Source organism: Podarcis erhardii (genome assembly GCF_964252035.2).
Source record: "Podarcis erhardii genome assembly, chromosome: 1".
Classification (NCBI taxonomy): Eukaryota; Metazoa; Chordata; class Lepidosauria; order Squamata; family Lacertidae; genus Podarcis; species Podarcis erhardii.
Window position 1 is genome coordinate 102,989,994 of NC_138497.1, and position 72,089 is coordinate 103,062,082.

Here is a 72,089-nt window from a genome sequence, read left to right on the forward strand (position 1 = left end):
CTACCACTAACACTCATGGTTTCCTCCATGGGAACTGTAGTTTGTTAAGGGTGCTGAAAGTTGTTAAGGGTGCTGAGCTACCATTCCCAGAATTCTTTGGCAGAGGCCATGGCTGTTGAAAGTCGTATGGTACTCATTTTAATGTATACTGCAGATGGGACCTTTGAAAAATGAATAAGCTGGAACACTCTACTTTAGAGGTGGGAAACCTTAGGTCTGGGTGCCAAAAGAAGTTCTGCTGGTCTCTTTATCCAGCCCTCAGTAATTTCCAAGGCCACATATTCTTCCCAGATCACCATACCTGCTTGACCTGTGACAATGGTACAAAGTGATATAAGAGTGCTTTAAATGTATTGTATTTTTCTGTGTATAAGACATCCCCATGTATAAGATGCCCCCTATTTGAGGGTACTCCAAATTAAGAAAACACTCCCTCAACACAATCTGTGTATAAGACGAGCCCCAATTTTAAACCTAATTTTTTGGTAAAAAAAACCCTACATGGAAAAATACAGTATTTTGTGGATGTGGTCTCCATTGGCTCATTCCTAGATCGTTTTAGTTCTAGTCTGTGTAAAGCATGAATGTGCACACACATGTGCAAAGCATATTATTTCCCTTAAAGAATTCCCAGCAACCCTTAACAAAGCACAGTGACCAAAATTCTTTGGTGGAAAGACCCTAGTTAACTTGGTTCTCCTCCCTACTTCCCCTCCATCCAGTCCCCCCCCCCATCTCCCATCTGTGCTTGTTATTTTGGTACCCAGATTTGTTAGGGCTCCTGGAGAGGTACATAGCACAAGACGCTCCCTCCAACATCACAGGACTGAAAGAAACTTGCTAGTTTTAGGATCAACTCTTAGTGTTTTGGAGATCTTGTGCACCATTGTTTTTACTGTTGTTGGTGTTACTTGGTTTTATTCTGATGCTGATTTAAATGTATCTCTGATTGTAGGTTCATGTTGCATTTTATATTCTATTAGCAACATTCACACAATCTATGGAGTTACATCCATCACATGGAATATTCCGTGTTTATGGAAGACAATCTTACTCGGCTACGAGTGATCGCCAAAGAAGAAAGAAGAAGATCTTTTCATTCAGAAAAGGACAGGTTAGTGGCAGGAGCAGAGTGCATTGGAGAAGGCGTGTGATATTGCACATCTTCTGTGCAATATTCATCCCAATTCTATTCAGTTGGTAAAATAAAAACTAGGTTAAAATTGGTTTGAATAGTTGCACACACATAAAGTAAAATTCTCTCAGATACAAACAGAAGGGATCTTTAAATTATTTCCCCCTATTTAAATTTAAAATTGGTTGTGAGATGGGGCAAAGGATCCACTGAACTTTGCCAGCAGCAAACGATGCACTTTCATAAATCATTCTAAAGTCATATTTGCAGTACACCTTCAGATAAATAATGAATACTTAAAGCAATATTGTTAGGCATATGGCTTGGATGCGAGATCTGGCCATAGAAGGAGTTTATGAGACTGCCTCCTTCTGTTGCTGCTGTTCTGCCTATCCTTTGTCATGCTGCACTGGCATTGCTTTAAATATCACCTCCTACCAGTTAACACAGTGGGGGAAGACAGTCTGGATTAAATGTTAAGAGACCTAAGCAGAAACCAAGAAGATCAGAAGGGGGAGGGGGGTTGCATTCAGGAGGGGACAAGGAATTGGCCAGAGCCACAATGCTCTAACTTGAAATGCTGCCGTTTTCACAAAACATGCAGTCCATATCTGTTTAAGTCAAAGGCAGAACATTAGACACCGAATATGCACTTTTGGGGGGAGAATTTCCATCTCTATGCTGCTGGCAAATATGGTAAGCAATTCACCCAGTCTGCGGTGTGTGTGTGTGTGTGCGTGTGTGTGTGTTTGTTTATCATCTGCTTCAATGTGATAAATTGGCATTTTCCTCAAATGTCTTATACAGCAGATAGAACACATCTTACTGGTGGATTATAGCACCATCTTGGTAAAGCATTAGCACCCCCTTCTATAAGGTGGGTTCTTGCTGGGGCTTTTAATAGAAAATGTTATTTGCCACATTTGCTCTTTCATACTTACTGGATTCTAGTAGAAATGGTGTACAAATGATTCCTTTACACAGTGCTATTTTATAGAAAAGAGGTGCTGGAATTCAACCATGAATGTCCTTGTTCTCAGGCATGCCACTTTCAGGGGATAGCAAAAATTACCAATAATCTGAGATTTTGCATTCACTAGTCTCCATAAAGTGATTGTTGAGGGACTGCCAGCAGCCAGCAGCCAGTTTAGGCTAAGGTTTGTGAAGGCAACCATTTAATCTTTACCTCTTTTCCAGTGAAATTTGGAGCTGAATTTGGCTGGTTTCCACAGTGTTCTAATTATAACCCATGACTTAAGACCAGTTCACAAAGTCATTTTTATATAGTGAAGTCATCACAAACTCTCTTCTTATGGCGCATTGATTGGCCTTGTGAATATTCTGACAAGTGTTGAACACAACTCATCACTTCCTGTCTTAAACCTGGGAGGTTTTCCAGGATGTGGCAGACTGTCATCATAATATGTGGTTGAGCATATGCAAGAGCAGGCCACCATATCATTAGTCAACATTGGGTGGTTTTACCACATAAAGCACAGCTATTTGAACTGGCTCAAACACTTCAATTGTAGAAAGCGAAGAGAAGGGAAATGGAACAATGGTGGGCATGTGTTCCAAATGTCACACCCTAAGAAGTGCATCCTGCATTTGAGAAGGTCTCATTTGTTGTTTAAAATGCATGAAGCATCAAATCTTCATAAGCAGAACTAGAGCAGATCTGAAAAAGTGGCACTGCTTTCACAGCAAGGATAAATTGAGAGTTAAGCGTATGGGTGTTGTATTTTGGAAGAATGGGACTCTGATGTAGGAATTCTTCAGGGACATAATCATTCTTTGGATTTCATGCTTCTCTGAATTATGTGATTCAGTTCCCTTGGCTTAGAAAAAATAAATAAATAAAAGACTGTATTGTAAAATACGTACTTGTAGTTTTAAAATACATTTATAAATTATATTTTAATAGAAAATACATATAGAACTGCATATTTAAGTCCTATTTACATGTAATTTGTGTGTGTGTGTTTGCACTTTAATGTGGAGCTGGGATGAATGGGCACATGCAAATATAATGAGGACTGGCAGCAGACTGCTCCATCCATCCATACTCTGACCACATTTCCCTATTTATATTCCTACTCTGAATGAAATGATGACCAATCTACAGCCATTTTCTCCCATTATCTGCCCTTTGCTTTCTATGAAATTCAGACTGTTGAATGTTCTTTTCTTTTAAAAAAGATATTTGAAAACGCCTATTAATAACCAACATTGAATTATGCTATGAATAGTTATTATACAAAGGTTGTTATCCATTTTGTATCTGCCACAGATAAAAACCTGCATCTATGAATTAATGTAAGCCATTTATAGTTTATGAATCCAAAATCCTCCAGGATGTCCCCAAGTGCTGGAGTTTGCTTATGAATCTTTGAGCTAGCTGAAGGAAATGTAAAATCAAATGTAGACAGACAGCTCCCTATTGAATACATCTCCACAGAGACCCAGGAACACTTGTACTTCTAGCAAGGGTGTGGAATAAATTACACTTGAAAGAATAATATTCTTCAGATACACCTATTTTGGTTGGCAGTAGGCCTCGTGAGCTCTTCGGGGAGCTGCCATGACAACCACAGCAGACAGGTGGGTCCGGACGTGCACATTCTTTGCAGAATGGCAGAAGACCAACAAATCAATATTTAATTGTGGAAGCTGCTTCAGACCCTCACATGCATAATTCAGTTCCACATTGGGGTACAGATTGGCCAGAATCAAGCCCTGCACTCAAGCTATAGGGAGCAGCAGCTGATCTAAACCTCCCCAAGGTCCTGCTCCTTGATATCACCCAAATTAGCATCTCATTCAAGTAGGCCCCATTTGGTGAGTTTTTCTTTTATGGTTCATTTGCATGCGAGCACCTTTGTCGCTTCCTCCTTTAGGTCTGTCTTAGTAGATAACTGGGGCCCTCTTCAATATTTGAGGCATCTGTGATCCACGGAGAGACCAGCCAGATGATGTCAGTATCAACTTCAGGCATGCCTAGCACTTAGGTTTATCTGGATATTTGGGGGGATTGTTGATAAACGAAGACATCTCCCCCCCCCTCCAAAAAAGTATTTCCCTCCCTAAGCAAAGTCTACATCTTAAATCAATGATGGCAAGATTGATCATACCAATTAATGAGTTCAGCTTTCTCTTGCTTTCTTATTATTGAAAAAGGAAGAAATGGCATATTTGCTATATGGGCACTCGACTCAAACTGAATAAATTGTTCATACCCCATGTGAAAAATTCTGGGTGAAGTTGAGCAACCCACTATATTTATGATCCAAATGATGTAGTAGTAGGCAAAGTAGAAAATGCTAAGGCCCAAATGTTAATTATGACTATATAAACCAAGGGTGGGGAATCCCAAGCTCTCCAGATATTGTTGCCAGCATGGGCAGGGGTTGGGGGTGATGGGAGTTGTAGTCGAATAATATTGGGGGGGGGACATAGGTTCCCCATCCCTGTTTTATGGTGAGATTGGTCTGTGCTTGAACAGAATGTGTGATGTGATCACATTAATATTTCTTTGCCCCTTCCAAGTAGTTGCCAATGAATTTATACCAAGCAACTCATCTACAACATGTTGACATGCAGGGAGGATACAGGATGACATAACTTGTGTGTCCAGGGCTTGCTGCCTGAATTGAAGGGCAAAATGGCACCCCAACCCCCAATTCCACATACAAAAATTGCTTTAATGTTGCTGGGGAAAGGGGATCCTCCAGGCTACTTAGAGACTGCAAGGAAGACCATGTGGTGCACACAGTTCAGCCCTCCAACACCTTGCTTGCTGCTCTGCACCCCCAGAATCCATCGCCGGAGGCTGCCTAAGGGCCAGCACCCCAAATGAGGTTTGGGCCTATGGTGAGGCAGGTAATGGTTGCAATTTAGAAACTGAGAGCCATAGCATGAGGAGGCAAGCCTAGGCATGCTTATTAGGAAAGTAAGTCAGAGGGATTTCTTATGAGAAAACATGTTTAGGAGTGTGGAGCTGCCAATGGGCTAAGAACTGTAAAAAAAGGAAAGGAAAAAAAGCATATTAAAATGCTCTATAATTGGCAGATGGTTATACATATAAAACATTGCAGCCTTGAAATATGTAGATACAGAAAATGTCAGATGAAATTCAGTACAATTTTCAATAGGTTTTGTTTACTTGGAATTACAGAGTTACTTTGCTGTAAATACCGGAAATACCTGTGTGGTATGGAACAGGTGTGTGTGTCTGATTTACACACACACACATACACACACACACACTTCTTTACTTAATGCAAAGGTTTCATCTCACAGTAAAATTCACTTGGAGAGATATATATATACCAGAAAACACACTGCCCTGTATATGAACATTTTTTTCTTCTTTGGGAAAAATTTCTTTCTGACATACAGTTAAATATAAGTGATATGATAGCACACAACATGAACATAACAAGGTATGAGCAGAAGGGATTTGCTTTTGACTACTTAAGAAATAGGCTTACCAATTCACAAATTTATTATAAGATTAGCCCTTAATACCTGATAATCACCTTCGTCAAGGAAAATTTCATCTCTGTAGAAGGCAAATGAAATGTCGAGATGGGCCTTGAGCCTCGCTACACATGGGCTGCTAAGACATCCAATATTTCTCTTAGTGATTGAGAGAAAAAAAGAAAGAAGTGTCATTTAAATAAGCAGGGTGCCATGTATAACTCAGCTTAACTTTATCCGGCACTGGAACCGGATAGGCGTGGCAAATGTCAAATGTCTGAAGATTATCATTGCTGAATTTACATAGACCAGGACAAACACTGAAGGACACCAATTTGCAAGAAAATCTAGTGATGTACTATTATTTTAAATCACTGTTTTTATACTGGGAGTGAGACTGCATTAGACACACCAGAGATCTCTGTGCAAGTATCAGTCTAAATGTTTAGGTTGTGTCTGTGTGTGTTTAAAGAACTTGTGCACATAGAATATTTATATAATTAAAATCCTAGAAACTGGGGAAATTAATCACATTTAAATACCACTGTATTCCCCCCCCCCATCAGTGAATTAAATTAGTTGCGACTAAATTAAGGCCCACTTATTCCAGTGAACAGGGATTAAGTGGATTGGGGCAAATGGCTTTGAAATTGGAATGCTCCTGTTTATTATCCAGAATGGGTTTATAGCCAGACTATGTGGGTGGCTGAGTGGTGGTGTTAGCTACTGTACACACAAAGTATATTCTGAAATATGGCCTTTCCTCACCTCTAAAATGAAGAGAGAGAAAGAGAAGTCTCAGAACTTTTCTCAGAAAAAAAACTGGCTCACAAGAAATTTCCACAGTAGTTATAACTCTATTGAGTTGTAGCTGTGTGCGAGTTGTTCATGGTACCACAATTGGTACCACGTTGGAAGGGAAAGTGCATAAGGACCTCTCACTCAGCTGGGAGAATTTCTGAAGGCCGTCTGAAATAATGCACACAGATTCCATTGAGCATGTGGACCAGCATAGGATTTAGGGCGGTACGGATGGTTTCCCCACACAGGGCGCCGAGTTGAGGGGGCACCCACCTCACTGAGAATAGTCAACATTGTGAAGATCCATTTGGGGGATTTGGCCTTGCTCAGGGTGCCATATTACCTAAGATTACCAAAGTCTGCCCCTGTGTGGACATTCATATCCACCATATGCCCAGGAAAGCTTGTCCTTCAAGGGTCTAAAATATCAGAAATCCACTCTGCTACAACTCAGAGCAGGGCTTTCAGTGTGGCTCCTCCTGCCCTTTGGAACAGCATCTCTGTTGATATAGGTCAGGCACCCACTATCTGGTCCTTCTGGAAACAACTGAAGACATTTTCATTTCAACAAGCTTTTCCACCTTTGTACAAAAGGCCTCTGTATTGTTTTATACTGATATTTAAGTTGTTGTTGTTGTTGTTGTTGTTGTTGTTGTTGTTGTTCCGTTCCGTTTTTAAAGCTTTTAAAAATGTGAATCACCTTGAGACTCATGTGGAAGGCGATCTATATATTAAATAAATAAATAAATAAATACCATATTAGTATTACTTATTATTCTTAGCAGGAACCAGTGGGAAGAAATTGGAAACAAGCATTGGAGTCCATCAAATTACAAACAAGCTGTCCATTTATCAAAGCAAATATGGGGCTAGGACCAAGTTGATGGTTCAAATATCTGTCAGGTAGAATCTACCTAGAGCTGTGATAACAACCAAAAAATTAAATATAGTTTTGTATAGGTTTTGATTTGCAGGGAAACCAGACATAGCATAAAACAATAATTCCATAAAGTTTTGTGAAAAACTTTATGAAAAACCACTTAATGTAAATCCTATTTATTTAATTAATAACTGAATGTGATTTTCTGATTTGGTTTTAAAAAGGACTCTTTGTTTAATTTTTTTTAATAAAAAAGATGCTGTGTTCTTTGAGTTCTTAACACTGAAAAATATCTCTGTGGTTTGAAATGTATCTTGCTTGGCCTGGGTACCTGTAGGAGGAAAGAATAAAGTAATATGAAAATGCCAGCTCAGCAAAGTGTAGGACTCTTAGATGCATAAAAGGCACAGGAGATGAAACAAAAGTGCTTTGGATGTGCAAAGAGAGGGGAGGGGATAGACTAAATTTGCAATAAAAGGAATTATCTGAGTTCTGATAACATCAGTCCTCTATTTTTAGGTGAACTGGGGAGTGGGAAGAGATTTTCCTCCAGGTTTCTCTGTTCATCAATATTAAAAACCAGATGTTAGATAAAACATGTGTTATTCCATGTGTAGCCCAGTCCCATGCATGTTCAGTCAAGCAGTAAGCATACACACAAGTGGACTGCTTGTTAGAGGACAAGTATGGAGCTGCTATTCCCTCTGTTGGTGACGTAGTTTAAAAAATAATAGGAGAACAGAGAAGGGGAGATATTTAATTGGCCAGTGCCTTTTTTCTTATTTTCTTTTTGGTACCAGTTTCTGTCAGAAGCAGAGCTTTAGGTGGTTCACAAGGGGCTTGTATATCAGCTGTATCCCTAGGAATGAAACAACAAGATTTGCCTTTTTGGGGTGCGGGTGGGTGGGATGGATCTCATGGCTTTAATATAGGTGCCCATGCCCTATTGAGGTTACTAGAACCTCCATTGTAGGACATTGACATTTTCTTGGAAATTACACTCGATGGCCTAGAGTGCATGTCCTGATTCTGCTGTCCTGGATGGGAACCTCAAGTTGGATGGGCAACTTCAAGTTTCTTTATCTTTAAGCCAGACTTGGACTGGACAACCCTTCAAATGGGGGTCACCTTGAAACAGTGAATTGTCCCAGGTAACCCTTCACATAGAGCTCTGTAAAGTAGACTACAAGGCCACCCAGCTCCACGTATTCCAGTGATAAACCCTGTCATTTTGAACAGGTTTCAGAGCAGTGCTGAAAGAAAGTACTGGCTTGAATTCAGCATTAGCAGTCCCCATGAAGATTGCGAGTCTGCTCCTTCCCCTGAGCTGTGCATCAGCATTTCTGGGGTGTGTGGAAGCATTTCAGTGAGTCTCTTAAATCCAGGAGTGGGCAAAATTAAGATTTTTGTTTCTGTTAACCCCCCTAACTTTGTAAGTGTGAAACTCCTCTGAAACTTTGTAAGTTTCCTAGCAGAAGCCCTTGTGTAAAAGCTTTATCCCAGAACAAGAGTCCAGCTACCAAACTAGTGTTGCTTTCCCTCAGAACTTTCTGACTAAAGGTTCAGCATCTCAGCCTCTCTTTGGCCTAAGACAGTCAGGTCCTGATCCTGCAGAGCCCCTACGTGAAAGCAGGTGGCCGTGCATTGGGATTTCTGTGCACACAACCACACTCAACATGCAGTTGTGGGAAGGAGTTGCGGGGGGTGGGTTCTAAGCGCACCTCCATTCTGCAGCAAGCATGGCTGTACATTGATAGGACTATTTCCCACAAATAATACCTTCCCTCTTATCGCTGTCCCAAGCCCTACCAAATGGTGTTTCTACAGGTTAGCTGATGATAGGGCTGAGAGACAGGGTCATGTGACATCTCGGTAGATCAGGTACCTCATGATTGCATTACAGCAGACATGGCCAAACCTGGCCCCCCAGCTGTTTTGGGACTACAATTCCCATCATCCCTGACCACTGGTCCTGTTAGCTAGGGATGATGGGAGTTGTAGTCCCAAAACAGCTGGAGGGCCAAGTTTGGCCATGCCTGCATTACAGTAACCGTGCCAAGGGTTACATGTAAGGAAGGAATCTCTTCTATGATTTTGGTGATATTACTCTCTTAGATGGGGAACTGCCTTTTAGAACAAAGGATTGATTTGCCCGAGAAAGTTTCAGGAAGTTACAAAATGTCTTTACGTAGTTTGTTGGATCTGTGATTTCCAACATTGCAGAAAACAAATACCAGGAGACTGGCTGATTTTATACAAGAGTTTATTGAAAGGGGGAGGGAGGGAATAAAATCCACCCACCATCTCCCTTGCTGAGGTTTACAATCAAGACTTCCACTGCCAAGTTCTCTGTTTAGGTAAAGCATGAGAAAAAGCTGTTTTGTTTTTCAAAAGTTAACAAAATAGGTCCTATCACAGGGGCAGTAAGAAACTGACAGATTTCTTTGCTTGGGAGACAGCTGTTCCTTCTCAGGTACTATTATTAATATGCCCTAAGGCAATGTTTGCTCTGAAATATCTCTAATTGAAATAATTTACCCTGATCCTCAGAGATTTAGGAAACTGTTTTCATCATGTTCGCACACAGCCAAATAATTATGAGATGCCATATGGAAAAGACATCATGTGGTCTATGAATTTCTCTGAATGTATACTTTTGAAATAGTTCCCACCGATAAGTTACCAAGCTAAATTACAAAGAGGAGATGGATAACAGTAGTTCCTCTTTCAGTGGTTTTGGTTTAAAGCAGCCTCAGTCTCTGTAGGTTCGCAGTTGACTTTACATTGAATAGCTGCACTAGGCCTAGGACACAGCTCATAAAATAGTGGTGGAATTATCGGGCTGGAGTGCAAAAGGAACAAGGTGTCAAAATTATTGTGTTTTAATTAGAAGCATGGAGAAACAAATGCGAAGCTGTCTAAAAGGTCAAGTAGGCGCAGCAAGAGTTAATTTTGCATTTGTTTCTATGTGTGCATACATCTGATTATCACTGAAACAACTCAGGGAATCATGACTGCACACAAAAGATAATGTGAATTAGTGGACATTTGCTAGTTGTGTCTCTTGTAGCAAACCCTCCTTCCTTCAAAATAGGTGTTGGGATTGAGGTGGTTTTCAGGGGGAAAACAGTAGGAAGGGGCAGGGTGAAGTATCATCTTTCCATGCACTGCTTCATCACATTACATGCCTCCTCACATTGCTTGGCTATGCAGCAATGTTAACACAGCTTCCCATACTTATGTTTGCTGCTAAACACTTAGGCCCCATCCACACTATATTTTTTAAAGCAGTGTTATACCATTTTATGCAGCATGGCTTCACTATGACCCCAGCCCTTAAGTAGACAAAGCTTATCCAACACTGCTCAATTTCATAATTTAGTTGCCCTGGATATCTGCCTTGTCACAAAGCAGTCATTTCTAGCACTGAATTCAGCCTCACTCTCTTCCAATATTTTCATCTGCTGAAGCATTCCCACCCTTCATCTCCAGAACTCAGGATAGGCTGCAATATTTAAAACAGCATCCATAGAAGAGCAGATTAAAACAGGTAGCATAAAAACCTAACACCAAAATGACACTTGTGGGTTAATACCCCATGAAGGCCCTGGCAGGCAGGCTAGTGCAGGGCAAGTCATGTGACACACATAGTTCCATCTTGTAGCACAGGGTTGGGGATCCCTTGGCTCTCCAGCTCCCATCATCCATCACCATTGTCCATGCTGGCTGCTGCTGCTGGGAGCTGGGATCTGACAACATCTCAAGGGTCAAACTTTCCCCTAGATCTGCTCTAACCTCTTGCCATTGCTCTCTGCTCACCCACTCGCAAAATCTGTCACCTGAGGTAGCTCTCTCACTCCGTATAATGGTAAAAGCCCATCTCTCTACTTTTTATGCTTTTTGTAGAATGCAAAGTAGTGCATGGGAAGATCTAGCTCCCAAAGTTGCGCTGGGGCATGACTCTGGCTTTTCTATTTCTTCGGCTTGGCTTTTTTTAAAAAAGAAAGAAAAGCACACACATTTAGTTGTACTGCAACACAACCAATAATGTCACCCCTGTTGTTTCTATTATACCACACACATTTCTACTTCATCATCTTAAAATATCCCATTAAAGTGTACTGGACTGCCACACACTTCATCGTCCTGACAATTAAACAAAGGTAACATTTTCAGAGAGTTATGAAGTGTTAATATATCTCTATACACACACACACACACACACACACACACACACACACACACTTGGAATACATATTTATGGTACCCTTGTGCTTTCTGGTTCGGTTAATGTAACACGGGAAAGGTAAAGCATCTCAAGTTGCACAGTATTCCTTCTTTTAAAAAAACACAAAACAAAAACAAAACTTGGGTCCTTTGGTGTGTATCTTGATTAAAGCACAGTGAGAAGGTCATTGCCCAAACTTCATCTTCCACACAGTTTCCCACAGCATGTATTCCTCACAGGGAACATTTTCTCAGCTCAGGTTATTTCCAGAAATGTTCTCAAACCAAAAGAACAGTCCTTGCAGTAAAACATTTCATTCCCACTTTTTATCCTTTATCTCACAGTCCTCCGTTGACAGCACTTATGTTTCTTCGATTGACTGGGCCAAGAACAACAGAATTAATGATGTTGTCTCTTTGTGAGTGCATTATGGTTTCTCTTCTCCCCTCCTTCTTCTGACCTTTCAAACATGGGAATCTTTTATTTGTAATTTTTCTTTAAAAGGGAGGGGAAGAGGACCTCCTCTGTTTACATTGTTGCTGACAGTTTCAAAGGTATCTCGAAACTGTGTACATGCAATAGGTGACCATATAACTGTTGGGAGAACTTTCCCATGCATTTTCTATTCGTGCATGCTCCCACACTTGAAAACCCCAGACAGATGTGAACTGCAGTCCTTACTTTCTCAGAAGTAATTTTCACTGGTTTCAACAAGACATATTCCCGCAGGGCTCTATTTTGTCCCCAGTGCTGTTGACAATGACCATTAGAAATCTTGGGGAACGTGACATACCCTGCTCCATTTCTCCAACACGTCTAATTCAGATGAGACTGGAAGACCAAGACTCTGAACCCTGGGAAGACAGAGGACTTCTGTGTGGTTTTTAGATCTGGGATACAGGCCAGTTGCCTGCCCTGGATGGGGTTGCACTGCCTCTGAAGGAGCAGGTATGTAGTTTGGTGGCACTCCTTGAAACTCAGGTAGCCTCTCTGGCTACGAGTGCCTTTGATGTGCTTTGGCTCCTATGTCAGCTACGGGCATTCCTGGATAGGATTAACCTGAGCACTGTAGTTCATGCATTGGTAACCTCAAGACTGGGTCATTGCTGCATGCTTTTTATGGAGCTGCCCTTGGGTCTGGTAGCTTCAGCTAGAGCAGAATGCTATGGCTAGACTGGTGACTACCACCCACACATGATACCAGAGTTAACAGACATCTGCTGCTGGACCAAGTTCAAGGTTCTCACACTAGTGTACAAAGTCCTGAATCACTTAGGCCCTACCTTATAGACCCAAAGCTAATCACTGAGATCATTAGGGCAGGATAGAGGCTTACTACTGGTTCCCTATGGGCCAGAAGCAAGACTCGTGTCAAATAAGGAGTTGCATGTTCAGTGTTGTGTATCTCTCTTTCTCAGGAAGTTGGACAGGCACTACTGCATTTCAGATGTCTGCTCAAAACTTTTTTTTTTTAAAAAAAGAAACATTTTTAGGAGGCCCGTGGACCCCAATTGCTTCTCAGATGTTTTCCTTTTCCTTTTTCTCTTTAGATCTTCGGTTTCTGAAGTTTTAAAGTTTGAGAGGTTTAATTTATGCGTTAAACTTTGCGTATTGCATTTTTATAAGCCACCTTGAGACCTACATGGGAAAAAGCAGATTTTCTAATCAGGATCAGGAGGAGGAGATCGCTCAGGACTAGCACTGCATTCAGAGTGCACAAAAACCTTTTTGAGGCAAAAAGGAGGCTTTGAAAAGGTATGAGAAATCACCTGAGAAGTGATCTTTTGGGTTGCCCGCCCTCCCCCCATGTCTGTTTTCTCATTTTATTGTCTCATTTTTAGGACTTCTTTCTTCATCACTAAGTGATCCTAGCCAATCAGGCTGTGTTCAGGTGTTCAAAGGATTAAAGTGGGGATGGAGCAGAGGCACGCAGGCAAGACACCCCCACTTTGCCCACAGTGCGCCTGGCTGCTCTTCAGATCTTCACGGAATTATTGCAAAAGGTCTGAAGAGCTTGTTTAAGCGCATTCAATTAAACACACTTAGAAACCTCTCTGCAAGTGGAAACCCTGGCTTATCAGGATTTGAGGAGAGTTTCAAAGTACATTCAAAGGCACACAAAAATGCTCTTCAGCCTTTAATTAACCGTTAATTGCATGAAGATCTGAAGAGCAATTTGCACACCAGGGGATATTGTGGGGTGGGTCCTCACACACACCTCTGTCCCGTCTCCAGTTGTGTGTCAGCTGTAGTGAATGTGGTGATGCCACAGTAGCATAAAGGTAATCACATCTGGCTACCTAATGCCATTTTCTATCAACCCTTGTTTAAATGAGGAAACACACCCACATTGCTGAATTAGTTGATATTTGGACTAAGTGGTCTCCTTACCAATCTGGATCCTACATTGGCTTTCCTAGATTGCTATTTCATTTCCACACCGGACATTACATGAATAACATTAGACCCAGGTGTGGCAACCTACCGCAATAAAGATGGGAATGTGGTAGCATGACTAAGATCGGGGTGGTTTTAAAAGTTAGACTCTCCCAGTCAGAACATTTAGGAGGTCTGTTATTATCTGTATGTGGTAGCATTTCTTAAAACCAGCATTGCTGGTACTGCAGTTATGGGAAAGGAGAACCTGTGAACACTTATTCCTCACCCAGAGGATTAAAGTAAGGATGAGGCATTTTTGGAACAAAACTAGAACTTTATTTATTTATACTCAATGAGAGTTATATCTTAATGATTACTCTGTTAAGGCACAACGGTTCATTTCAGATGAACTTTAAAGAGGTGGTTAAGACATTTCTTAAAATTCTAACTTCAGATTCCCCCTAGAATGGCTATAATTTTTAAATTGCTAGGAAAGGTCAAAGGTAAAGGTAAAGGAGGTAAAACACTCCCAGGCAGTTGTAGGATCTTTACCTTCCCCCTCAGGGAAACAATTTGGGTTGCCTCTATTTCAACCCTAATCAGGCTCTAAACACAACCCTATCCAGGTGCTTCCAAGCCTTAACCTGATAGCCAAGCCCTATCTGATCTCGAATGGACAGTCAAGCCCTGTCAGTTAAACTGCCAGACTCTAACTTTCAACACTCCAGTCTCTCCTGATTGGATGACACTCCAGCCAGCCCTGATTGGCCTTTGGGTCAATAGGAGGCTGACCCAGGATCCAACCATCAAACCAGGGAAAGCTGGATTTATTTGATAGTAAACCTGAGGGTACAACCTATTTTACCACTGAAATTTGTAAGCCGCTGACATTGTGGGTAGGGGGACTGAAGAGCAGAATTAAATACTATGCCTTGAGTTTGGAAAATGAACTGAGATTTCTACAAGTACAAGAGAACATATGATTATGTGGATTGTGGTGGTGGGCAGTTCTCAGCTGACTTCTGATTTGTTTTTTTGCTGATGCTTACTTACTGGAATGGGGGAGAAGTGAGGTGGCAGCAAAGTTTGCCTCATGCTGACTTTGCCATAAACTTGTCCCTTCCCCTTTATTTCCCAGTAGGCAGCAGCAGTACAACCAATGGGAGGTCAGGTGACCACTGTGGCTTCGTCATGCTACTGCTTAGTCTTGCAAATCACAGAAATTTGAAGATAAGCCACAATTTCCTGTAATATTTTTAAAATCTTAAATGCAGCATCCAAATTACAGATACTTCATGGTATCTGTATCAGTTTGATATTCATATAGCTGAAAGTTAAGTCTCCAGTACCAGCAATTAAAGGAGGAATTGTTCGGATTTGTAATTTCTTCTTGTTTGAAGTTTCTTTGCCCTTTACATTCAAACATTTTATTCCAAAAATTCAGTGAGCTCTTAGTAGCACATTGATTTTGTATCTAGATTCAGGCCTTTTTAATTCATGAAATCTGATAGTTGCGTTAATCTGGAAGTCTAAAACTGGGACTCACAGTAACAGATATAAACCTCAATGTGAATAGGTGACTCATCTATTATTATAATATAAACACAGTGAAGCTTTTATATTACTCTAGGACTAGGGCAAGGGTTTAATTTTTCCTGTTTGTGATGAAATTTCTCATTGCGGACAAAGAAATGTTGCAATTGCAGAATGGAGTATCTGGTCACATTTCAATCTGGCTTCAGGCCCGGTTTTGGCACTGAGCCTTGGCCACCTTTATGAATGACCTTTGTTGGGACAGAGACAGTGGGAGTGTGACCCTGTTGATTCTTCTTAATGTGCCAGTGGCTTTTGATACGGTCAACCATGGGATCCTCTTGGACCACTTCAGTGGGTTGAGAGTTGAAAGCATAGTGATACTGTTCTTGTATGCAGTGCTATTGGGGATTTCTGCTCAGCCTCATAGCTATGGGATCTTGCAAGGTTCCATCTTGTCCACTATTCTTTTAAACATCTATTTCAAGCACAGGGAGAGTAGCTGTTTTCTTGTGATATGGTATGCAGAATAATTCAGTAAATTATTTTCTGTTCTACAGCATCCTGCCCATATACAGTAGTACCTCGGGTTAAGAACTTAATTCATTTTGGAGGTCCATTCTTAACCTGAAACTGTTTTTAACCTGAGGTACCACTTTAGCTAATGGGGCCTTCTGCTGCTGCCGCACCGCCACCGCACAATTTCTGTTCTCATCCTGAAGCAAAGTTCTTAACCCGAGGTACTATTTCTGGGCTAGTGCAGTCTGTAACCTGAAGCATCTGTAACCTGAAGCGTCTGTAATCTGAGGTACCATTGTACAGCTCTAAGTATATGATTTCCCATGTCAGTTGTTGACTGGCACTCTTGGCCAATGATTTTGAAGTTCTGAATCACTGTGTTTCAAAGTTTCAAGGCCATCAGACTGTCTGTAACCCGAAGTACCGCTGTACTCATACAGAATATGTAGGCCCATATCCTGCCCTACAGCTGTGGAATGTCCTTCCCTCTGAGGTAGGTGTCTTCAGCACCAGTTGAAGACACACTTTTTTCCTCAGGCCTTTTCAGTGGATTGATGCAACTGAGTCCAGCCACAAATTAATTAATTGTTTCTCTGCTCTGTTAGCTACAAGTGTGTTGTTTTAATTGTAGTCTATTATTAAATGTGCTGTATTGTTTTATGGTAGCTATGTTTTAGACTGTAACCTGCTCTGGATGATTAATTTGGTGAACAACAGGCTAGAATCCAAAATAATAAGCAAACAAACAGACAAACCTCCATGTAGCATTTTCTCTCCCCCCCTCCTTTAGTGTTTGATTATCTAGCTTTGATTCTAGATAACTATAAGTTGCTCAAAAGGGGCTTTCTTCTTCTTCTTCTTCTTCTTCTTCTTCTTCTTCTTCTTCTTCGGATTTATGTACCACCCTATACCTGCAGGTCTCAGGGCAGTTCACAGGATAAAATCAGAATATAAAACCACAAAATACATAATCAAAATAAAAAACAACAACCCAATAACCCCCGCCCCAACACATTTTAAAAGAGCATAGACAAAGTAAGGAAAAGTCAGAATCACAAAAACAACAGAATAAAACTTATGATTGTGTTATGACTTCTCTGATCCAGTTTTTTCCTGGTTGATACGTATTTCCTCGATCTATTTAAATATTCCCCCAGTTTTGGGGTGCAAGTAGCCTTAGTCATTTGGTGTGGGTGGGTGACCAACCTACACTGGGAACAGGGTGGGTAGGGGGAGAACGTTTTTGCTGATTCTGCTGAAACTCTCAGCAGCTTTCGGTATCACCAACTATGGCATCATTTGGGACTAGCTTCCAGGATAGGACTTTGTAATATGGTGTTATGGGTGAGGGATGGATCCAAGAGGTGATGCTGAGAGGCACTTGTTTATGACACTTTGTCTACTGGGTTCCCATAGGAGTCCAGATTGTTCCCATTGTGTTCAATTTGTCCTCCATTGTCTATGCATGTACATCCACACCTGTGTAGACTCTGGGTACCTCCTCCTTTCCAGGGTCCTGAATCATATGTAAGGGAAACACATGTTCAAATGGCATACATGAAGGTGTGAAGGTCAAAAAGGCCAGTGGGTACAACCCTGATCAGTTAACACACATGCTTATTTATAACCAAAAGCTTTAATACACACACACATACACTTGGACATGCAGTGTTTCTTCAATTGTTCTTTGGATCACTACCAAAGTCACTCAAGTTGATATATATTTATATTGCACTGTTTTGACCCACAAAGCATCAGTTGGATTTAAGGTTTTTGTAAGAGAGGAGGCAAAACTGATATGTAAATTTTCATTGAACTCTGGAGATATGAATGTGGAGGAATGCAAATCTGAACTGTCTTGTTGAACTCTGCAGCAGTTGAAGTGGGAGACATAACACCAGGTGTTTAAATCTAGCCAAAACTAGATAGATGCTTCAGAAACTGGCATTTCACTGAATGCACCCTGACTCCTATTTTGCCAGATTTAAGAGGATGTAATTCAAACTTTTGTTTTCATTGCCAGTTGAGTCATTGAGCTAGATAAGCATTAATCTGTCCCGATAAGGCTATTGATATGTGGAGCAAAGCCATATACAGTATGTGTAAATCTCGGAGCGTTAGTCTTGTCAAATCCCAGCTGAATTCTTTGATTCTCTAATGAGCGATTCCTTGAATTTTGCTCCACATATACCATATAGTTGCCTGCATAAGTATACTGAAATGGTTAATATTTTCTTTTCTAAACAAATATGGTTCGGCAAGGGGGGGAAAAGATGTGATGTTTAAAGAACTTTTATGTGGGTGCCACTCTTACGAAGTCTTCTAGGTCACATGTTTGCTTTTTTAAACATTTGGTAAAAGAAATAAGTGTCATGGGAATGGACCCAGTCCATCTGGAATTAGCAGATTCCTCCCTGTTCAATTATCCCTGCATTATGAACCAGCTCACTTGCACAAGTATTTTTATTTTCTTTATGCATAAATATTGGAAAGGCATCAGGCAGAGAATGGAAGGGAGGTAAGCTTGTTTCCGATTCCAGCACAAGGGAGGAGACATGCCAGCTGCCTTGTTTGCTCTTTGTCGTGATAGTTAATGCAATTCCTGTCTTAGAATGGCCTGATATTTCTGCTCACTTTCTTTGTTCCACTTAACGTTAGGGAAAGTTATTTTCAAACTTTCTACCTCCTGGGAATCCATATTGATTTTTCCACTGAGACTTCCCTATAGATTGCAGAGAATTCTGGGAAGCTCTCATATACTGTACAGTACATAGTTCATTAAGAGTGCTGATGAGTCCTGCTGATTATCCCTGTAGTGGTGAGGTAGCTGAGAGAGCACTCTAGAATACCCACCCACATTCTCTACAGTAGTCTGCAGCACCCCTAGGGCTAGGTTCAAATGGTTTGACTGAACTATTTTGGCCCTAAACGGCTCCTGAAAAGGAATGGGGATTCCTTGTTTGGTGTGTTATCTGAACTGAGGCACTGTTTAGGTCTCTGTTTTCAAACTGTTGTCCGAGGAACCTGGGGTTCTTCAGAAGTCTATCAGGAGCAAGAAGAACAGTTTAAGATGGATACTGGCCTACCACAACTGGCCTACCACAACCTGTCTCTCTCTGCAATGAGAAGCATCAGGAAAGGACTGGATCCAAGCAAGCTTTCCTCTTTTGCTGCCCAGCTTGGAGCTGGCAAAGTGAAATGGCAAAATGAGGATGACTATTTCAGCTAATGGAAGGGTTTGTGCAGAAGAGAAATAGCCAAAACACTTGAGGGGGGTACTTATCTTGCACATGTGTGCAGGATAGAGCATGGCCAAGTGCCATTTGTTTCTCAGAAGGCTTCAACTTGATGTACTATAGGTTTCATCAACTGTTGGATGGAAAATGGTGGTCAGCGGGTTGTTTTTGCTCTCTCAGTGCAAAAGAATAGGCTTTTTACATTTGGGCTACTTGAAAAACAATTGCATGACCAGCCACAGAGCCCTCCGCCCTGGCGTGCTGAACCCAAGCGGGTGAAATAACTGGACATGGCAACGGTCTGGGATTCAATTTGGCCATAACTTTATTGATTTCAGATGTAGGAGGCCTTGGCATAGACACTGGGCGTATATCCCTCTCAGTCCCCCCCCCCTGCCTGGGGGGCTGTAACATGACAGGGTCTATTCGGGAGTGGATCCATCACAAAACACAGGTTTACATGGATTGTCCCCAAACACTGAGGGAAGCTCTATGGCCCACTACTGGCTCTTTTGGAAAGAGACTTCCCTCCAGACCCCTCTAACAGGCTACCCTGTTATCGTCGCTGCAGAGAAAGTGGGGATGGGTGAGTCACCACTTCACTGCACCCTGATCAGATGAAAGACTATAGGATTCCGCCCAAGACCTAAACTGCAAAAGTTGTGACTAGTGCTATGGGAAAGGCGAATCCTGTAGTTCAGGGAAAAATTTTTCCTGGTTCCTGAATACAGCAACTGTCCAAAGACCACAGCAAAGCCCTCCTAGCTGAAAAGAAAAATTTGGTTAGGCACAAGGCAACAGCAGCTAAAGGGAGGGGAAGGGTGAGTGACACTCCTGGCTGACTGGGCTGTGGAGTGCAGGGTCAGCCCGGCTATATAGGAGGCAGGTGGACCTGAGTGAAGACCGCTCCCCTCAGACCTGCTCACCAGGCCATGCCCCCAGGCCGCTGCAGATTGGCCCATTCAAATGGCAGGGTGTGGCGGGAACCCCCAAGGGTCTCCATGAAACCAAGATGGTGCAGTGCAAAGCAGGTTGCCTGTTAAATGTTTAGAAGATCAAACCATGGTGTGGGTTCTAAACTATAGTTAGAACATATCTGATAAGGTGTCTATACAGACTTCACATCAGCATGAAACTTCACATCAATTAACTTTATAAAAAAATACAAATTGTGGTGCCAATTAATAGTACAGACCTTGCTTTGTTTAAATCCTGTTCTGAAGTTTGGTTACTCGACTCCAACTTGACCCCGTAGGTTTGTCAGAAAATATTGGGTTAAATAAATACTGGGTTAAAAGTTTATGCAGATGGACATTTCTGCAGGTGCAGCGTATCACTACCTCATCCCTGTAAAAGTTTAATTTTTGCTGAGGGAAAGCAGGCGAGCAAGGAAAGGGAAGCAAGATTTCTACCTTTCTTCTTCCCTGATGCACTGTTAACTACAATGCGTAAGATACTCAGGCCCAACAACCTGTCCTTCCGCTTCAAGTAGATTTATGGAAAGGCCAGTGCTTCCTCAATTACTTTTTAATAAAACCATTTTATTTTACCCATTGTCACAGTTTCGGAGGTCCCAGCTCCTTGCTTCTTTCAGGAGTACCAGCTGCACATCCTTCTCCATCTTCCTGTCAGCCTAGCCACACCTACTTTCCCCCCACCAGTTGCCTTTTAAGAGAGAACTTCTGCCTTCCTCAGGTTTCTCTCTTGCCACCTTCCTCCTTTCCATAAATCCCTCTGAGGTTTATAAGCCATCAGCAAGAGGCCGGAAACCTGAAGCCTCCCATGAGCTCTAGTCTAAACCAGCTTTTGGCCTGTCCAGTCTGGTTGAGCTACTTGTGACTAAGTAGCCAGTCTAGAAGTTTCATCCTCACACAAGTATTTCTATAAAATTATTGCACACCTGCACTAATATTGGATCAACTATTGGGCAAGGGAAATGTTTGGAGCTTATATGCTTGTAAATCAAAACTTATGCTTAGGCCCCCACTCATTTGCAGATATCTGGCACTCCTGCTGTGACTGTGGTATCACAATGGAAAGGTGAGATGAAGAGGAGCATTGACACGATTGCTCCTAAATCCTCTCTCTGGCAATGTGGAACCCAGAGTGCACCTTGCTTTTCTGGGGAGCTTCAGGTGATGAAACAATTCAGATGATGGCTTGAGTGCAACTGGCAAAAATCTTGAACGGAAGCCAACCAAATGCAGGTTTAGAAAACATACAGTAGCTATGGTGGCTACTGTGTGACAGTTGCGGTGGTGAAGAGAGCTGCCTTCATTACCATCATCATGACCTCTCGAAGCTGTCGGGCAGAGCTTTCTAGAGTGGTTAAGGGATTGGTGAGCCCTGGTTCACAGTGTAGAACACCAGAGCTCTCTAGTTGCTGGGACAAGCTTTCAAGGAGGATAAAGCCACTCATTTTCACTTCAGCCTTTACAGCAGTTAGCAGTTTCTGAAGAGGCACCCAGAGTACCATGTTGTTTGGAAGCGATAAGGCACTAGACTAGAAGGAGTGCAACCTACAACTTCCTCTCTCGACTCTTGCCCACCCTGGCTTTTAAAACCTAGCTGTGGTGGTTGCAATTATGAGGGTACACTGCATATTCAATAGTACCGCTCTGGACCCTGAGGTGTGTCAGAATAACCACCCAATCACTATTGTCCCCCTTTTGAGGCTGGGTGCTTCAGAGGATGGTGGCCAGTCATCCTCAGGTGTGCTTTGATAAAATAGGTTATTGAAGCCTGGGTTTGGCACAGAGACAACTAGGAAAGAAACAGGAGGATCGGGACCCTCTTGATTCTCCTGGATCTCTCAGTGGCTTTTAATACTATTAACCATGATACCCCCCCCCTGCAGCAACTCTTTGGGTTGAGAATTTGAGGCATAGAGTTTGTTATTGTGGTTCCACTCCTACCTGCCCGACTGTTTCCGGGCACTGGCATTGGATGACTTCTGTTCAGTCCTTTGCCAATTGTGATGTGGGTTCCTGAAAGGTTTTACCTTGTCCTCAATGCTATTGAGAATCTACATGAAGCCATTGGGTGGAGAGGGATAACAAAAGACTTGGGGTCAGGGCCATCCAAATACTGAACAGAGGAAGTAGTTTTGATTGTCTTTTGGAAGCAAGGAAGTCAGGTATGCAGACTCACTATTTCACCCAACTGGTAAATGGTGTTGACGGAGCCTTGCATATGGGTGAGGCATATGCAGTACAAGCATGAAGAGATACTGTGCTTTGTTTAGCACCCTTTTATGTGTACAGGGCCTGATCTGAAAGGAGAACTACATGGAGAAGCCTGTACATCTCTATAGAGTGAAATAAACATTTAATGAGAGCTCAGATTTGTTCATCATGTTGCTGGGAGCCCAGATATTGCTATATTGTGTTGTGCCCATTTTCTATAATCTCCCCCCCCCCCAAAAAAAAATAAAAATTACTTGTTTTAATCTTGGAAATATATACATAGTTATGCTTTATATTATTAAGCTTTTTTAAAAAAACTTTTACAAGTTATAGTATTCCTCTGCTGTTGTTTCCTTTTATTTATTGCATTACTGTACTGTGGTTAGAGCCACTACTGACTGGTGAGATGACCAAGTTGTCATTTTTAATTAGCTTTATGGGTGTGTGTTTTTTCCAAAGGCTAATTACTGTACTTTTAAAAAACCAAGATTACTTGATTGCCAATGACAAGGGTGCCATGGTTACACATCTTAGAGAATTCCCCAACTACAGAGTTATATGAATCCAACTTCCCTCTGGATCTTTGCACAGTAAATCCTTGGGGGGCAGGGAGGAGGGTAGTTAAGGAAAATACATATTGACAAATGCTATCAGCAAAAGTGAAATCACGTATCGTACAACCTCATGTATCTTAGACACCCATAGAACATCCAAAGCATCAAGATGGTCAGAAGGTCCAATAAATAATGGTGTTTCCTAAACTCCCACCAATATTTGGTGTCAGATAGCAGGGAGGCAAGTAGAAATCTCATACAACAGCTGCTTGGCTAATGGAAATTCTGTTTTTCCACTTCCTCTTTTTTATGAACATTAGCAATACTTCTTTTACTTGCAGATTAGGTGCAATTAAGGCTGCAACCCTATGGGCAGTTATTTGGGAGTAAATCTCATTTAACTCAGTAGAAGCTTCTTCCAATTATTGTTATTATTAATTATGGTTTGGAGCCTACTAGGTTTCTGCAAATGGAAGGGTTCCTCCTGTTTGTGGATGGAACTGGGATTTATTGCAGGATCCCTCTGGCAGAAGGAAGTCAATGTTTGCCAATTGCCCACATCCCCTCTTATGCTTCTCTAGTACCCCCCCCCCCCTTCAGAGAAGATTGGGGGGCCAGGCAAGGGCTGAAGAGGGAAGTCACATCCTTCCACAGGCAGGAGCACTGTATCAACAGGACTTCCCCCCAGTGGATGCTCCTGCCAGGAGGCTCCCAGTCTATGTATTAAGGGTGGTGCTGTGGTCTAAACCACTGAGCCTCTTGGGCTTGCCAATTGGAAGGTCGTCGGTTCAAATCCCCACGACGAGGTGAGCTCCCATTGCTCTGTCCCAGCTTCTGCCAACCTAGCAGTTTGAAAGCACGCCGGTGCAAGTAGATAAATAGGTACTGCTGTGGCAGGAAGATAAGTGGCATTTCCATGCTCTCTGGTTTCTGTCACAGTGTTCCCTCATGCCAGAAGTGATTTAGTCATGCTGGCCAAATGACTCGTAAAGCTGTCTGTGGACAAACGCCGACTCCTTCGGCCTGAAGTGAGATGAGCGCCACAACCCCATAGTCGCCTTTGACTGGACTTAACTGTCCAGGGTTCCTTTACCCTTTTTTACCTAGTCTATGTATTCAGCACCATCAATGGGCATAGTGCTATGCAAACTGTAAGAGGGCAGGTTTCTGTCCTGAGGAGCTTGCAATCTACATTTCAACATTGAGGGGTTAGAAGGAGAGTAAAGTAGAGGCAGGAGAAAACAGGGAAAGAAAATGCATACTTTTTGTTTAAGCAATACATACTGGACATGGACATGGTTCCAGAGAGAACATTCTGGACATGGTTCCAGAGAGACATAGGAACTCAGAGCTCATAATTGAAAGAGTCAATTTTGAGGACAGATTTGAGGCAATTTAATTTCCAAGTAGACATGCACAGGAATGTACTATAGAATTCACTTGTAGGGGAAAACATTGTTTAGTAACACTTGGGAGGACTAGACTAAGGATACTTTGTCAGAGAACTTTAACAAGTGTTGAAAAGTATAAGTTTTGTCTACACACACACACATACACACACACACATATATATATGTATATTGAAAAAGCTTGTGTGTGTGATTGAAGTGGTATATAAAGTAGGAAACATCTATTTAAAATGTGGCCAGCAATCTCTATATCTGTATATCCTAGACAAGAAATCCCCAGTAGTAGTAGTAGTAGTAGTAGTAGTAGTAGTAGTAGTAATTATTATTATTATTATTATTATTATTATTATTATTATTATTATTAATTTTAGAGTTTATTGACAGACACAATCAAGTTACGCATTATTGGACAGTGATCACTTTTTTGTCCTAGAGAAACATAAAGTAAATTGGCCTGTTGGATTATGGCTGCTCTCATGATAAATGACAGTAGGGAACAGGGTGGTCTAATTAAGACTTAGCATTTGAACACGTGTCATACAGTGTGGAGTGATGTCACCATGGACACATGGCTAATTAAAACCCAAGTCTGTGTAAACTTCTAGACAACTTCTAAATGAAACTGTCATCCAACTCTTATTAAACTTTCCATGACAAACACCATTACAAAAAAATTATTGAGGTCAGGGGTAGCTAGAAAAGGTATATGGAAGATGTGAATGCACAGCAAATACAATACCTTTGCTTCCTCTGGAGGAGACCGAGGCTCACGTGTCTTTGAGAACTAAAAGCCATAGTGTTGCGAACGTCAACATTCTTCCAGCGAGACGGTGATGGGAAAATAAATTGCAACTGCATTTTTGACATGTTTAATGCATACAGTTTATACACAGGAAATCTTCACTATACTCCCGTTCTGTAAGCAACACATAAATAACATGTCAGTAGTGTGCTAAGCCTGAATTCTCTCAGGAGTTCATCCTGAAAGAGGAAAATTCAAAATGATTTACCGTCTACATCTGCAGTCCTCGCAGCTTCATCGGTTTCTACTATTGGCAGTGGCGGCAGGGGAGGCTGAGGCATAAAACAGCTCTTTAACAATCTCACTGAAGAGATATATGGTGAGCCTATGGATGAGGCTAGCCTATCACAAGAAGGAAGGAAAAGCATGTGGTGAAATTGGTTCAGGCACCAATGCTGTCTTCTCTTGCTCTATTCTTTTGCTTGCATCTCTGGGTCTTCTGCCATGCTCCCCCCTATTCCTGAAAAAGCTTTCCCATCACTTCTGTTTGTCAATCCCACTCTGTTGTGGTGAAATTAATGAGATGAAGGCATTAGAATGTTTCTTATATTCTCTCTCTCTCTCTCTCTCTCTCTCTCTCACACACACACACACACACACACGTGGCACCTCAATCATGCAAACACTCATATCCAGACTAGAGTACTGTACTCCATGTGAAATTGCCTTTGAAGACGATTCAGAAACTTCAACTGGTACATAAATATGGCCACTTGATTGCTCTTTTGGGGACAGATGGTAGGATCATATTGTGATACTGTAGCAGTTGCACTGGTTACCAGTATGTTTTCAGGCCCTATTCAAAGAGTAGCAAACCACAAAAATTGTTGAGCTTTTTTTTTCTTTTTTTGGTTGTTTGCTTTTTCCATTGTGTTACCTCCGGTTTTTCCCTGACATTTTGCCGGCATTTTTACACCCGAAAACCAGGACATGTCACGATTTTCCTTGACGTATGGCACTCGGGTCTTGCTTGAAGGCTTCCCATATGCATCTGGTTGCCTCTGGTTGGATAATTGAAAGCAGGATGCTAGGCTGGATGGGCCTTTGACCTGATCCAACAGAGCTCTTATGGATTCTTATGGATCACCTTCATCCATGTGTCCATGCATATTGTCCTGCTGTTAAGAGCAGAAGGACTGGTAAACAATAGAGACAAGTCCTTTCTAGTTGTGGTACCTATTTTAATGGAACCCCCTCCCAAGGACTATGTGGCTGGTCACATCAGTGCTAGTCTTCAAAAAGGCCTTGAAGACTATCTGTTTTAGCTGGGTTTTAATATATATATATAGCTTTAGATTTTTAATCTGCTGGTTGTTTCATACATCCAAGTCTAAAAAGAGGCACAAAATGAAGTTGATTAATCTGTTGTTATTGCCTGTTGGCTGGCATTGAGACTGGTGTTTGGATGAGACATTATTGAATTATACTTTTATTTCAGTATACCACCTTGAAAGGGCATTGCCATGTAAGGTGGCAGATCTTTTAAATATATGCATGCAAACAAAAATAGTGATGGTGGCGCCAAGTTATGAGGAGCCTTTGAGCATGATGGACCACCTCCTCCTCGCTGTTGCTGCTATCCGTTAGCTCCATCTCCCAATCCACACAGCACTCCAGATGGGAGAGAGCAAGGGGAGTGAAGGTTCTGCTCATTTCAGTTGCTTACAGGTGACAAATGAACTGGCAGCAGGGCAAGGAGGCTGACCCCTGATGCCATCCCTTGGATGGAAAATGAAAAACTATTAATACACAACTGCAGTCATTGGTTAGGCTGTGTTCACAAGCAAAGAGCCAGTTCATGTCCTGAAGACGTGTACCTGTGGTTCTTCTGGAACTGTACCTGACAATAGCGGAGGCTTGCAAGTATTTGAATGTTTCTCCACATTAAAAACACAGAAACAGTTTGATATACAGTCAAACCTTGGTTGTCGAACTTAATCCATTCTGGAAGTCCATTCAGCTTCCGAAATATTAGACAACCGAGGCGCAACTTCTGATTGGCTGCAGGAGCTTCCTGCACTAAAGTGGTAGCCGCGTGGGATGCTTAACTTCTGAAAAACATTCAAAAACCGGAACACTTCTGGGTTTTCGGCATTCGGGAGCCAAAACGTATGGTAACGGAGGCGTTCAGGAGCCAAGGTTTGACTGTAACCCTCCTCGCCAATATGCTAACTTTCCATGGGCAGGGAGTTTGTGTTATGCAAAAAGCATTTGGCCATATCTCCCCTGCAATTTGAGGTGGTGCAGTCACAGCAGAACCATGTCACTTTGGATATTTTCAAAGTAGAAAAGCTATATACAAATATTTTGAATAAAATAATTGATTCCTAAGTTTTCTGACTGTATAGACTCAAGTTCACAAAAAATCATGTTATCCATTTATGTGCAGTTATCACTTGATACCATGATTGTGTGAAATTTTTAGAGTCAGTCATCACACCACATGATGAATTGTCATAAACAATTTCAATTACACTTCAGTAAATTGCCTAATACTTGAAGGTGAAACCTATGTGCAGATATTTTTTTGAGACAGTACTCACCGGTATAGAATAACAGCACTTCTTTTTGCTGCCCATGGCAGCCATTTTGTGCTGGAACCCACAGCACTATTATCAATATATGAGTATTGGCATAGTTTTTTTTACCAAACAAAGCACTGCCCATGTGACAAGTTTGGCTACATTTCATCATATGGTGACCATTATATAAATTCCAAGTGTGAATTCGCCTTGACAATGGCATGTTGGTTATTAAGTGTTGGCTCAACAAAACTGAGCCTTCTGCACTTCTAGTCTAATTCTTAACAACTCCACAGTACATGTGGAACACATATCAGGTATAAATAAATGATTCTGCATTCCTTCCTGATAACATATTCCCATGCAGAGCTCAAAATTAGAGGGAATATGAAGTGTTCTATTAATTGCATGAATGTTGATTTGTTAAAATTGTGCACTAATTGGCAAGATCTGTGTGTGGTAGGCTTCCTCAATATGTGTTAGATTATATTAACGTAACCTTATGTCCTGAATATCAGACATTAAGCATTTTGTAAGAGTAATTGTTAACTTGCATATAATTGGCTGATGCAGATTACCAGTATAAACCAAAAGTGACAAGATGGAGGTGTAGCAGGAAGAGGTAGAGCTGATGTGAAGGAACAGAAGTGTAATTTTCAGTCAAATCCTGCTTTTTTTGCAGGGCCTTGACATTATGCGCTTAATAGGGGTGAGTGAAGATGTTGGTTAAAAAAGAACCCCTCAAAAAACCTAGTACTGGAGGACAATTTTAATTGTTTAAATTTCTAATCCGTGGACACCACTCTGTAGTCTTGAAGGAGTTAATAATATTTACCAAATTAAAATTGTGTGTGTGTTGCTTATTCCTCATTGACAGTTTACAAACTCTGCAAAACTGGAAATAGTGTCCTGGTTTGAGAACTTTACCTCAGTCTAAGAACAAAATCCGAACATTGGAAGGGCACCAGCGGTGGGAGGTCTCGTTAGGGAAAGCGCGCCTTGGTTTAAGAACGGTTTCGGTTTGAGAACAAACTTCCGGAACGGATTAAGTTCATAAACCAAGTTACCACTTTAAACACTGAAGGATTTGGTTTTAATTATTGGTGGCCACTCTCATGTTGTTGTAAATCAAGGAGGGGGCGGGTCTTATGAACCCCTCCAGATATTGCCAGACCACAACTCCAACCATTCCATTGGCCATACAGACTGGGGCTATTGGCAGCTGAAGTCCAAGAACATGCCCAGGGTAATAGACACCCTATCCATGAGTCACTCATTTTTGTGTGATGTCTACTTTGGGCTGAAGTCACCTACATTGCTATGTGTCCATTTACAGACCTTGAATGAATCAAACTAGATGTATATGTGAATATGCCCCCATCCCACTCTGTAATCTCTCTGTGTGTGCAAGTACACACTCTTTGTCCTTATTTTCATTCATTTATTTCACTGAAGAAACTGAATGCCATAAAAGCAGGTAAGGAGAAAGAAGGTCTGTGGAGGAGGCAGGAAGCAGGCACCAAAAAGCATGATTCAAATGTTTCTCATTTCTGTACTTCATGCAAAAAAAAAAAAGTTTAACCTCTGTCAAAAGCTTTAATAAAATATAAATAACAAGGAAGAGCTTTAAGTGGAGAATGTTGAGGCAACAGCAGTGTAATTTAGGAAACCCCATCAAACTTGGTCGTCCTGAAAACTGCAGCAAATATAGCAGAAAGCCAGACCCCCCCCCCTTTGCAAGCATCCCATATGTTGACATTGAATCAAACAGTGCATAAACTATACTTGAGTTTTAATTAAAAGGAAAACTGATAAATTACTAAGATTCTGGTGTTCTCGAGATGGCTATCTGTTATAAAAACTCATTTTTGTGTCTAACGTGCTATCTCTAGCATATGAAATGGTTTCTGGATTAATTTTTATCATAAATGGAAATTATGCCATAAATACATGTATATCATTAAAAAACATTTTCTCCTAGTTCTTACCAAGCAAAAACAATAAGATTAGCAAAAACTATAGCACATCACAGTGCACGGAAGTTTAGGAATTGAGGTGACCATCAGATGCTTATGGAAAAATTAGCAATTAACAAAAAATTAACCAGAAGGAAATTGCCTGCTAATTTTTTTTTAAGAAACAAAGGTTAATCTAAAATGACTACCAGCCCTTGAAAGGTTAACTGTCAGATTAAATAACAGGGACAAAGAGTGGTCACTGGGTACCTGGGGGAATGAAGCATTGAACTTACTCCAGTTCACATAATTTACAAAGAGATTAGCTCCTTTATGTCTCTTGTAAACTTGTGCAAAGAAGGTCTTACATTCCACAGAACCTAGCAAACACCAGGCCCCAATTGGTCATGGGAGATTCTGAGCTAAATGGTAAATGTTTCCAGCAATGTAAAAGTAAATTAGAGAACAGGAAAAGTTATTACTCTGGAGATTGTAGGACTTAGGGGAATAATAAAAATCAGGTTACCCTAATTTCCTTTGAAAAACTAAATATATACAGGTCGTTATTGCCTTTAATAGGCAGACCTGAAAAGTGCAAAATTCAGTGCTGAGCTAAAACTTTTGGGAGGAGGGGAATCCCAAACCACGATTGAGGGGAATGACAAGAGGTAAAATGTGGTCTTGCTTAATGTGTGGCTTGGACATTGAACATAAACGAAACATATATCCCAGTGTACTACCAACACTTTGGAACTTCTCAGGATGTGGGATGTGTTTAGAAGTACTAAGTGCAAAATTCAATAAACGAACGAGGTGCATTATTGAGCTTTTGTGGGCTACTGGAGTGACTTCTTGCACTGTTGTGGTTTTATTTTATTTTATTAAGTATATCTAGAATGTGCAGATTCATTCGAGCACTGAGCCTGATGTACGAGACCTAAATGAGCACCTTAGCACTCCAGTCCTGGCACACTCGCTACTGCTCTGCAGATATTAAAAAGCTTTAATGTAATGTAATTTTATTTTGAGACGCAGGATTGAAGTGTGCGTGCGATCAAAATAATCATTACCCTTTGCCAGGGTCAAAACCTAAAGGCAATCTCATTTATCTAGGACAGGACCTCCAAAATATTAATCCATGAGCCATAGGAGTTACTTAGGGATACAGCAAAGTCTGCAGGATTTGTGCTTTCACGAGGAACCCATTGGTTTTCAAAGTGTAGACCCATTCATAGACACCAGGAAGATGCCGAGCTGGCACATAGTTGCACTGCAGTACACTTCTCCATGGCTTCAAGGCTTTGTTCGGCAGCTCCAGTGTCCAACAGAAGTTCCAACGTGGACACATAGCTTGATGTCACACACCTAGATAACCTGGAAGACTTTACTGTGCCATCAAACAACCACAGGTTCATTACTTTTTGAGAAGATTCTGAAATTGCATTTCCCCCTAATTTTCTCTAAATCTCATTGTGTGGAAAGATGGTGTTTTCCCCCTCCTCTTGTATGGATGCAGGGTTTTATTAGTCCACCTGCAATGAGAAACTAACTTTTAAACATTTGTATAACCCGTTCGTATGATGCTACAATAGTGAGATGTGGCACGAACGCCATAGCGCCAATGTAATAGGCCTGCAGTGCCTGGGTGCTGGGACCAGATCCCTTTTCCTCTAGGCCACTGGCCCACGAGCAACGGCCCTGAGCCCTCTTCAGACATTCTGTATTAGTGCTAAGCCAACACATGAAGGGGCTGTGAGGATTAGTGTGCCAGCTCTGACCTTGTCTGTGCTCTCATCACTTTATGTGATCCCTCCAGGATCTTCTGAAGCAGGGATCCTTCTGGAGGCTCCCCCTACATTTTAAAGACCTGGAAAAGCAAGGGTTTTAAAATGCACAAGGAGCCTCTGCAAGTATAGGACCCCTCCCCTTCAAACTTGTGGAGGGCAACTGGAATGGTGACAGGGTGGAATTAGCACCTCTCCATGCCCCCCCACCCTCGCATGTGGTTATTTAACCTTCATACATAACCTGTAGAGGGTTATAGTTTTGCTATACACCAGTGTGGTGTAGTGGTTAAGAGCGATAGACTCGTAATCTGGTGAACCGGGTTTGCGTCTCCACTCCTCCACATGCAGCTGCTGGGTGACCTTGGGCTAGTCACACTTCCTTGAGGTCTCTCAGCCCCACTCACCTCACAGAGTGTTTGTTGTGGGGAAGGAAGGGAAAGGAGAATGTTAGCCGCTTTGAGACTCCTTCGGGTAGTGATAAAGAAGGAGATCAAATCCAAACTCCTCCTCCTCCTCCTCCTATTTATCTTAGAGCTAGGCCAGAGTAGCCAGAGTCAAGGACTTGTGCTTGCACAATAACTTTCCTCACTCTCCTCCTACTGCAGGCACCCCACATCCTCTGGAAAGCAGCTCCAAAGGGTTTGGAAAACCTCCAGAACATATGTAGAAGGTACACCAGGTGGAGGAGAATGGGGAAATTTCCGTTGTGCAAGCAGAAAGACTTGCACTTAGGGGGCGGGTGAAAATTCCCCCCAAGGACTGTGGGAAATTTACCTGAGTACAGCAGACTCCACCCTCTTCTTCCTTGCATAACTTTCTGTGGTTTTGTGTATGGCAGTGGCAGCAGCAGAAGAGCATTTTTTTTAAAAAAAATAACAACTATTGATTTTTTTCAAAAATGAAGGGGTGGAAGGAAGCCATTGTGACAGGGTAACCCGCCCCCAATCTTTGAGTAACTTTCCCCCATATGCCTCTGAGGTCTCCCTTCAACCACTTTCAGCCAACCTCACTGCCGCCCTGGCCAATCCTGCATTGTAGAGGGTAGGACTAGATTGCTCTTGGTTTTCCTTCCAACTCTACAGTTCTAGGATTTTAACCTCCAGATTCTTACTAGGAGACTTTCGGTTCAGTGTTACCTTAAATATGTTAAATGACCGACCCTATTCCCCCCCCCCCCGCAACACAAAATGCAGCGAGACTGTTCCAGAATCACACAATGTGTAGCTTTTTAATTTTTATTGCCACGAATAAATTGTATCCAGGGAACGAGCTAATGAAAATGTGAAGGCAAGATACGTCCTCCCTCTCCCTCCTTGTTTGCTTCCAAATAGTCCACTCCCACATACGTAGGTCACTTGGAATTAATTTGTCTACATCCTGGATGGCACGTGGTCAGAGGGAGGGATGGGTGAACTGGAAGGGGGGGAGGATAAAAGCCTGGGATCTTCTCTGAAGGAATGTGACAGGGCATGGGAATCACAGCATCACGGTGACCACTTGAGCGTATTTTGGCTTGTCTTAAAACAAAACCTCAAAGAAAAAAGAAAAGCACCACTGGACCTCCCCGATGCATATCAGTCCCACTTATCAGACTACCTATCGGCAATTGAATGCTTGAGAAACAGTGTGTGGGTTTTAAAACAGTGCCCCAGGCTTTGAAGGCCCTCTCTCAAGAACAGCTTGTCAGTTGACTTCCAGTAGTCTACAGTGACCTCGGCAACAACCCAGTGTCCTGTTACAGCTCATTTCAATAATTAAACAGCTCAGAGATGGCAGAGTTTTCTGACTGTTGAGAGCAAAACCAGTGCTCTAGGTTCCTTCCACCCACACTGGGAAATCAGAACTGTTTGCTTTTCATTATATTAGCTGGTGACTATTAGCGCTATTTCACAACCGGCTAAAGAAATGTTTGCAAACAGGGGGTGGGTGGGGGCAAAGAGGCACTGGCAACCCGTAAAAGCAGTTCATTTCTTTCTTATGGTCTTTCAAAGAGCAGGACCAGGTGCCAGCAAAGTCATATGTCTGAAATTTCGAGTCCTATAAAGGCAGCCTCAAACGGCAGAGTTGCTCTTCCAAGGAAATGAATAGCTCTCCCATCTGGAGAATAATTAGAATCATCAGGTTGGAAAGGTCCAGAAGGCCATTGGGTGCACGGTGGCCGTTGAGTAAGGCAGGTCTGGGTTCGCATCACCCAACCGATGCAATCCACAGCAAAGAGCCAGGAGAGGAAGATGCACTGCTTAAGGGTGTTTGCAGAACACATGTCTCAGGCAAGTGAGGCATGCCACACACTCGCAGGGAAGACTTAAGAAAAGGAAAGAAAACCACAGCACTCAGGGGTAATAACCGTAATGTGGTTAGGAAATGGCTATTAGGCATTAAGCAAATTTTTGGTTAATCTTCTCAAAGGCCTTTTTATTGACTACAACTCTACTCCACCCCTCATTCTGTTTTAAATTTCTGATGCCCCAAAGGAAGGAAAAAGAAAATCTGAAAGCTCTATATTTTGGGGGGGGGGGAGGGAGGGAGAGGGAAAGGAGATACATTCCCTTTCTGACCCATTATCCCAAACTTCTTGTTGGCATCCGTCTGTCTCAAGAAACAATGGAGAAGTGTGCCTTTGGGGGTGAAGTCAAACTGTTGGAAGGTTGCAGCATCTGCTGTTTCTGTAGAGACCAGTATGGGAGATAGATGTTTAGTTGGGGCAGATGAAGGCATCTGGTTGTGCTGCTGCAGATGGTATTTCTTCTCTATAAGCTCCTCCCAGTGTGGTCATTCCTCCTCTGGTCACTGCTATGAATACACGACCTGACTGCCTGTCTCCAGTCATCTGTCTGCAATGGATTCTCACACGGTGGGTTGATGTTTGCATCATGTCATGTTTGCAGATATCTTTGTAACACAGAGTATATGGTCGCCAATGCTGATACATGGAGTGCTGGTGATGTCTTGACCCAGGATGCTGTTTTTTGTCAGGCCGATGGTAAGGCCGAACGCCCTGCAGGCTTGGACAAAATGGTTGATGAGTCTCTGTAGAGCTACTTTGGAGTGTCAAGGTTGCATCATCTGATAGCAACATCTCTTGGATAAGGACCCACCACACTTTAGTCTTGTTCTGGTCTGTTCATCCACAACGAGGCATCAAAACAGTATAGATAATAGTTGTGACAATACGTTTATGATAACTGAAATTTGTCGGACTATCAATTTTGGTCACGGAGATATTTGAAGCAATGCAAAACTCCCAAACATGTTTGCCAGCTAGCTGTTTCACAAACCCTTCACTCTGAAAAGCTGTTATCTATCTCTAACCTGGAATAGCAGAAGAGGAAGGAGATGTGTTTGGGAGGGACAATCTGTGGGCTAAACTATTTGATGAACTGGACTTCAGCCAGGCACAAAAAATAAGCCTAGAATTTGTTTTTTCTTCTTCTATTGGTAAAAATTACAGCTTCGCTTGAGGGGGATTTCTAAATCAAGGAAATGGCATGAGTTGAACCCCACTCCCTCATGCCACAATCTTAATCTGAAGTGGACTGCTCCCATGGATGCTACTGGAAAATGTTTTAAAGAGACAGAGATGCATTTATGAATCTCCATCATATGTGTACTTTTCCACTGAACTGACCATAGAGAGAAGAAGTGGCAGGAGAAAAAGTTCAAGTAATTGCCTGGAAGTTTCTGCAAGAGATGGGGAGATGAAAGAGCTGACCATGTCAGGGATGGAGAACCTTGGACCCTTCAGATGTTTCTGGACTACAAGTCCCATAATCCCTGGCTATTGGCCATGGAGGCTGGGATGAATGGCAGTGGAAGTTCTGAAACATCTGGTGGTCCACTGGTTTCCTATCCCTGGTGCTGGTGAAGTGCCCATGGTCTAGCAATGACTGAATAGGAGCAGAAGACAAAAGAGAGTTTGAACAGAAAACAACAACAAAGCAAAGCAAAAAAACTAGTAAGAGAACTCTTTGTGTGGAGAAAAGGGTTTGCATGAAAAAGAACAGAACTTTCTGTTCATCAAAACCAGTGGACACATCCAGCTGTTCTGAGAGAACAAATTAAGAGAGGGCAGAAGTTGAAATGTGGTGGCAGGAGAATAATTTGGAATTAATCAGCCTAACTGTGGTTGCTTAAGAATTTATGGAAAAAATAGGTGACATCATCAGAATGCACAAATAGATTAAATGCTGCTGTGTTACAAGGTAAACGTGCAGTCTGAAACCATTTGTAGCCCTGGCTGCAAAACCCTAACAAATCTGTCTGTCTGTCTGTCTGTCTGTATCTATCTATCTATCTATCATCATCTATCTATCTATCTATCTATCTATCTATCTATCTATCTATCTATCTATCTATCTATCATCTATCTATCTATATCTATCTATCTATCTATCTATCTATCTATCTATCTATCTATCTATCATCTATCTAATCTATATCTATCATCTATCTATCTATCTCTATTTATCTATTTGCAGGTAGGTTGAGGAAGGTTAGTGGTTTCCTCCCATTTCCCTTCTTCTCCTCTTAGGTCCCTTGCTTTAGTCTAATGTTAGCTCCCCTTGTAACCATAGACCTGATTTCATGAGGAGACAAGTGGTTGGATGCTGAACAAGCAACAGGCTTGAGTGGGAGAGAGGAAGAAGAGGCAGCTGAGGAGGAGGTGGGGCTGAGGCTGTAGCACATTCACAGGAGTCTGCTTGACCTACTGCAGCAGATATTATCACTCCGGCTCTGGGGGAAAAAATCCTAGAGCCATGCAGCCCTGCATTCCTAATCCGTAACATGGGTTAGGGGACTTGGGTAGAGCAGTGGTTTAAACCACTAAGCCTCTTGGGCTTGCTGATTGGAACGTCAGCGGTTCGAATCCCCGCAATGGGGTGAGCTCCTGTTCCTCTGTTCCAGCTTCCGGCAACCTAGAAGTTTGAAAGCATGCCAGTGCAAGTAGATAATTAGGTACCACTGTGGCAGGAAGGTAAACAGTGTTTCCGTGCGCACTGGCACTTGTCATGGTGTTCCATTGTGCCAGAAATGGTTTAGTCATGCTGGCCACATGACCTGGAAAGCTGTCTGTGGACAAACACCGACTCCCTTAGTCTGAAAAGCGAGATGATCGCCACACGCCATAGTCACCTTTGACTGGACTTAACCATCCAGGGGTGCTTTATATACCTACCTTTAATCCGTAACACCACTGGACCTTAGCCATGCTACAGCCATGTTGGATGAGGACAGCATGAAAATGAAAAAGAATGCTAGGACTGAAAACTTTCTATTAGATACTTCACCCTGCTTGAAATAAACATGTAGCTTGGAATACAATTCGGCTTCCATAGAACAAATCAGTCTCTCATTCAAAAGGGAAAATTCACACAAAAAAATAATCCTCAAAAACTATGAAGCAAAATCAATGTTATCCTGTAATATATAAACTTGTCATTCATCTGAGCCAAAAATCTGATCTCAGTTCAGCCACTATGAATCCAGCCAAAAAAATGAAAGTCCTTTTAGAGCTATACTTCTGCCATCAAGGTAGAGAATGAACAAACTTCCCTTACATTACAGTCCAGAAATCCTTCTCAGCATGTCCATTTTTTGTGTGGGAGAGAAGAGAAGTAAAGTCAAGATGAAATATTGGGAGTCACTCATCCTTTCCAGGTGTACATGTGCCAAGTAGTGCAATAATGATAGACTCCCAGCATTACAAAATAATGAAGAAATGTTTCAGTTTGGGAACTATGTCCCGTTTCTGTTGCATTCCTTATAGCAGTAATAAAACTTGTCACTCCTTTGGCCTCTTTGAACACAATGGGCAGCAATACCAAGGAGATGTGGAAAGCAGCTGAGGAAGCAGTTTACACCAGAAGCCTTAAATCCTGCTGTTGAGGAAAGTCTACTCTGCATGTAGAGAATTTGGGAGTGCTTTCTTCACATGGCTTATATGGTTGTGATTCTCCCGAAAGCCTCTCATTTAAAAAATGCAAGAAGGGTATGTCCTAAAACGAGAACTCTTTACTTGCTTTAGTTTCCAGTGTCATAAACTACAAGCAAATTCATTTTTGGTGAATTATTGTTCCAAGCGCTTGGAATCAGCCACGCTGGGCTTTGCAATCAACTGATCTTTCTGGAATCCTCAACAATCCCAGTTTGCATGTCAACACAGACCTGAGGAAAGCTAAAAACATGAGTTTCTGATTCTGCTTCCCCAGCCTCTACAGGACATATTTCAGATCATCCGAGGCTCAGGACAGCAAAAATCCACAACCGCCTCTTGGTCAGAGGAAGTGAAGCACACTGTTCAAGCGCACTGCTGCTTTCCCCATTTCTGGGCACAGTACTGATTGATTTCTGGTGCCAATAATGGTTTCTTGGAAATTATAGGAATCTGTATACCAACCCAAGGGTGCTGGAATGCCACCAGTCCATCAGCGGGTTAAAGTTTGCCAAGAATGATACCTCACACTATAGTTGTTTAAAACCTGAGGCAAGGAACCCTTCTGAGACTGTTTTATTAGAACTTTTTTCAGATGCCAAAAGTGAAAGAGGTGATGTTAAAAGCAGCTCAAACTCTAAACTAGTTTGCCATTTTGGCAATGTGCATGTTTGTGAGTAAGCACTGTCAGAGGGCCAATTCTGAAAAAATAAAAAGTTTTTTTCTACCCTCCACAGGAGTGCTTCATTCCCACGGAGTAACACACATGGCTGTAAATCCACATGTATCTTTCAGGAATCTTCCATAAGCAGGAAACAGCAGGAGCCCAGTTTCCCGCTTTCCAAACCTTCTTTAAGAATCCATCTGGACTCTCAGGCTTTGCTAGCCCTGGCATTTCCTGCAAGCTTCTCCCCATAGGAATTATTCCAACAGAAATCCTGGGGAGAAACACATTATGTCGGGGGCAGTTTCAAGAACTTAACCAAGTGGCTGCCCTACACTTATTTCCCAAGAATGACCAGTTTTCCAACACATTGAATTGGCTATGATGAGGTCAACCGCATTTCTGCTAACAGTATCCAACTTTCAATATACGTGTGCCTGTTATTAGCTGTAGATCAATAGCTGGTGAGACATTTCTATGCTAGCTCTTAGTGTGGAACAAATCTCAGGAATACAGACTCCCGTAGTGGGCCTTTAGTCATGCCAAGAACTGGGGCCAGATGAAGAATATTCATGTGAGGAGACCCAGGGGTAGTGGAGGAATAATTTTCCCCAGGTGCTTCTTATTATGATCATCATCATCATCATTTAGAGATACTCTTTAAAAGAATGAGCTCTGTCTGTAAAAAGCACTTGAGGTTATTTCTGCCTGTTCAACTGTACTTTTGCAAAAATTGCACATGACAGATAATATTATGTGGGCTCTGCATATGATGAAACCAAGCATTTACCCTTCTCTTTATGTTGAAAGGAAAAGCGAAATAACTGGGAGCTTTTGTCCTCCCTCACACTTTGTTGTGAGTCCAAAAAAGGGAAAAGATACCTGGGCTAGGATTTACTAAGCATTCCTCCATTAAAGAAGCAGCTTGTTCACACTAATAAAACAATTTTCAGATGTAAAACATTTCATATATAGCATTCCATTTGACCAACCACTAAATTCTTCAGAGAAAAATGAGTCCCTATTCTGTCTGCTTGTTTCACTGACAGATTCCTGTTGTCCAAGGTAGCCCCTTTATTGTAAAACCATGTAGTCATTTTTATTCTGGAAGAGTGTTCTTTCATCTTGAAAAGCTTCAGCCTAAAGAGGCCTGAACAGTGCTACAAGGTTCCTGCTTCAACCTGCCTGGAGCTGATCAGGATTATTCATTTTAGGAGCATTATGTAACAGATTCCACGGCCATGGAATTAATCTAGGTTTGCAAATAGCCACTTGCCTATGACGGGCTTCCAGGCAATTAAATAGGAAAGCTCTTCAAGAGCCACAAAAAACTGAAGATCAGTGTGTGTGGACAAGGAGGAAAGTTTTTTGTTCTTTTAAAAAATGGGCTAGTAACTGTGAGTTGTTATTTGCAAGGCTGCATTAGACATTCAGGACCAATCTGCTTTTGTTCCATTCAACTTCCTTCTTATTATAACGTAAAGAAGAAAAGCTGACTGTGAGCTGCATTTGAAGGATTTTGCTATTCAGTACCTTACGCCTGGAGTTAATTACTGTCCCATACCACCCAGTGTTTATTCTCCTCTCACCTTCAGTCTCTTCATGGCCTAAAGGGAATAGCAGAAACTTGCCTGATTAAGGTTTGTTTTGATACTTGTAAGTTAATATTCAGATGCTAAGCCACGAAAGGGGAAGAGGGACATCCCAAGAGGATTTTCTTATTACAGCTGTCAGTTGAGAAACCTATTGGGTGTGGGGGGGTGTATGTTAGTGCATGCACGAACACACGTGTGTCCTAACAACTACCTTTCCACAATTGAATGTTTGCTGGTGGTACTTGAGAAGATCAGTAAGGAGTACAGTTGCCAGACTGTGATATTCTCTAACGCCATACACATAGACAGACATGTCTCTTTGTGTTTGTTTTGGTGTGTGTGTGTGTGTGTATGCAGGTCTGACTTTGCCTTTTCCAGAGCACATGGACAGATCCTTCCAGAAGTTATGCTCAACGTGTGTATGGAGTGGAATCAAGAGCAGGGGCCATGATCCTACTACAGCTCTGCACATCTTAACTGGAAAATGTGTAGAGTTGTTATGTTAAAAACATGTACTAAATGATATCTGAAATGTAGTACACTAACTTGCGTGGTTTGCTATTTCATGCTTCTCCCAATGTTTTGTTTTATTTTTGGTATGCCAGTACATAACACGAAAATACAGAGGGATTAAATAACTACACATTTCAACAATTACATTCCTTTTGTATTAGAAACGAAGCTGCAAGCTACACCCTAGCTGGTAAAATGGAAGGTGGGTGGCAGACTGTATTGTCAGATTTGCTATGTAACACACAGGACTCCTTCCCTGTCTTCCTGCTTTTTCTCCATTGCCATTGCCATACTTATTCAGTGAAAAAGGTGCATGTGAAAACCATTATGCATTGACCCTGGTTGTATAATTGAAACCCCATGTAAAATTGAGAAATTGGCTGTGAATGTGGGGCATTGCGCATCAGATTTTACACACATACTACCCACTCAAATAGCATGCAAATCTGGGGATGCCCAGCTACTTCAGAGGATAGTTACAGAGGGTGCAGAGGAAAGAAAGGTGCAGTCTCTCTCTCAACCCCACAATCCCATGCTTAGGACAGCAATCCGCACAAGTATATTATCCTATCTGGTCCATTGTAGTAAAGAAAACTATACTATTGGGGCTCTGAAATAGTGGCTTGGAGTTGGAGGAAGATTCTTAAGTAGTGCCTTACATGAAGTTTGAACTGCAACTCCCATCAGCCCTATCCGGCATGGCCAATGGTCAGGGGATGATGGGAGTTGTAGTTTAAAGCATGTGGAAGGTATCAAGTTGGGGAAGTCAACCCTAGCATATGGCATTCAGAAGTATGCTGTCTCTGCTTTTGGAGATTACATTCAGCTGTTCTGGCTAACAGCAGCAAATAGATCTGACTTCCTCAACCTAGTGTCCTCCACATGTTGGACCACAGCTCTTACCAGTCCTGGTCAGCATGGCCAACTGTCAAAGGTGATAAGACTTGTAGTTCAAAACATCAGCAGGACACCAAAACTTCAGGCTGAGGGAGGCTGTAACAGACCTATGCTGTCTGAATTTGTTTAATCTCCTTTAATCTGAGCTAGGTTTCTGGGGGCATCTGGGCAAGTTACTCTCATTGCCCACTCAAGCCTACCTTCACTCAAAAGAAAGAGCACCCAACAGCTGATTTGCACTGCAGGAATGCTTTCACTTCATAATTTGATTCTGAAGTTTTGATTTCACAGCTTCAGTCCTTTCTTGGCAGTGGTGACAGTGGAACAAATGTTTTGCAGTAGTATCTGTATCCTTGTTTGGAATGCTTTCAGAAGAGATCCTGTGAGAAGTCCGAGGGGGGGGGGATGGGAAGACATTAGTCTATATTTAGTACTGGAGCTGTGCAGAAGTGGACTCTCAAAAGTCTCCATCCTATTTGCAGGCAAAGAATCGGCAGGCACCATATCACCAAATTCTCCAGCCCTACCTGGAAAAACTGGGGGTTGAACTTGGGACCTTCTGCATGCAAGCAGATGCTCTACCATAGAGCTATAACCTGTTTCAAAATGCTAAAGTCCTAGTTCCATATGCTAAAGTCTGCAATAGGAGGACAGAATGTGACAGAATGGCTGAGCATGGACGCTGGAAGGGAAAGGACTTCTAGTGCAAAGTTCACCTTTGCTCCACAGTACTGTCACACAGGCCAGAATTCACATTAACATAACTTTCCTGTACTAGGTTGAGGCACTTGATTTTGGGCAGGAAGAAGGATAAAAATTCCCTGTGTTAGTCTGTTCCCTTCACAGACGCCAACTCTATAGGGCTGAGGGGTCTTCAGCCCCCTCCATGTCTGTTAGGCCAGGGCTGAGGGGCCTCCTTCCAACTATCAGCTTCCTCCTGATGTGACAGTCACACATGCTGAGGGGGCAGAGGAGGCCGAGCACGGGCCTCTTGAGTTGGAGGCAACCATATACCTGAACCCCCAAAGCCTGGAGTGGCGGCAAAAGGAAAGCTCCCCTTCCTGTCAATGCTGCTGTGGCATCTCTGCCTCTGCCGCACCTCCCAGTCCAGCCTCCGGGGCAGGGTGAGTGGGGACTACAAGTCCCATCATGCCTCGCCCCAGTCTGCCCCTTCTACCGAGCTCACTTCCTCCAGGGCCAGTCACGCTCAGCCTCCTCCCGCTTTCGGCATCCTCCCAATGCAACACGTGTTATAGGTGCATGCCGGGGTTCCCCAATGTTGGGCACAACTCGGCACCTCTGGTTCCCTTACAGCTTTATCCTCCATACCCAGTCATACTTTTCATGGCTTCCCATTCTTCCTGCTAGAAGAAGTGTTTGTGTTTGGGCGGTATCCATTGTTTCAGGTTGGTTTGCAGGAAAACCAGGAACCAAATTGGACAACTCGTGTGTGCAGGAAGAGATGTTTGCTTTCCCGTTTACAGATATGGTGCATCAGTCAGTCTGTGCTGTTCACGGTTATGCCAGCCATGGGAATCCTGAACCAGGCTTGGCCTGTTACTTAACGTGAGCATGATTTATGGGCTTACAAGGTCCAAATTAAGATACCCTAGCCTAGCATCAATGCCAGCACAAGGGCCAATGTGGAAGTTCCCTGAAACTAGTTTATGGCAGGAAAAGTGTGTGTGTGTGTGTGTGTGTATGAAATCCTTCTCAAAGTTACTTGTGGTTGTTTTCACTCCATGCAAATGTGAGCACACAACATGAATTATTCCAAAAACAGAAAAGAACAGCATTAAAAGAATGGAGCCATCAGGGAAAAGTCAAATCCAGGACACAACTAAGAGCAGCCACAGAAGGCAGGGAGTAACATCAACAGCAACATATTAACAGGGAAATTGGGTTATTTCAAAGGGAATAGGAAATGAAAAACTGACCTAAAATATTTCTCAACTACAAGAAATTATTTTGGAATTGGACTTCTACTCAGGATTTTGTAGAAATTGATCAAGATTTTTCGTAGTCAATTTCTTCACATGTGTGAGTCTTTGGCACTGTTAAAGCTAAGGTTGAAGACACCCCTCTATTAATCTACATTAACTCGTTATTGGCTTTTGTGCAGATGCTGCTGCTGATTAGGCTGGTGGCTGAAGTAACTTATTTGGCTCCCCCGTTTCTGCAATGGGAAGCTGATGGCACTGTACTGTTTTAATGACTCTGCTGCTTCCACCCATGGTACTTCACAGTTGACGGAAGACTCCATCAGAGGCAGAGATTGCATTACTCTAGACTGCTTTGGCCTGCTTGTAGCAGTTGTGTTGGTTGCAGAAGTGGCCACTGGAGAGGACAGTGGTTGGCCTCTCTCGTAGTAAAAAGGAGACCAATTGGGTTGATCTCCTTTCTGGTTTGGAGCTTGCCTCTTGGTGGGAATGTCTTGCCCACATGAGGTTTGATTACATTCTCAATCAAAGGACTGAAAGACTGAAAGGAAGCCATGCTGATCTATTGAGGTCCACCAACCTCAGTTATGTATACAAAAGAGGGATCTTATAGTTTCACCTGCTTAGTTTGCATATTGGGAAGAAACAAGCTGTGCCACAAGGGGGAAAAAATCTGTTGGGAAGGTTGCTACTGCTCACTGGAAGGCAAGGAGGGGGGCAGCGGCAAGGTCAATGCTGTGTAAATACAGTGGCAGGAGTGCCAGAGTGGCACCACCAGTGTGTTTGCACCACATTGATTTCACTGCTGCCTCACTCCTTCTCTCCAGGGGACATGACTGACCAAAGTGGTGCCTCATTACATAGCCTGCTATTGGATTGCAGGGAGTAGCTCCATTGCTATGAGAAGCCAACAAATGCAGAATATTCTGCTGGGGGTAATTCAGCAATCATAAATTTGCTGTGCCATATTTGAAAAGGAAAATATCAATGATTTATAAATGCAGGGCAGCATTAAATTAAGTTTTATTCAAAGTTAAACCTACTGAAATTAATGGACGTTTCTGAGGGCCATTGATTTCAGTGAGTCTGAGGATAACTTTACTGAATCCCATCATAGTAGTTTAAAAACGTTGTGTTCCTGGTACTCTATTTACAGTAGGTAAATTATGTCATGTGACAAAGGTCTTTGAGAGTAGAAGCAGTAAAGTGTTGGGAAATGCTGAAAAGTGCAGATTCATTCTTCTAGCTGACTCACTCTGACTCATTCCTTATACAGACATTGTTTCAATTACAGGAAGTCACATGGAGCAAGGAAGGATAAATACATGGGCTCAGTGTGCTCTTCTTTTTACTTTGCTCTCTTCCATTATTGCTTGTACAGTGTTTGTAAAGAAGTCTGTTTGCCTCAGTAAAGTTTTTCTTTTTTACTGTGAATTTTGACTCTGTGTTTGACTTCGCTGCGCTACAGATTAATCCTTAACAGGCAAACGCAGAACATCATGTTGGTGTGGGGGGGGGGGGAGCAATATCACTGCATGTAGGATTTTGTATGAAGATTCTTTAGCCTAGGCCCTAGACAAATAGAAGATACAGTATGGATTTTGGATAGGTTCTGTGACCAAAGGGCCTATAAGTGCATAGAGGTTGCAGCAGGGCCCCAATCCTCCATCCATGCCTTTCTTCATATCAGAAGAAATAAGTGAACAGGGCTTATGTTTATATATAATGATGTACAGAAGGCAAAGGGGCTAAACTGCTCTGTTATCCTAAAAGTTCATTGCTCCCAAACAGCTTTTAGTCTAGGCTGTAGATTGCTTCTTAGCAAAACCTTCTGTGAAGTATTTGAAAAATGAAAACCAATGGGCATTTTTACATTTTAAAAAAGTTTGGATAAATGTTTGAAAGTGTTTGTATTTTCATTGCAGAATTACTTCCATAGGAGGTATGAGCACAAAAGCACCATATAAAAGCACACAAACTGTGGAATATAGAAACTATTTAACAGAGAAACCCAGACATATGTACCAGACACTACAGCTACAATTAAGGACATTACCCATTCCTCCCTCTAGATCATTGAATTAATCCTCCCCTTTAATTGGCTTGGATATAGGAGGAAATATATTATGGAATATGAGATCTGTTTCCCAAAGATGAGCCCCAAAATGTGTTTCCAGTAAAACAGATTTACAATTCTACTGTCCATCTCAAAAAGTACCACAGAACAGTGTTATCCAGTGGCCAGATGTTAACTTAAAGTGCACATTGTTTGGGGAAAAAAGCTAATTAACAACTTATTAATTGGATCGAAAGTCTGAAACTGTTGTACTTCTAGCAAATACATAATTTTCTTCAAGTATTATTAAAGCGTTTTTGTTGTACCTATTAAAGATTCTTGTCTCTAAGTTAATTTCATTATGCTAATAAGCTATCATCGTTACAGAACCTACGCTTTGATCCATGTTAATTGTCGTGATCTTCAAAGACAAAGTCACCACTTACTTTAAATGAATTTTACATCTTTTTAAAGAATCACACGGAAATTAGGGGAAGTAATTAATTTTTTATTATGTGTCTCAATATTTTTAAAGGAGGAAGTCAATGGTATTGGCTAGAATTCATTTTAACATTTAACTAGGGAAAACAGCATGAGGCAAAAAAACGTTCAGATGCAAAAGATTAAAGAAAATTTGAAACTGGGACCTAATTTGTCTTGATAAACTTTGGTGTTTAATATGCTTCTTTTGTTCTCAGTGTGAAACTGCAGGGTTTTGATTTGTATAAACTTTTTGAAGAATTAATTCTTTCTAATTTTATTCCTTTCTTTGCTTTCCTTTACAGTAAGACAGAGAAGATGACCTTCAAACCATAACACTTTAAAAGATCTACAAAACGTGCAAGGTTAAATCTATTAGTGGCCTGAGGTTAGCTATTATACACTTACAAAAAGTGTGTATTTAGTGGGTTGAAACTTTGGACATATGATAACAAAACAGGGGTGGGGAGAGAATCCTTATGGATTGTAAGTACTGCTGAGATTATCCCTCAGAACACAGAGATCATCATATGTACCAATTGGAAAAAAAAAATCTTCATTTCAGGAACTGGAACAAGAATCACAGCTGCAGTCGTAGCATATTGAGTTTGAACTAAGTGCATATAGTTTCACACATGCACACACACAGAAGCCTAGGGGAAGTAAACAAGTGTACATGCTACATTTAATTCCAAATACAGACAAGATCAAACCAAGATCTATGGTGTTTACCCCTGTCAGAAAGTGGGGGTTGAATATAGCACAATTATCCAGAGGTACATGTTTGCAAACATATCACATAACACAGATCTGAAAGGTATGGGGTTATGGATTATATATTTAAAGCATAGATATTAATATCAGTGTATAATAGCAAAAAAAAAAAAAAAAGAAAAAAGATTTGGGGCCTTTTAAAACATAAAAATCTAGGTAGAAGAGGAAAGAGTTTAAATACTTGCAAACAGTAATGAAAATCAAAAGCCAGATTACCTACTTCCAATTTAAGCTTCCTAGTAAGCATCAGGTTTAAACTGAACCTATACAAGTAGGATTTCTGCAATCCACTGGACAGGTGGTGAGCTCATTGCAAGGATTTCTCAGTATTAACATTGGACTCATTTGGGCTAACACCAGGCATCAGTGACCCTCATCTGGATTTAACACATGACCTGGCAATCCAGGGCATATTATGAGCTAACCACTATACCATCATTGTTTTTTGAAGGCATTGACTCTTTTAATATGTCTTCACGATAATTTGTGCTTTTTCTAGAAGCAAATGTTATTATATGAATGAGGTCTGTTAAGGTGACTAGACTCCCAGATGCCAGCCACAAAAGAAAATCCTCTCGGTCGTCAAAACTACAGTGGTACCTCAGGTTACTTACACTTCAGGTTACATACGCTTCAGGTTACAGACTCTGCTAACCCAGAAATAGTGCTTCAGGTTAAGAACTTTGCTTCAGGATGAGAACAGAAATCGTGCGGTGGTGGTGCGGCGGCAGCAGGAGCCCCATTAGCTAAAGTGGTGCTTCAGGTTAAGAACAGTTTCAGGTTAAGTATGGACCTCTGGAACGAATTAAGTGCTTAACCTGAGGTACCACTGTACAAGCAAGTCCTGCAACAAAATGTTTCATTATGGGGCACTCCTACAACTGGTTCTGGCCATTCATGCCCTTCTCTAGGAAACTCCAGTTCCACCCACTCCTAGTTTTCCATATTTTGCCTTCTATCCAAGAGATATTCAGCATTCAGTGCTCATTGGACCAGGGGTAGGCAACCTAAGGCCCAGGGCCGGATGTGGCCCATTTGCCTTCTAAATCTGGCCTGTGGACAGTCCCGGAATCAGTGTGTTTTTACATGAGTAGAATGTATCCTTTTATTTAAAATGCATCTCTGGGTTATTTGTGGGGCATAGGAATTCATTCATTATAATTTCCCCCCCAAAATATAGTCCGGCCCACCCCATGGTCTGAGGGACGGTGGACCAGCCCACGGCTGAAAAAGGTTGCTGACCCCTGCATTGGACCCTCTTTCCCCCTAACAATATTAGTACTTCTGCAACTTGGATTTCCCATGAGCATGCTGGCATCTGCTCTTGTTTCTCGATGCCCACCCCTGCCTATAATCCTTCCAGTACTCATTAGCTGGTAAAGGTAAAGGGACCCCTGACCATTAGGTCCAGTCATGACCGACTCTGGGGTTACAGCGCTCATCTCGCTTTATTGGCCGAGAAAGCTGGCATACATGTGGCCAGCATGACTAAGCCGCTTCTGGCGAACCAGATCAGAGCACAGAAACACCGTTTACCTTCCCGCCAGAGTGGTACCTATTCATCTACTTGCACTTTGATGTGCTTTTGAACTGCTAGGTTGGCAGGAGCAGGGACCGAGCAACAGGAGCTCACCCCGTCGTGGGGATTCGAACCGCCAACCTTCTGATCGGCAAGCCCTAGGTTCTGGGTTTAACCCACAGTGCCACCCGCATCTCTCATGTAAAATGATAACTGTGGGGATTATTTTGCTGACAGGGAAGGATTGTGTAGATCCTGAATGCCCAGCATTCTACATGTTCATCAGAACTCATGAACTGTGGCCAAGAGATACAACACACTGGGGCACCGGCACATCACATTTGTGGCTTTCTCTCTTAGGAGCGCAGCGAACCTTACGTTTGACAAGGAGTTTAGGAGATTCAGCATGGAAACAGTAAAACCAGAAAATTATGGACTCTCCTGCCCAATCTCCAACTGGTGATATTTTCAAAAAAGTTTTTTTTTTTATTTGTGGTAAGAAAATGTTCAAATACAAAATAGAACAACTCAACTATGATGAGACATACCATGTCATGGGAGATCACTCCAGAGAAGAGAACATCTAAGGTTCTCTTCTTGGGTGTGTTAAATGGCTGGGGATATTTTGATGACTTCAGATTCATGGTAGAAGTTTAAATCAGTTGCTGGAACTTCAGGGGAAAGCTGCTCTTGAATCTCTTGGGGCAGAGGCACACACTGCCAATAGGACCTGAGAGCTCAAAGGTAGCAATATTGTACCATGTGCAAATAATTACATTTTGAAATCACCACGCAAAACAAATGTGTCTTTCCCCCCCTTGCATATATCTGATCAGCTATATTTGTCAGCATGTCCGTATGTTGGTGTAGATGGTATGAGCATGCATATATAAAAACGAAAATATCTTTTCTCTCCCTGCGCTCCTTTGCTGTCCCACCCAGTAGGAGATTATGAAATGCTGGAGTTAACTGTCAGATGCTTTACTCTTCTAAAAACCTTTGCTTTTTAAACTAAATGCTTTCTTATCTTTTTAATTTAACATAGTCCCACATTTCTTCTTTGAAGTAATTTTGGGCTATCTGATAACATATAATGGAAAACATGTTTATGTCTTCAACCAGTTCATGTTGCATATTTCAAATGCTTAGAACAACAATTTTCAGAAGCTTTCATTAAGGTTAATTTTTAAAAAAAAAACTACATTAAATATGAACAGATTTTCTCACAAACAAAATGCAATGTGTATTTAACAGACTTATATTTGATAAACTACCTCATATAAATGCAAATTTTTGACTTTGTGCCAGAACCAGGTGGTACGGAAAATATTTCTATTAAACAAATAATGCTGGGTGAGCAAACTCAAAAGTTATGGTTTACTACACTAAGGAAAGAAAGAAAGAAAGAAAGAAAGAAAGAAAGAAAGAAAGAAAGAAAGAAACATGCTTTTACTCAGGTTACATAGATTTTGTCTCCAGGTATCCCCATGCTTCAAAAATAAATAAAGTGAGGTGAAAGAAGCACAAAATGAGATGTGGACCTCTGCTGTGAAGTGTGTGTATATGCAAATGCCCATATGTGTGTGTGCCTGTGTGTGTGTGTGTGTGCGCGTGCACACACACACACACACACACACACACAATCTAGACTCTTGAGCAAAACTGAAACTATTTCTGGTATCCTACATAATTATTGATCTGCTCTGTGGGGCCCTAATTCTTCCTAGGAGATAAGCAAACAAAACTTTCATATGGGAACAAGTGAGTTTCAGATCCACTCAGTTGCACCCCAAAAGCCAACCTGGAGATTTTTCTTTACATATTTCAAATGCTTAGAACAACAATTTTGTTGTTTACAATGTATTCTAAAGATGTCTAGGCTTATACAGCAAGTATTTAAACTTTTTTTCCTTTTTTTTTAAGAGATGGAAAACTAAAGTACTTGGATATCTAGCGTATCTCACTGGCAGAGAAGTTATGTCCTTTTCAAAAATCTTCTACCTCTTGTTGATTTGTGAGAGTTGGAAAATTGGCAGGACGGGATAATATGCTTGGAAAATCCAGATAAATCAATGGAAATAAAAGGTGACCACTGTCTCACACAAGGCGACCCACCAAAAGGCAGGTCTCTATATTGGAGCTAATGAAGTTCAGAGTGTAGCTTAAATGAAATGGTTTCAATATTAAACTGGCAAAGACCACCACACACAAAACAAGCAGGAACACCTTAATTCATTATTGTTTCAGAGGATGCTGTTTTTGTACATCCGCACTCTCAGTGTCTGCCAAGTTACAAATGTCACATGAAACGATCCATAAAACCTAGCTAAACTGGCCTAGATTTTGGATTTAATGAAAGCAGACAGTATGAAAAAAAATAGCTATTGGAGGTGAAAGAAACCTAACCTGATGATAAAATATAAATAAGCTCTGAATTAATACAATTACATTAAAATGGTTGTTACTGGCTACACACACACATACATCTGCACTCCTCCAGAGATACCCCTTCTTTACCAAGTATAGAATTTTATTGTGAAAGACTGTTTTGTGTAGGAACAAAAATGACTGGAACCAGCTTCAGCTTCTAGCTCTATCAGTCATTCTCCCCTCATGAGATTACCATCACATGTGGAGAAGAGAGTGGGCCATGCTCACTGGCCCCACTCCACTATCAAGTGCCCTCAAGGCCCCCAGGCATTATGGGAAAGTCTGAAGTGTGCCCCTGTCTCTGGCACTGCTGTGCAACCAGGTTGGGCACTGACTGAGAGCTCAACAGAGTCCCACGCTGGCCCAAGCCAGCTGTATCACTTCAGCATCCCCCTTGCTGGACTTCCAGGCAGCCATGTGGGTGGGGCATTTGCTTTGGGTAAATTAAAGTGGCAGGTGGCTAACATGGATGGGAGTTGAGCTTGGATCCTGTTCAAAGTGACACTGCCTTCTACCCACCACTAAAACAGTCACCCAGGGGTGCACTTGTTGTTGTTTAGTCGTTTAGTCGTGTCCGACTCTTCGTGACCCCATGGACCAGAGCATGCCAGGCACTCCTGTCTTCCACTGCCTCCCACAGTTTGGTCAGACTCATGTTTGTAGCTTCGAGAACACTGTCCAACCATCTCGTCTTCTGTCGTCCCCTTCTCCTTGTGCCCTCCATCTTTCCCAGCATCAGGGTCTTTTCCAGGGAGTCTTCTCTTCTCATGAGGTGGCCAAAGTATTGCAGCCTCAGCTTCCTTCCAGTGAGCACTCAGGGCTGATTTCCTTAAGAATGGATAGGTTTGATCTTCTTGCAGTCCATGGGACTCTCAAGAGTCTCCTCCAGCACCATAATTCAAAAGCATCAATTCTTCGGCGATCAGCTTTCTTTATGGTCCAGCTCTCACTTCCATACATCACTACTGGGAAAACCATGGCTTTAACTATACGGACCTTTGTTGGTAAGGTGATGTCTCTGCTTTTTTGCACTTAGGAGGGCACTAAGTGGTGGTGGTGTTGTTATTGCTGCCATGGAAGTATCAGCAGAACAAAAAATAGATGGCACCGAAAATATGATGTCTGTTGGGATGGTGTGGGCCCATTGATGGCACTGTGTCAAAGGCCCCCTGAAACCTGGTGCTGGCAGTGCCTGTTGTTATGTGAGTTGTATTGCCTGAGAAGCACTAAAGAGCTGTGGGCTGTTTTGTTGTTGCTAAACAGAGCAGTAAAAATTTAAAAGAGAGGGTAACACCCATCCACCCACCCACAGCCCTCTCTTTGCTTTAGTTTTTTATAAAGAACCTCAGACCTCTTCAGAACTTGTCAGGCAGCATTGTAGACAGCCAGCTTGTATTGTAAGGTATTTCAGGTACCAATAAAAGCCTATTGGAATACCTGTAAAGGACTATCAGAGGACACAAACAAATTAATAATTATAATAACAACAATAATAGGGCTGGTGTGAAGCTACAGAGTTAAAAAAAACCCCCTCAAAAGTAGAAGCAACAATATGTACTACTCAGCTGCCTCCTAATTCTATAAGGGAAAAAAGAGACAAACCCCTGTTTCCCTCCCCCATAAGGAAAATAAATCATGTTTACTTCACTCAACCAAAAGCTCCTGGACCTGTTTGTCTGCAATTTGTCAGACATAATCAACTCTGGAGGGGCTCCTATACTTGTGAGTTTCATTCACTTTAGCCAAAAGAGAAAAAAGTTATATATGTTTTTATATTTTTCCATTAATAGCCTTGTTTTATACAGGTTCACTCAGAACCCAAAATGCAAACTGAAGTGGAGAGAGCACAGAGCGACTCAGAAATATATTAGATTTAAAACACACAAACACTGTGCAGGCACAAGGCAATGCTGGAGTCCATGCCCACCCCTAGTACTTATTTATACCTTGCACTGCACATGACCCATCCCCATCAGATGCATTTATCACATTTAATAGGGCCTGGGTGTACATTTTTCCGCATCACATGATGGTCACTCTTGAAATAGTGCAAAAGAGTATTCAGAAATGTAGCACTGGATTTCATCCAGCAAAACGTCTAGAACTATAATTTTAACAGAGGTTTTCTAGCAATTTGTACTAATGGGGATGATAATCAAACAATAATTTTAAGATTAAAAAATAATAATCTGTTATGAACCTGTTATGCACACATCCTTCCAAGTTGCATCTGGGACAAGTTCTACCCTAACCTCACCCCTGGTCCTCGGGAATGAGATAAGAGCTCTGGACTGAATACCCTAATGACTGGACATACCCTTATTTAATTTCAACTGTAAACAGCTGGATTGATAAAGGCCACAGCTTGTGACTTTGGCTTTGTTTGGACAGAAATCTACCAAAACAAAACAAATTCCTTCCAGTAGCACCTTAAAGACCAACTAAGTCAGTTCTTGGTATGAGCTTTCGTGTGCATGCACACTTCTTCAGATGCACTGAAACAGAAGTTTCCAGACCCTTCTATATAGTGAGAAGGTGGGGAGGGGTATTACTCAGAAGGGTGGTGGGAATGGGTGATTGGCAGATAGCTGTGATGAGCCTGTTGACGACTCTTAACGACTGCAATAGGTCTTACAGGAAAAAGCAAGAAAATCTACCAAAACAGTCACAATGTCGGAATGATGCTATTAACCAGAGTTACCTGGTCTCCTTGAAGTAACAGAGAAACTTGTCCAGTTTCAACAATAAGTGGTTAGACTTCTTGGCGTCCTTTACATCCCAGTGGTTTCCATTTTCCTTTGAAACACCTTTCATTCACATACCTGGCCATCATGTCTTCTCCCCTTTTCAATATGTGCATTTTATTTTCCCACGCTGCACTTAACCATTTTTGTTTCTTGTTTTTCCAAGTCTGAGCTACTCCTTATTGCATGCTGCTGCTTGTTAAAGGTTTCCTAGGGCTGAAGGGGATCAGAAAGTTTTGAAAGTTATTTTAACAAGCTAGCCCTCTGCAATATGTGGTTGGCCTCTACCAAGTATCACAAATTATTTGTGTTAGACAAATCTCTTGTCGCTCTAATAATCACATGGGGTTGGGTGGGGGGTGGGAGAGAAGACTCCAGCATGTGATGCAATCAGAAGCAAAAAGACAACTTTTAAATGAAATCACTTGCTGTATGCCACTAGATGGCAAATTCTAAAGCTGGCACCACAGATAATTTAAAGGATTAGTCATTTTACAGCTTTGTTTAAAGTGGAGATATACAGATACATATACACATACCTCAAGTTCCTAACACATTTATTTAAATACTACACAGGGCTATATATGTATTTCAGAGATCCTTTATTCGAAACACTTTATTAGAGACACAAACTGTGGCAGTGAGGATCTATGCCACAACATTTCAGTTGAATATGACACGCAGTGTAAATTAATAATGCAGAGTCTTCTTCAGTAAAACAATAAAAGCTCTACTGAGTTAAAACTTGTTTGCAAATAAGCAGCATAGTGAACAGAAGATTTAAACTAGCTTCAGAGCATACACAGAGTACAGGCTTCACTTCTGAGTCAGGTTCCATATACACACACTGACTCCACTGTAACTCATGGCTCCACAGAGTCTCCAAACCAAGGGCTGGCAAAGTTTTTGTGGCTTGGAGCTGTTCACGGTCCCGCAGGTGCAGGGGTGGGCCGGAGTGTGTGCGCATGCATGCACGCATGTGCAAATGCTATTTCCGGCGCTCCTTCCGGCATGGAGGAGGTGTCTGCAGCTTCCCATTGGCTGCAGGAGAGTCTACCGAGCCGGTGGCGGGGGTCTATGGGCTGGTTAAACGACCCCCATGGGTCACTTGTGGTCCATGGACCTTAGGTTGCTGACCCCTGCTCCAAGCTATCTCCAAACTGACAGGCTCCAAACTGTCTGCCTGCAAGCAGATACATTTATACAGAGAATGAGTCATCTTCAAGATGAGTCACAGTGATTCAGCATAGAGAGTGATTGTGCAGCTTTACAGCATTTCTCAACATTTCCAGACTGCTTTACTGCTTCCTTTACTGCTTCTGCTCTCAAAGACCTTTGTCACATGACAGAATACTCAGTGAATACTTCCCCATTCTTCCTTAGGTATGGTTCACACATGCATGTACATTCGTTGGTTGATTGATGGGCTGGGCGACATTTTTCAGCCTAAAGTCGACTTTCCATCACAAGCCCTCTTCTTGGGGCTGTATGACAGTAGGGAGTGGTACCTGAGACAAAAGAGGATAGGGGAATGAATGTGACGCTTACCTTTGTACAGTTGGCTGCATTCTCCCCACATGAAAGCCAGAGATTTCCACATGCCAACCTCAAAGAGGATCAAAGGCAACAGTAGTAAGCCTGTGAAATAGCTGCATGCAGCAAAACTGAAACCGTCTGGAGCACATTTCGTACATAGACCATCAAAGCCCTAAAACTAAAATCCAGATCCTAAAGGGGAATTTAGATCTTAGGGACCTCAGTGGGTAGAATCCTGTGTATAGCTAAGGCCCTTGGAATGGGTGCAGTGTGGACCACAATTGACACAGAAGGATTATTTCCCACCACTGCAGATTCCAAGGGCCAAGAGAATGAGGCACAGAATCCATTGTGCTCTCATCAAACAGGTTCCAGATGGAAGACCTGTCTTCCTGCACATGGAAAGACAAAAATGTTCCTGATTCTGTAGCACATTCAGAACACTTAATCACAGGTGTGGATGTAGCATTTTCACTCAGAAGTAGAAACCCATAGATATCTCAAGCACCCCCCCCCCACTTAATCATATTGGTGGTTATATGCGTACCCATCCAGTATCCCCCTTCTTTCATCCCCTTTATTGTTGGATTTAGTGCAAGATGCTGGAGTGTTTTAATTAAATTAGATTTGTATTGCCATCAGGAAGGCCCTTTCGAAGTCACACACAGTTTCTTCTAGCCCCATAATATAATCATGCAGGTTTCCCATATGTGGAGCTTCTGTTCACATCTGTGAGAGATGTTTTATGGGATAGGAGGAAGCCCACAGATGCTCTATGCAACAGATTCATTTTGGAAAACAATGTGGAGGATAGAAACCTACAGAGAAATAACTTCCAGAATTTGAAAACAGCTACTGATACTTTTGAAAACAACAGCAACAAAATCCTGAAGACACAGAAACATTAACTTCACCTGAGGTATGGATCTTTTCTGTCCTTACAACTGATGTGTGCAGGTAGAGGAGATGAGCCTGTTGTGGCAATGCCCACTTCCATTCATTGGCCATGTGAATAAGATAAAGAAAAATTCGTGCCACTTCTGGCTTTAGCCCAAGCCTAGAGAGGATACAGAGAGCCTATCTCAGGCCTAGTAAGTGCCTAAGGAGCATATGAAGCTGCCTTATACCGAGTCAGAATATTGGTCCATCTAACTCAGTATTATCTACACTGACTCACAGGGGTTCTCCAGAATGTCAGTCAGGGCATCTTCCTGGCTATACCTGGAGATGCCAGGAATTGAACATGGGACCTGATTGACTACTACAGAGCTATGGCACTTCTGCCAAATCTATAGGACCTGGTTTTCACAGGTATCTCACCAAAATGACCCTTTCATTTCTCATCTACTCCACGAAGTTAACGTAATGTGGAGAAATACTGGAGCTCTGTCTGATGACTTCTTCCCTACCATCACATCTCCTGCCAGAACCACCCTCATGCTGTCCAGGCATTGAGGTCATATCTATAGATGGGAAGTCTGTTTCATATGCCTAGTCACTCCTAGTGAACTGGATCCCTCAATTATGCCCAGTACAGTCTTAAAAGCCAGTTCAATAACCATCCTTCTGTCCCAGGAAGCTATGGGAATGGTTGTCCTTTGACTTCTTTCCTGGAAATTTCTTAGCGCTTCACAAAACTACAGTTCCCAAGGTTTTTTTTTTGGGTGGTAGCCATGGCAACTAAATTGGAATAAAAGTGACATCTTCCATCATTTGCATTGCTCCAATAACAAAAAAGTGCTTTTAAATAGCGTCATTCTCCAGGCAACAGTGGGGGTCTCTGGACTGTCCTGTTTATTTCTGATAGGACAGCCCCTGCTTTCCCAGGTTTTGTTTTGTTTTTTAAGTGGAGGGGAGGAAACCAACTGCAACCCTGTGTTGGTTGGAATAAAAACAACAATCAGTCTGTGAAAGACATAGGCAATGTTGGTATAACTAAGCACCAGCAGTTATGTAGGCATGGGAGAAATGAAGCAAGTCTCTAGAACGATGCTTGCCCAACAACCTGACTGATGCTGACTCCTTGGACTTGACTAGTAAATAAGGTAGCCTAGAAGTCAACACAAGGCAGTACCCAAAGGATAATGTCCTTTCCTGAGTCTGTCAGCATTTTACTCAGGACATGAACCCATGACAGCCTTTGGGAATGAATCACAAACATAATGGGGAAGGTCTGTGGCGATGGCTCCTTGGTATGTAATGAACTAGTGCCAGGGATCCACAAGGCATCCCATTTCTAAACACACTGGGATCTTGGGTTGTTTAGAAGAAACCTTTGCGGCTTCCAGAAGTCTCAGACTCAAAACACCAGTGCGGGTGGCATTGCAGAGCAACTTCTAAATAAGCATTTCTGTTTAGTCATTTACTTGACCATTAAGGTTAGATTCACAGCTGTCTTCCATCGCTGGCATGTATTTGTTACTTCTTCAGGTCAATAGGAAACAAGGCTAATGACTAAACACTAAAAGTTAAAAAGCTTTCAGAGTCATAGCATTATTATTACATACTGTCTGAAGCTTCTCATTAACTATCCAGTTCAAGACTCCTTTCCCTACATGTTACTTTCAGTGTTTCATTTAAGTATTAATAAATATACATGCACACACACACACACACACACACACACTCCTGTTATATCCTCTCTCTTTTTGGTCCATTTAAAGACATCTCCAGATATTGACAGTTTCTACATTTCATGGGGGGGGGGGCATTACTGGATCATTAAACTGCCTATCCATTGAGAAACTCCCAAGTTGCTTCTCTGCAGCGCAAGCTGGCTTGTTTAAGCTGACTTTATAAAGCTTTTGCAGAATTAAAACAGCCTGCTCAGTGCCAACATGCCTGCACTTCCTGTGCCTTCATGTTAAATCCTATAGTGCTGGGGATCTTATAAATGATTGAGTTATTTTTAAACCACTGGATGGCTTCGAGTCCCTCTATTTCACGCTGGATTAATTATGTAAGAATATTGACTTGTTCATCACTAATGTTACAGCTTTTAAAAACAACATGCTGTTTAAATTCAGGTTTGGCAATTGTTGCCTGAATCCCCTGAAATTTATGGCACCACACCCAAAGCATAATAAAAATCTTTTAGTGGCCCTTTGTCTTTTCTATTTTTTCCCCTCCAGGGTGTTTTATGCCAAAAGATGCATGCAAAAAGTTGTCCAGATGTTATTTGTATCAGAGCAGGGATTTCAGTCCAGCTATCTGTGGTTGCAAATGTTTATTTTTAATGGGTTATTTCACAATCCTTGCTGTGTGGACTTTAGTGGCCTTGTATGTACGCTTTCAGCGTTGCCAGGACAATTTTTTTTCAGTTATATTATTGCAGTCCAATACAACTGTTATGGGTTGCTGAGGGGGGTGGGCACAAAAAAGGAGCACCTGTAGTAACTCTCTCCCTCTCTCTATATATGTATACACAATATCCATCTATCTATCTATCTATCTATCTATCTATCTATCTATCTAATCTATCATCTATCTATGCCAATTGTGACCTGCTGATTTTGTGCAATACACTCTGTTGCAAGTCTTCAGCTAATGACTTCCAGGTAAGATAAAGGAAGGTATGACCATAGCCATGGTCATAGTTTCAGGGATGTACTAAACACAATGAAGGCAGTAAAGGACTCAGATCCTGTGCAAAGCTTTCCCCTGAAAAACACAGGGTTTGATCCAGTATATGCTAGAACATTATTTTGCCAATGCTGTTCTTACAAACAAAGGGGTGGGTTTGCTTTACTGCACTTATTTGGAATTCTGATAAAACCTTAACTGTTTGTGCGGCAGTGAAGCATGCTGATGACTAAAAACACATCATCTGTAACACAACGGGGAATGCAACTTTCATCTCATTAAAATCAATATGAAAACCAAAAGTTTCAAATATTCAGAAGGAGAATTATGGTTGGCATAAAAATACAAAATGCTAGCCGGCAAAGTGGCCTAATCCAGTTGCCCATTGCACCAGGAATGCCCCATTTTCACGCTCGCTTCTCCTTGTTCCTCACACATGAATTCCCTCCCATTCCTTTATGAGAGCTAACAATGACACAGAATTAACATCAGCTAAGACATAATTATAGGACGCGGGTGGTGCTGTGGGTAAAACCTCAGCGCCTAGGACTTGCCGATCGCATGGTCGGCAGTTTGAATCCCCGTGGCGGGGTGCGCTCCCGTCTTTCTGTCCCAGCGCCTGCCAACCTAGCAGTTCGAAAGCACCTCCAGGTGCAAGTAGATAAATAGGGACCACTTACCAGCAGGAAGGTAAACGGCGTTCCGTGTGCTGCGCTGGCTCGCCAGATGCAGCTTGTCACGCTGGCCACGTGACCCGGAAGTGTCTGCGGACAGCGCTGGCTCCCGGCCTATAGAGTGAGATGAGCGCCCAGCCCTAGAGTCTGGCAAGACTGGCCCGCATGGGCAGGGGTAACTTTACCTTTAAGACATAATTATTAGGCAAACCCAGGGTTTACATCAATGTTGGAAGCAGATTTGCAAACCTTGTTTGAAGCTAACCATGGTTTTCATCAGCCATGGTGCACCTATAATGTAATATTGTGCTTAGGCCTGAAAGGTGAAAAAGGAAGAAGGAGGTGTAAGAGGGAGGAGCACAAGTCTTGAGGGGCTTCCAAATGCCCAACTTCCAGTTAGAAGAAATGGAACATCATGTCAGCACTGGGCATGTTTGGCTCAATACAACAGTGTGTGATTAGTTTTAGATGATTGGAAATAGGCAATAGTAGGTGGAAATAATAATAGTAATAATTTTATTATTTATACCCTGCCCATCAGAGTGACTCCCAGCAGAATAGTGAAAACATCAAACACTAAAAACTTCCCTAAACAGGCCTGCCTTCAGATGTCTTCTAAAAGTCAGATAGTTGTTTATTTCCTTGACATCTGAAGGGAGGGCACTCTATAGAGAGGGCACCACTATCGAGAAGGCTCTCTGCCTGGTTCCCTGTAACTTTGCTTCTCGCAGTGAGGGAACGGCCAGAAGACCCTCAAAGGAGGTACTCATTGCCACTGAAGACACCTGTGCCACAGCTAACCTTTGAATCAAACCTTTGAACATTATCCTTCACATTTAGCATACACACTCCCAGCTTTTTTTGCTATTACTGGCTCATCAATGGCTAGCTAGTATACACCAAATCTGAGGAGGGAGGGATTATTTAATTCATAGCTTGCCTTATGGTTCCAGTCAAACAGCCACTATAGCTCACATAACAAGATGAGAATATTCATTAAGCATAAAGTAATACGAATCATAAAACACAACTGGAATGTTTGCTGCTACATCCAAGGGATGGCAGTAAATAAAGTCAGTTTGCAGTATCCAAATATTTAAAGTAAGTCTGTCTGCATTGAAAAATATGTTTGAAGATATTTTTGTTTGGCAACCACAAGATTTGATGGAATCAGTGTACCTATGCCACTTTCATGCCATGCCAACCCATAATATAAAGCTTGTCTTGGTGAATATAATGACACTATATCAATTTTCACCTGACAGATGTTGGGTGACGTGAGTTATAGCTATGTATTAGATGCAATTTTAGGCCACACTGTTAAAACAAGAAAAAGGAGGTTGGTGCTGTTAAACAAAATGAAAGGAGCGGGTGAGGGAAGGTATGACATACTTATTTAAGATACCACACTTGTTTGTAAAAACAGCTTGTAGAAGTCCACCATGGTGCATAGGCTTGGAACATCTGGGCAGCAGTTTCATCCCATTTCCTGATTTGGTATCTGAAGGATTTGATTCTCAGCTTGAAGTTGGAAGGAAATTGGAAGGCTAGCAATTGGCTCTCAGAAGAAATGGAGCGGGATCACAGATTAGGACTCCACCATGATCTTGAGAGTCAAAGATCTATAAAGCTGGAAGGCAGAGCATCTTATCTAACCCTCAACACCCTGCTCCATATGTAGCTAATCCTTTCTTGGTTGCCAAATGCTTTTTAAAGACTTCCAAGGAAAGCAATTCCATCCTACCATGTCCCTTGGCCATTGTCTCTTGCAGTTAGCAATATTCCCACATGTACCTCGCTGCCTCTTGCCTTTCATTTGTGGTGTTTTTCTTCCCACCCTGCACACATTTGAAGATTGTTAAACATCCCCTTCCTACAAGTCTAAAGATATTGGGTTCCTTTAGAATGACTTTATATGCCTTGTGTTGTAAACTCAAATGCAGCGTAAGTTTTATGGATCTTATTCAAATTCTTTCCCCATTTTTATTTTTAGTTTTGTAACCAACTTCTGCATTTTTTATATAAAAAAAGAATGTTCAGATCTTTTCAATCTGCATGCACACACCACCCTGGCTCCTCCCATTGAAGTCATTTAATAAACATAATGGACGGAACCAGCGACATAGTCTTGTTTCTGAACTGGGGGTCTCTAGATTCCTCTTCAGTATTGCTGCTGTATTGTTTTTAACACTCGATTGGAAGCTACCCAGAGTGGCTGGGGAGGCTCAGCCAGATGGGTGGGGTATAAATAATATATTATTATTATTATTATTATTATTATTATTATTATTATTATTATTATTATTCAGGTGTTTCTTGTCCCAAGGTGCAACATGACTCCTCCCTTCCTCTCAAAAATTGAGGGTTAACTTCTGAAATGAGATGCCTGTTCTAGCCAGGTAAGATCCTCATACAACATGCAACCGTCTTACTTCAGGATCCTAAATTACACAGGAAGCCTACAGGGAGAGAAGGCTTTATATACTAGAAGTTATCCCTCAACATGTGAGGAGCCAGGAGAAACCATGTGACCTCAGGGGTGTGGCTCTGTGGTCCACCTGTCTCTGTCTTGCCCCTTCATATGAGTAACATATGAAAAAGGCTTAGGCATCTGCTCAAAAACACTTTTGAATGTCAGAGTTTTGCCCTAGTTATAAGAGAAGTGATAACAAACACAAATGCTTTCTAGGTCAGTGTTGAGCCCAGGGCCTTTTTATGTGGGTAAAACACTGTTTGAGGGTTATAATCACGTCACAATGAGTCATTCATAATACAGTGGTACCTCAGGTTAAGAACTTAATTTGTTCCGGAAGTCCGTTCTTAACCTGAAACCGTTCTTAACCTGAGGTACCACTTTAGCTAATGGGGCCTCCCACTGCCGCCATGCCGCCACTGCGCGATTTCTGTTCTCATCCTGAAGCAAAGTTCTTAACCCTAGGTACTATTTTTGGGTTAGCTGAGTCTGTAACCTGAAGCGTATGTAACCCGAGGTACCACTGTAAGTATCTGTATATGTCATCTCAGGTACTGAGGGACTAGCTTAATAGTAGATTCTTGCAGCCTTTAGTTCTATATGGAAAAGGTCCAGTAACCCTCTCTGCCAAATATTGAAAATGCTCTACACATTTTCCTGCCCACAATATAAATAGCCCATATAATCCACTCCATACAGATGATGTACCCTGCCAATGGTGAAGGATGATGGGAGTTGTGGCTCAACATTATCTGGAGGGCACTACACTGGTCTCCTCCTGCCTTAAGGTAAGATAACAAAAAAGTTCAGTAAAATGATTTCAAAATACTTGGGAAAACATGGTATATTACATCCTCAGCATGATCCTATTCATATTTTATATTTCCAAAGATGGGGGGAGGGGTTCTGTTCAGCATTAGTTTGATTTTACAATATCTATTACATCCAGATTGTTTAATGGGTTAATTTTATTAATTTCCCTGTGTCTATAGTCAAGTCAATATATTTTTGGGTTTACTGGCCTTCCTTGCAGTTCCCACACCCACATATATACAGATTAGCATTGCTCCTCTCAAGTTATCTTGGACCTTCATTGTGGTCCCTGAGTTTTCGGATAGTATTGCAGAGGGTGTGGAACTGTTCTGACCTAATTCTTTCAATATCCTGGGCATAATTCATCTATCCCTGGTGACATCAATGGGCCAAATATCTTTTGGCCTCCCCCTTTTCCTGTCCAAGCCATCTGTCCAGAAGAATGTCCCTATCATCTATGACAAGAATTTGTGACTTGTTGTTCAGGAGTTTCCATCAAGATCAATTCATGTTAGATGAACTTGCTTTAAAGCCCAAGAAATTAAGATATGACCTCTTTTCCCCTTGTATGTTTTGAGAGTGTAGAGAAACTCCTGCAAGGTTTCCAATACAGCTGCTGCATTCTTAAAATGCAAAGGCAAGACTTGAAAAAAACTGGTACGAAGGTGACTTTTGAAAGATAGTTCATGGATTTTGGTCCAGTAAAGAATAAATGTGTTATATAGATTTATTATTCGGACTTACCTACATTAGTTGATGCTTTTACAACTACATCAGTTGATACATTAGTTGATGCTTTTGAATTATGGTGCCGGAGGAGACTCTTGAGAGTCCCATGGACTGCAAGAAGATCAAACCTATCCATTCTTAAGGAAATCAGCCCTGAGTGCTCACTGGAAGGACAGATCCTGAAGCTGAGGCTCCAATACTTCATGAGAAGAGAAGACTCCCTGGAAAAGACCCTGATGCTGGGAAAGATGGAGGGCACAAGGAGAAGGGGACGACAGAGGACGAGATGGTTGGACAGTGTTCTCGAAGCTACCAGCATGAGTCTGACCAAACTGCAGGAGGCAGTGGAAGACCAGAGTGCCTGGCGTGCTCTGGTCCATGGGGTCACGAAGAGTCGGACACGACTAAACGACTAAACAACAACAACACCACATTAGTCGAACTGCTGCAAATTAGTAACATTTGTTGCGGGTTATCCTCACCTGTACCTCCCCCCCTTTTTTTTGGTTAAATCATCAGGGAACTGGTAAAGTTACCACCAGACCATTTTTTTTTTCAATGCTACCCTAAGAGACTTAAGACAAAAACCTTACTTGGTACTTCCATGGTGTTTGCCATATAAGGACCAACGTGGCTTCTTCTCTGATCGTATCATCTTTACGTATTCTATCTGGCAAAAAAGGTGACTGTACAACCTAGTGACTCTCATCTATCCAACTCTTGGTTGATGTGTGCACACATAAATATGCAGCAGGCATCTGTATGCTGGCAAGACACACCTCCACACAGGGGCGGAGGAAGGGGGGTGCAGTGGGAGCGAACCGCCCTGGGGGTCTTCACTGAGGGGGTGACATTGGGCAGTTGCAGGCAGGTGGTGCGTTGAATGTTCGCCAGCGGTGGCTCGCTCCGTCCCCATGGGCGGCTTGCTCCACCCCCTGCTGCAGGGCGCATGTGCCACTCCGTGCACCTGAGCGGCTATCCTGCACTCCGTGCCCCACCCCCCTTGGGAGAGCGCCCACCCTGGGCAGCGCAAGCATATGCACCTCCACTGCCTCCACATTTCTTCATGTGAGAATAATGTAACTGATCTAATCAGAATTGTCATGGAGAGAACAGTGCGACTCTCCAAGTGTGCGCTGCTGTAGGGTAGGGTCTGCTCGCAGTTTTCACTTTTGCACTTTCAGTTCTGTTTTCAGACTGTTCTTTCCTTAGCATGAAAAGCAGAGGCTCTTAACTGTCCTTGAAGCAAGCTGGAACATTCTACCAAAGGATTGGCTCCGTTGAGTTAAGTCACACCCACACCATACATTGAAAGCACTCTTATACCACTTTAGCAGTCACGTCTTCCTGCAAAAAATCCTGGGAACTGTAGTTTGTATGGCTGTTGACTTCTCACAAAGCTACAATTCCCAGCACCCTTAGCAATGTACCATCCCCGAGGTTTCTCTTTTTCCTGACGTAACATGAACACAGCAAAGCAAGAGGGGTAAATTGCTGTGCTCTTTTCACTGATTGACTATTATCTGAACACAGATTAACTTTGCAGCAATGGATGGGCTCTGCTGAGCAATATATGGAAAAAAAGGCAGAAAGAAAGAAAGAAAGAAAGAAAGAAAGAAAGAAAGAAAGAAAGAAAGAAAGAAAGTCTTGCTGTTTTACTTGTGGCGAAAAATAACGCCAATGATTGTTGACCACAAGGATGGATTGTGGGTCAACGCTTCCTCCAAGGTTTGTGACTCAGATGACCGCTTCACCAGGAGTAAAATGGCAACCTGGATTGTATCAACTTACTTCCTGGCATGCCAAGAGGTTTTGGGTGACTCATGTCTCCGAATTTCACAGAATTGGCAAAGCACAGCCAAACAACATTGCCATTCCCTAACCACTTGTGGGATTTAAGCCTACTGAGCACACGGCAAGGGATCAATCTTTGCAGCCTACCAAAATGAACTCTGGCGGTGCATTAGGCCCAGCCCTCATTGGCTGGCATGTTTGCTTACTTATTCTGCTTTGCCTGCCATCTGACTCTTCCAAGCCTTCACAGCTTCGTATATAACCCACCAAGCTGAACACAGCCTACTAGCTGTGCATAGTGGGCCAGGGGGGATTTGAAAAACCTTCTAGTTTTGTTGCCTGACAGTAACTGCAGGAGGAGATGAATTGCCAAGCACCTGGCTGGCTACAACACACAGCGGATGGGCTCTGTTTGGCTTGGGGCATCACTTCACCTAACCTATTGCTCCTGCTCCAGGTTGTACCGTGGCAAGAGCAGTCAAGATAAGTTGTAGCAGGCATTTGCTTAATCACTCGAAGGAAATGGACCATTAGCTAGTTTTGCATTGCCTTGTATCTGCTTGCCAAAAAACACCTATAGCCACCATCACTTTGTAACCTAATCTATGCATTTTTCGAAGCTGAAATAAATGGCTTTGGTGATGATGATGTGGAATTACAGCAGAAGTTTCCCAGAAATTTGTCTTGGGAGCAGTTTGAGTAAAGAATAATCAAGTCAAACTGTGCTAATAGCATGGCTTTTTTTTGTCTCATACAGATAATTTACTCTCAGTTGAAGGGGAAAGTGCATTAGAGTTAAGACCATCAAACTCATTCCACCTTTGTTATATTTAAACTAATTAGTTGCAGAGATGAAACACATATTTCTAAGATTCCAGATAATCTTAAACAAAACACTCCATGCTAATTTTTATTCCACTCCTATCTGTGCACAGATTAAACAAAGCCCACAGTTAGTTTCGTCTGCCATTCTTTTAAGAGAAATTAAAGCCTGCTGCAGAAAATAAGGGAGGAGGAGATCAAATCTAATGGCAAGGTTCGCTGGGCTATGCCTTTGCTCATCGTTAGTTTATCTGCCGCAAATGAGCACGTATAAAACAGTCCACCTACTGTTCTAGTTGCTACGATATAATGCAGTTCCACTGAATGATCCTGTTAACCTAACCTTCAATTTGCTGGGATTTGAACTCTGAATTACAGCTTACTAACATAGTTTAACAGCTGGTACAAGGGCTTCTTTTGAATTTTTAATCACATGAATTAAAGATTGCTAGAGATGCTTTTTCAGGCCTCGACTAGCAGTGATCCAGCGTGCAGAAAAGACAAGTATAGGTAGCCCCAAGAGAATTAAGAGCACAAAAGGTACTGTGGCTCACAAAGCCCTGCACTTGGCAAATTAGGAATCGGGAGTGCAAATTATTCATAAGAAAATAAGTGTGTTGCAGGTTCAGTAGGACCAGGAGACATTATGGTGAAAGACAGTAAAAAAAGACATACAATCTGAAAAAGGGAGTTTAAAACAAATTCATTTGGCACTGCAGCTTTAATGCATTATTAGCGCGATGCTTTCCTTTTCGACACATGCCCATTCAATAATGCTCATAATCTATAGCTGTTTACGCTTGCTGCATGGAATGTTTTGAAGTTCAGGAAAGCTGTCCATATTTTGCTGCAAGGACTTTCAGCTTAGTAATTTTTACAGCTTGCGAGATGTTTATCTCTAGGATCTTTTGGTTCTCCAATGATTTATTACACACCCCAATACACCACATCACTGCCGCCACATAGAGGGCCAAGCATAAAACTGTAACCACAAGTGGAAAGTGTCTCCACTTATCCATGCTGACCAAAAAAAAAACTTGGGACTTGGGAAGAGGGGTTAGAAATATGCTCAGTGCTACTCCTGGCTGCTACCCTGAAGCACAGCACAATAAAGTTGACAGGGATGTTTAAACAAAGCAAAAAAGGGAGAGGGAGGGAGGGAGGGGGGAGAGAGAAAATAGGGCAGCAGGAAGCAGGAAGCATGTTGCTTCTTAATTATGCTGTGTTCTCTCTCTAATGGATTGCCCTCCCCAAACACTCCAAGTACAGCAACTGGCGTGTGGCATCTTCGGCTGACAGAGAAGGGGGGGAGAGAGAGAGAGAGCGGTGGCAAGCGTGCAGCTGTTCATCCTGACACACAGGTGTTTGATTTTTGGACTCGTTAGCTAGACAGATTTTTTAGGAGCGTACAGGGGAATCAGCCGCAGTTATTGCATGGAAAGTGAGTTGTCCAAATCCACTGGAGATAATTATTAGGTAACTCCCATTGCCAGATTCAAAGCTTTGCATCAGATCCGTACCTGGCTTTTCTTTTTGCCAGCTCTGAAGCCCTACCTTGCTTCTGGTCCAACTCATCCCCCCCCCATGTAAAAAGTGTGGGGGGAGGGAGAGTGTTAATAGCAAACCATTATCAGAAGGTGTGTGAGGCTAGGCTGAGGTGGAAGGAAGCCAAGGTGAAGAGCTGATCAAAAGTGGCTGTTTATTTATTGCATCCATATCCTACCTTTTTCTCCAAGGAGGTAAGGGTGGTCTTTGTGGATGCCCCTGTATTTAACCCCCACAACAACCCTGTGAAGTAGTTCAGGCAAAGAGGCAGCAACTCTCCCAAGGTCAGCCGGTGAGCTTCATGACCATGTGGGGATTTGAACCCTGGTCTCCCACATTGTAGTCCGACACTCTAACCATACAGCACACTGGCTCTCTTATTATGACACTTGGAACTGATTTTCAAGGGAAGGATATATATATATATATATATATATATATATATATATATATATATATATATATTTGCTTTCGTAGATTTTCACGGGTACAGGAATGCAGGTTTTGGTGTCCTCGGGTGTCTTCCCGTGTAAAAGTTGGGGTGTCTAGGCGACGTTTCGACGAGGTCTCACTCGTCATCTTCAGGCTGGTGCTTTCGGCTTCTTGTTACTGGAACAGAGCAGGATCTCAGTGTTTGAGTTCCTATAAATACTGTAGAGGGGGTGTGGTGTATAGCCTCCAATGTTCTGGGCAGAGAGGAAGTTCCCAGGTTAGTGTGCCTTTTCTTCTTTTGTTCCTTAATTACTTGAGAGATATCTTGAGTGATTTCTTGAGTGATATCCTGAGTACCACTTAGGTGGGTCATTAGGTGTGGATTAGTTGTTAAAGTCTTTGTGTCTTGACCTCTTGAACTTTGTGAAGAGTTTTCCTGAGAAGATGGCTGTACTGTACTTAGTTGTGCTCTGGCTTGGCTTCGTGTATAGGGGCGAGCTGTGGTTTTGTGGCTTGTGTCAGCTGACTGGTTCAAGAAGAAGACAGTTTCTCATTAAAATGTAAACAAAACTGAGCTTCTCCTTGAAGCCTAGTGCCCATATGACCTATGTGCTGTCTGCTATCCTGCTAACAGTTGATAGGCAACTTCAAGGGGTCTGACTTACCTTATTTGTTATCTGTAAACTAGACTTGGACTGGGCAGCCCTTTGCAAAACAGGAGACAGTCCATGGCTGCAGCCTCCTGTTCCCAGCTTGTCAGTTGTTCCCTGATAATCAGTGAGGTCAACTCTTTCCTCCCTGCAACCCCAAGGAATGCCACACCACAATGCTATTAATTGTTTTCCTAAGCTTAATAGCCAGGATGGGTTTTTTAAAATCAGGATGGGGTAGATGAATTAAGCCTCACCTCTCTCCATGGTCACTTCTGTGCAGCATAGCAGGGGAATGGAAGCTGTCGTTCTGACCACTTTCCCTCACTGCTCAGCTCACAAAGAATCAGACAGTGGGCTGCATTCAGCCTGTAGGCAATGGTTTGCTCACCTCTGAATTATAGATAGAAACCAAGGACCTTTTTTTTTGAAGAGTGGGCACATTGCCCGGAGATTGTGCAAGCCACAGTTGAGATATGCACATTCCTCAAGGCCTGCTGGAGATAACACATGGCAATCAGGAAATGTGAACAATTCCCTCTTCACAGATAGAGCATCAGCACATTATCCATGAGCTATGGTGAACGTGCACTGACAATTAGAATATTAGGGCTCTGCATGAAGCATCTGTCCCAGATTTGGTCCTGCATCCAACTTGGGGACAGGAGGATTCAATTCTGCAGGGTGCTTCTCCTTCGCAAGTGCCTTCTATGCAAGGAAGGCCCTTGTGAAGGAGCAGTTAAACAAGCTGGTAAGCAGAGGATTCCATCCTGCATGGTGCTGCATTAGGGGAAGAGGTATTAGGTGGGAAGGAGGAGAGGTCAGGTGAGGAAGCCAGCCTTGCATCCAAAGGCTTCCAAGCTCACAGCCCCTCATCCAAAGGCATCCATCCCTACCTTCTCACAGGACGACATGGTCACATAGGCACCTCCCACTCTCCTATGCTGTTTCACAGTTTCTCCTTCTTGTTGCCTGCCACCTCCATGCCTGATGCATAGACATCCCTGGATTTCCCCTGATCACAAGGTGATCTGAGGCTGCCTCAACCTGACTCAAGGGATCCCTCCACTAATCAGCTCAATTTCAGTTCAGGTCTCAGCCAAATCTGGTGCACAACCTCCCCTTTTAAACAAGCAAAATTAGGGCTGTCATACTTTCAGATTTTCCTGGACTGTACCAAGATGGCAAATGTGGAATTGACACCCAGGGGGAATTTTCAAAAGGCGGAGCTTTGCCCTGGATCTTAGGCAAGTCCATCAAAAATTTGTGTTTTTTGTCTACAAAAAGCTCAACATTTTTGGTGGTTTCTTTAAAAATAGCTCAACGATTTTGGGGTCTTCCCAAAGTTCAGTACTACCATTGCTGAACATCACCTGTCATATTCACCTGGGCATTTTTAAAAAACATATAAAGTACTAGAAAAATCCTCCACCAGCCCTCATTAACTTTCAAATTTTGCCTCCATTAAAGGACCCTTTTCCAGTAGCTGAGCTAGGATAGAGAATGAGACACTTAATCTCAGCATCATGGGGTGTCTCCTGGTTTTTATGTTTTGAAATATGGCAACCCTAGCAAAATAAAATCAATGTGCCTTCCCTGTTCTCCTATAGCATTTCCTCTCAAATCAAACAGAAAAATGTGAAAGACCTTTCTCTAACCTCTGGCAGCAGTGATGCCAGACTACAACTCCCATCATCTGTAGCCAGCACTGCCAGTAATGGGTGTTGTAGCCTAACAATATCTAGAGGGCCACAGATCTGTCAGCCCTTCTGCAGGAGGTTACATGTTGCAAATGTGAATGGCATAGCTGACAAATACATCAATATTATTATAATTATTTAGCTGCGAGTCTGATAACCATCACTGGTTTGAGTCCTATAGAGCAAAACATGATGCCAATTCAAAGCTGAGTAGTCCTCCAAGGAAATGAATGCTTGACTATGATTTGAGGGAAGGGGAGGGGGAGATTCTATTAATTTCAGCTCTACTAGGAAATCAAACCATTTTTCTTTCACCTCTATTCACAGCCATGCCAGTTCCAAATCCTTCAGTCACATCTGTTGCCTTAACATCACAGCAGCTTTCTTTGCAGTGCTTGCTAACCTTTAGATTTCCTGCTGCCTGAATGATCACTTTTCAGCTTGTGGTACATCACGCTACTGCCGAGTGAATGGTGCTAAGTGCTCCAGTTTGGCACTGAGTCACTCATTTACCTGGGCTCACTTGCTGGCAGGATGAGCCTTGCTCCACAGCTCTAATGCTCACTTCCTTCGGTGAACTTGCAGTGAGGCTGCACGTGCCTTATTACAAAAGCATCCAGCCACCGGGAAACGGAAAGAACTCAATTCCCCCCCCTCTCTCTTACAAATATGGGGCAATTGCAGCAGGGAAAGCAAGGGGACTTTGCAGGAACACAGCGTAACAAACAGCACCACAGCTTTTATTGCAAAATTATCAAGCCACAGCACTTATAAGACAAGTTAGAGAAAAACACAGCATCAGTGTTTCATTTTGCAATAAGAGGACAGAACGTGGAATGTGGTTAAGCCTTCAGAGATCTGCATACATTTGAACAGGGACAGCCTGGGAGGAATCGGCCCAGTCTACATTTTAAAGCACACCAACTTCATGTGTCAGGCATGAACGTAAACGCAGGTCATGAACACAGCTACAAATCAGGTGGTGCCTTTCTTCACATTTTGTGAAGAAGCATTAGTTCATTCATTCATATCATTTCATTTATATGCCACTTTTCCACAAAACAATCATGTTCAAAGTGACTTACAACAAGGAAACACCGTTGCGTTTCAAGCAAACACTAAGAACCAATTTCATAATAACATAGCAAAACAGTAACATAGTTAAAATTCCATGGTAACCTAGGAAAACAAAAATATAACAAAATACAAAAACCACATTTCAATACTATAAATATAGCAAGATTCCTTAAACAGCACGCAACATCCAATAGCTAAAATAACAAGGGAGAATAACTGTTTCACCTAGAACCCAGTCCTAGAAACACCCCTCCCAGAATGGTTCAAAAACAAATACACAAATGCGTTTTTTTACATGCTTAGTAGGCACTGTATGAAAAGGAACACAGTCTGACAATTTTTGAGGGGCAGCTTTGGAACCTTTTTAATTAGCTATACCACCAGCATGGATGCAGACTAGCCATGGTCAGTTACACAGAGATGTTCTGGGCTGATAACCTAAGCAAAGCATGACAACAAACCTATTGGTTTGCATATACAGAACTTGTAGTAATTCTTGGACTGTGTCACGGATTCTTGCATCTTTGTTTCCTTGTTTTGTTACATGCATTTGAAAACATAAAAACAGAGCTTTAAAAATGCATCCTATGGGAGAAAAGGGGGTGTGTGGCTGAAAAAAAACCATATAAAAGCATATTGGAGAAGCTCTGCAGATTTTATTTTCAAGTAAAATAGTTTAGGATCTAGTTTGTGTGGAGCTTCAGACAGTGTGACACTGATGATAGGCAGGAATGGATAAAATAATAGTCAGTCTCCCCCTGCCTTCTCATGGTACACAAGATGAGGAAGGGGGGAGGGACAGCTTTATTTTGCAGCTTTTACTTTTTCAGAAGTAAAAGGGAACCACGAAGTGAGTCAATCCCAAAGATGGAAGAGTGCAGATGAGTTGCAATCAGCTCTCACATATCATGGCATCCTTTGCTACGGGAGTTCTTGTGTCCTATTTTGCAAAAGAAAGAAAGCTGTTTTCCTGAACAAGTCAATTAAAATACCACACACACAAAAATGTGTGTTGTTTAGATATTGGGTTACAAGAGAGGCAGTTGGCCCTGTGCTCTACCCATCATTGATGTGGGCACTAATTGTTCAGTGGGGCACAGAACAGTTATGTAGGGCTGCTTTTCAAGCATACCTCCACCTCTTCCCAAGTACATTTACTGGAAAGTGCCTTCTAAAGAGCGACAGAACCCCTGCTCATATTACAGTGTAGACGGTGATCACTGATTCCTAGTCTAGCCTCAGTCTCGTGCATAATAGCAGCAGCTGCATTGCAAAGCAACAAAACCTTAAAGGGAAAACAATGTTGTTTTGTTT

General features: G+C 42.2%; 1 long non-coding RNA gene across 2 annotated transcripts; it reads right to left on the reverse strand.

Annotated features, from left to right (window-relative positions):
* Nucleotides 1-26,142: 26,142 nt before the first annotated feature.
* LOC309348766 lies at nucleotides 26,143-54,762 on the reverse strand. 2 transcript variants are annotated; one of them, XR_014159542.1, is made up of 3 exons: nucleotides 54,497-54,762; nucleotides 41,206-41,385; nucleotides 26,143-26,258 (listed from the first exon to the last, which is right to left on the reverse strand). It is a non-coding gene; the product is annotated as an uncharacterized lncRNA (long non-coding RNA). The 2 variants fall into 2 exon arrangements; XR_014159543.1 differs by lacking the exon at nucleotides 26,143-26,258 and having other exon boundaries at nucleotides 41,116-41,385.
* Between the last annotated feature and the right edge of the window lie 17,327 nt (nucleotides 54,763-72,089).